Here is a 69,775-nt window from a genome sequence, read left to right as displayed (position 1 = left end):
CGTGTATAATGCGCTGTGTGGGGAGTCACTAATATTGGGCACCCGATATCCTGCATGTGTCGCTTTCCCGCTCAGGTCCCCGGGGTTCACCTTCTTCTCCCTGGTGCATGTAAGTGCATTGTCTGTGTATAATGCGCTATGCGGGGAGTCACTAAGATCCTGCCCCCGATATCCTGCATGTGTCGCTTCCCCGCTCAGGTCCCCGGAGTTCACCTTCTTCTTCCTGGTGCATGTAAGTGCATTGTCCGTGTATAATGCGCTGTGCGGGGAGTCACTAAGATCCTGCGCCCGATATCCTGCATGTGTCGCTTCCCCGCTCAGGTCCCCGGAGTTCACCTTCTTCTTCCTGGTGCATGTAAGTGCATTGTCCGTGTATAATGCGCTGTGCGGGGAGTCACTAAGATCCTGCGTCCGATATCCTGCATGTGTCGCTTCCCCGCTCAGGTCCCCGGAGTTCACCTTCTTCTTCCTGGTGCATGTAAGTGCATTGTCCGTGTATAATGCGCTGTGTGGGGAGTCACTAATATTGGGCACCCGATATCCTGCATGTGTCGCTTCCCCTCTCAGGTCCCTGGAGTTCACCTTCTTCTTCCTGGTGCATGTAAGTGCATTGTCCGTGTATAATGCGCTGTGCGGGGAGTCACTAAGATCCTGCGTCCGATATCCTGCATGTGTCGCTTCCCCGCTCAGGTCCCCGGAGTTCACCTTCTTCTTCCTGGTGCATGTAAGTGCATTGTCCGTGTATAATGCGCTGTGTGGGGAGTCACTAATATTGGGCACCCGATATCCTGCATGTGTCGCTTCCCCTCTCAGGTCCCTGGAGTTCACCTTCTTCGTCCTGGTGCATGTAAGTGCATTGTCCGTGTATAATGCGCTGTGCAGGGAGTCACTGAGATCCTGCCCAGATATCCTGCATGTGTCGCTTCCCCGCTCAGGTCCCTGGAGTTCACCTTCTTCTTCCTGGTGCATGTAAGTGCATTGTCCGTGTATAATGCGCTGTGCGGGGAGTCACTAAGATCCTGCGCCCGATATCCTGCATGTGTCGCTTCCCCACTCAGGTCCCCGGAGTTCACCTTCTTCTTCCTGGTGCATGTAAGTGCATTGTCCGTGTATAATGCGCTGTGCAGGGAGTCACTAAGATCCTGCGCCCGATATCCTGCATGTGTCGCTTCCCCGCTCAGGTCCCCGGAGTTCACCTTCTTCTTCCTGGTGCATGTAAGTGCATTGTCTGTGTATAATGCGCTATGCGGGGAGTCACTAAGATCCTGCGCCCGATATCCTGCATGTGTCACTTCCCCGCTCAGGTCCCCGGAGTTCACCTTCTTCCTGGTGCATGTAAGTGCATTGTCCGTGTATAATGCACTGTGCAGGGAGTCACTAAGATCCTGCGCCCGATATCCTGCATGTGTCACTTCCCCGCTCAGGTCCCTGGAGTTCACCTTCTTCTTCCTGGTGCATGTAAGTGCATTGTCCATGTATAATGCGCTGTGCAGGGAGTCACTAAGATCCTGCACCCGATATCCTGCATGTGTCGCTTCCCCGCTCAGGTCCCCAGAGTTCACCTTCTTCTTCCTGATGCATGTAAGTGCATTGTCCGTGTATAATGCGCTGTGTGGGGAGTCACTAAGATCCTGCGCCCGATATCCTGCATGTGTCGCTTCCCCGATCAGGTCCCCGGGGTTCACCTTCTTCTTCCTGGTGCATGTAAGTGCATTGTCCGTGTATAATGCGCTGTGCGGGGAGTCACTAAGATCCTGCATCCGATATCCTGCATGTGTCTCTTCCCCGCTCAGGTCCCCGGAGTTCACCTTCTTCTTCCTGGTGCATGTAAGTGCATTGCCCGTGTATAATGCGCTGTGCGGGGAGTCACTAAGATCCTGCGCCCGATATCCTGCATGTGTCGCTTCCCCGCTCAGGTCCCCGGAGTTCACCTTCTTCTTCCTGGTGCATGTAAGTGCATTGTCCGTGTATAATGCGCTGTGCGGGGAGTCACTAAGATCCTGCGTCCGATATCCTGCATGTGTCGCTTCCCCGCTCAGGTCCCCGGAGTTCACCTTCTTCTTCCTGGTGAATGTAAGTGCATTGTCCGTGTATAATGCGCTGTGCGGGGAGTCACTAAGATCCTGCGTCCGATATCCTGCATGTGTCGCTTCCCCGCTCAGGTCCCCGGAGTTCACCTTCTTCTTCCTGGTGCATGTAAGTGCATTGTCCGTGTATAATGCGCTGTGTGGGGAGTCACTAAGATCGTGCGCCCAATATCCTGCATGTGTCGCTTCCCCGCTCAGGTCCCTGGAGTTCACCTTCTTCTTCCTGGTGCATGTAAGTGCATTGTCCGTGTATAATGCGCTGTGCGGGGAGTCACTAAGATCCTGCGTCCGATATCCTGCATGTGTCGCTTCCCCGCTCAGGTCCCCGGAGTTCACCTTCTTCTTCCTGGTGCATGTAAGTGCATTGTCCGTGTATAATGCGCTGTGCGGGGAGTCACTAATATTGGGCACCCGATATCCTGCATGTGTCGCTTCCCCTCTCAGGTCCCTGGAGTTCACCTTCTTCTTCCTGGTGCATGTAAGTGCATTGTCCGTGTATAATGCGCTGTGCAGGGAGTCACTGAGATCCTGCCCCGATATCCTGCATGTGTCGCTTCCCCGCTCAGGTCCCTGGAGTTCACCTTCTTCTTCCTGGTGCATGTAAGTGCATTGTCCGTGTATAATGCGCTGTGCGGGGAGTCACTAAGATTCTGCACCCGATATCCTGCATGTGTCACTTCCCCGCTCAGGTCCCCGGAGTTCACCTTCTTCTTCCTGGTGCATGTAAGTGCATTGTCCGTGTATAATGCGCTGTGCGGGGAGTCACTAAGATCCTGCGTCCGATATCCTGCATGTGTCGCTTCCCCGCTCAGGTCCCCGGAGTTCACCTTCTTCTTCCTGGTGCATGTAAGTGCATTGTCCGTGTATAATGCGCTGTGCGGGGAGTCACTAAGATCCTGCGTCCGATATCCTGCATGTGTCGCTTCCCCGCTCAGGTCCCCGGAGTTCACCTTCTTCTTCCTGGTGCATGTAAGTGCATTGTCCGCGTATAATGCGCTGTGCGGGGAGTCACTAAGATCCTGCGCCCAATATCCTGCATGTGTCGCTTCCCCGCTCAGGTCCCTGGAGTTCACCTTCTTCTTCCTGGTGCATGTAAGTGCATTGTCCGTGTATAATGTGCTGTGCGGGGAGTCACTAAGATCCTGCACCCAGTATCCTGCATGTGTCGCTTCCCCTCTCAGGTCCCTGGAGTTCACCTTCTTCTTCCTGGTGCATGTAAGTGCATTGTCCGTGTATAATGCGCTGTGCAGGGAGTCACTGAGATCCTGCCTCGATATCCTGCATGTGTCACTTCCCTGCTCAGGTCCCCGGAGTTCACCTTCTTCCTGGTGCATGTAAGTGCATTGTCCGTGTATAATGCGCTGTGCGGGGAGTCACTAAGATCCTGCGCCCGATATCCTGCATGTGTCGCTTCCCCGCTCAGGTCCCCGGAGTTCACCTTCTTCTTCCTGGTGCATGTAAGTGCATTGTCCATGTATAATGCGCTGTGCGGGGAGTCACTAAGATCCTGCGCCCGATATCCTGCATGTGTCGCTTCCCCACTCAGGTCCCAGGAGTTCACCTTCTTCTTCCTGGTGCATGTAAGTGCATTGTCCGTGTATAATGCACTGTGCAGGGAGTCACTAAGATCCTGCACCCGATATCCTGCATGTGTCGCTTCCCCGCTCAGGTCCCGGAGTTCACCTTCTTCTTCCTGGTGCATGTAAGTGCATTGTCCGTGTATAATGCGCTGTGTGAGGAGTCACTAATATTGGGCACCCGATATCCTGCATGTGTCGCTTCCCCGCTCAGGTCCCCGGGGTTAACCTTCTTCTTCCTGGTGCATGTAAGTGCATTGTCCGTGTATAATGCGCTGTGCGGGGAGTCACTAAGATCCTGCGTCCGATATCCTGCATGTGTCGCTTCCCCGCTCAGTTCCCTGGAGTTCACCTTCTTCTTCCTGGTGCATGTAAGTGCATTGCCCGTGTATAATGCGCTGTGCGGGGAGTCACTAAGATCCTGCCCCCGATATCCTGCATGTGTTACTTCCCCGCTCAGGTCCCCAGAGTTCACCTTCTTCTTCCTGGTGCATGTAAGTGCATTGTCCGTGTATAATGTGCTGTGCGGGGAGTCACTAAGATCCTGTGCACGATATCCTGCATGTGTCACTTCCCCGCTCAGGTCCCCAGAGTTCACCTTCTTCTTTCTGGTGCATGTAAGTGCATTGTCCGTGTATAATGTGCTGTGCGGGGAGTCACTAGGATCGTGTGCCTGATATCCTGCATGTGTCGCTTCCCCGCTCAGGTCCCTGGAGTTCACCTTCTTCTTCCTGGTGCATGTAAGTGCATTGTCCGTGTATAATGTGCTGTGCGGGGAGTCACTAAGATCCTGCGTCCGATATCCTGCATGTGTCACTTCCCCGCTCAGGTCCCTGGAGTTCACCTTCTTCTTCCTGGTGCATGTAAGTGCATTGTCCGTGTATAATGCGCTGTGCTGGGAGTCACTAAGATCCTGCGCCTGATATCCTGCATGTGTCGCTTCCCCTCTCAGGTCCCAGGAGTTCACCTTCTTCTTCCTGGTGCATGTAAGTGCATTGTCCGTGTATAATGGGCTGTGCGGGGAGTCACTAAGATCCTGCGCCCGATATCCTGCATGTGTCGCTTCCCCGCTCAGGTCCCCGGAGTTCACCTTCTTCTTCCTGGTGCATGTAAGTGCATTGCCCGTGTATAATGCGCTGTGCAGGGAGTCACTGAGATACTGCCCGGATATCCTGCATGTGTCACTTCCCCGCTCAGGTCCCCGGAGTTCACCTTCTTCTTCCTGGTGCATGTAAGTGCATTGTCTGTGTATAATGCGCGGTGCGGGGAGTCACTAAGATCGTGCGCCCGATATCCTGCATGTGTCGCTTCCCCGCTCAGGTCCCCGGAGTTCACCTTCTTCTTCCTGGTGCATGTAAGTGCATTGTCTGTGTATAATGCGCTGTGCGGGGAGTCAATAAGATCGTGCATCCGATATCTTGCATGTGTCGCTTCCCCGCTCAGGTCCCCGGAGTTCACCTTCTCCTTCCTGGTGCATGTAAGTGCATTGTCCGTGTATAATGTGCTGTGCGGGGAGTCACTAAGATCCTGCACCCGATATCCTGCATGTGTCACTTCCCCGCTCAGGTCCCTGGAGTTCACCTTCTTCTTCCTGGTGCATGTAAGTGCATTGTCCGTGTAAAATGCGCTGTGCGGGGAGTCACTAAGATTGTGCGCCCGATATCCTGCATTTGTTGCTTCCCCGCTCAGGTCCCCGGGGTTCACCTTCTTCTTCCTGGTGCATGTAAGTGCATTGTCCGTGTATAATGCGCTGTGCGGGGAGTCACTAAGATCCTGCACCCGATATCCTGTATGTGTCGCTTCCCCGCTCAGGTCCCCGGAGTTCACCTTCTTCTTCCTGGTGCATGTAAGTGCATTGTCCGTGTATAATGCACTGTGCGGGGAGTCACTAAGATCCTGCCCCGATATCCTGCATGTGTCGCTTCCCCGCTCAGGTCCCTGGAGTTCACCTTCTTCTTCCTGGTGCATGTAAGTGCATTGTCCGTGTATAATGTGCTGTGCGGGGAGTCACTAGGATCGTGTGCCTGATATCCTGCATGTGTCGCTTCCCCGCTCAGGTCCCTGGAATTCACCTTCTTCTTCCTGGTGCATGTAAGTGCATTGTCCGTGTATAATGGGCTGTGCGTGGAGTCACTAAGGTTGTGCGCCCGATATCCTGCATGTGTTGCTTCCCCGCTCAGGTCCCCGGGGTTCACCTTCTTCTTCCTGGTGCATGTAAGTGCATTGTCCGTGTATAATGCGCTGTGCAAGGAGTCACTAAGATTGTGCGCCCGATATCCTGCATGTGTCGCTTCCCCGCTCAGGTCCCCGGGGTTCACCTTCTTCTTCCTGGTGCATGTAAGTGCATTGTCCGTGTATAATGCGCTGTGCGGGGAGTCACTAAGATCCTGCCCCGATATCCTGCATGTGTCACTTCCCCGCTCAGGTCCCCGGAGTTCACCTTCTTCTTCCTGGTGCATGTAAGTGCATTGTCCGTGTATAATGCACTGTGCGGGGAGTCACTAAGATCCTGCATCCGATATCTTGCATGTATCTCTTCCCCGCTCAGGTCCCCAGAGTTCACCTTCTTCTTTCTGGTGCATGTAAGTGCATTGTCCGTGTATAATGTGCTGTGCGGGGAGTCACTAGGATCGTGTGCCTGATATCCTGCATGTGTCGCTTCCCCGCTCAGGTCCCTGGAGTTCACCTTCTTCTTCCTGGTGCATGTAAGTGCATTGTCCATGTATAATGCGCTGTGCGGGGAGTCACTAAGATCATGCTCCCGATATCCTGCATGTGTTGCTTCCCCGCTCAGGTCCCCGGGGTTTACCTTCTTCTTCCTGGTGCATGTAAGTGCATTGTCCGTGTATAATGCGCTGTGCGGGGAGTCACTAAGATCCTGCGTCCGATATCCTGTATGTGTCGCTTCCCCGCTCAGGTCCCCGGAGTTCACCTTCTTCTTCCTGGTGGATGTAAGTGCATTGTCCGTGAATAATGCGCTGTGCGGGGAGTCACTAAGATCCTGCGTCCGATATCCTGTATGTGTCGCTTCCCCGCTCAGGTCCCCGGAGTTCACCTTCTTCCTGGTGCATGTAAGTGCATTGTCCGTGTATAATGCGCTGTGCGGGGAGTCACTAAGATCCTGCGTCCGAAATCCTGTATGTGTCGCTTCCCCGCTCAGGTCCCCGGAGTTCACCTTCTTCTTCCTGGTGCATGTAAGTGCATTGTCCGTGTATAATGCACTGTGCGGGGAGTCACTAAGATCCTGCATCCGATATCTTGCATGTATCTCTTCCCCGCTCAGGTCCCCAGAGTTCACCTTCTTCTTTCTGGTGCATGTAAGTGCATTGTCCGTGTATAATGTGCTGTGCGGGGAGTCACTAGGATCGTGCGCCCGATATCCTGCATGTGTCGCTTCCCCGCTCAGGTCCCTGGAGTTCACCTTCTTCTTCCTGGTGCATGTAAGTGCATTGTCCGTGTATAATGCGCTGTGCGGGGAGTCACTAAGATTCTGCACCCGATATCCTGCATGTGTCGCTTCCCCGCTCAGGTCCCTGGAGTTCACCTTCTTCTTCCTGGTGCATGTAAGTGCATTGTCCGTGTATAATGTGCTGTGCGGGGAGTCACTAAAATCCTGCGTCCGATATCCTGCATGTGTCACTTCCCCGCTCAGGTCCCTGGAGTTCACCTTCTTCTTCCTGGTGCATGTAAGTGCATTGTCCGTGTATAATGCGCTGTGCGGGGAGTCACTAAGATTGTGCGCCCGATATCCTGCATGTGTCGCTTCCCCACTCAGGTCCCAGGAGTTCACCTTCTTTTTCCTGGTGCATGTAAGTGCATTGTCCGTGTATAATGGGCTGTGCGGGGAGTCACTAAGATCCTGCGCCCGATATCCTGCATGTGTCGCTTCCCCGCTCAGGTCCCCGGAGTTCACCTTCTTCTTCCTGGTGCATGTAAGTGCATTGTCCGTGTATAATGCGCTGTGCGGGGAGTCACTAAGATCGTGCACCTGATATCCTGCATGTGTCGCTTCCCCGCTCAGGTCCCCGGAGTTCACCTTCTTCCTGGTGCATGTAAGTGCATTGTCCGTGTAGAATGCGCTGTGCGGGGAGTCACTAAGATCCTGCACCCGATATCCTGCATGTGTCGCTTCCCCACTCAGGTCCCTGGAATTCACCTTCTTCTTCCTGGTGCATGTAAGTGCATTGTCCGTGTATAATGTGCTGTGCGGGGAGTCACTAAGATCCTGCGCCCGATATCCTGCATGTGTCGCTTCCCCACTCAGGTCCCCGGAGTTCACCTTCTTCTTCCTGGTGCATGTAAGTGCATTGTCCGTGTATAATGTGCTGTGCGGGGAGTCACTAAGATCCTGCACCCGATATCCTGCATCTGTCACTTCCCCGCTCAGGTCCCCGGAGTTCACCTTCTTCTTCCTGGTGCATGTAAGTGCATTGTCCGTGTATAATGCGCTGTGCGGGGAGTCACTAAGATCGTGCGCCCGATATCCGGCATGTGTCACTTCTCCGCTCAGGTCCCCGGAGTTCACCTTCTTCTTCCTGGTGCATGTAAGTGCATTGTCTGTGTATAATGCGCTGTGCGGGGAGTCACTAAGATCCTGCGCCGATATCCTACATGTGTCACTTCCCCGCTCAGGTCCCCGGAGTTAACCTTCTTCTTCCTGGTACATGTAAGTGCATTGTCCGTGTATAATGCACTGTGCTGGGAGTCACTAAGATCCTGCGCCCGATATCCTGCATGTGTCGCTTCCCCACTCAGGTCCCCGGAGTTCACCTTCTTCTTCCTGGTGCATGTAACTGCATTGTTCGTATATAATGCGCTGTGCGGGGAGTCACTAAGATCCTGCACCCGATATCCTGCATGTGTCGCTTCCCCGCTCAGGTCCCCGGAGTTCACCTTCTTCTTCCTGGTGCATGTAAGTGCATTGTCCGTGTATAATGTGCTGTGCGGGTAGTCACTACGATCGTGCCCCCGATATCCTGCATGTGTCGCTTCCCCGCTCAGGTCCCTGGAGTTCACCTTCTTCTTCCTGGTGCATGTAAGTGCATTGTCCGTGTATAATGCGCTGTGCGGGGAGTCACTAAGATCGTGCGTCCGATATCCTGCATGTGTCACTTCCCCGCTCAGGTCCCCGGAGTTCACCTTCTTCTTCCTGGTGCATGTAAGTACATTGTCCGTGTATAATGCACTGTGCGGGGAGTCACTAAGATCCTGCACCCGATATTCTGCATGTGTCGCTTCCCCACTCAGGTCCCCGGGGTTCACCTTCTTCTTCCTGGTACATGTAAGTGCATTGTCCGTGTATAATGCGCTGTGCGGGGAGTCACTAAGATTCTGCACCCGATATCCTGTATGTGTCGCTTCCCCGCTCAGTTCCCCGGAGTTCACCTTCTTCTTCCTGGTGCATGTAAGTGCATTGTCCGTGTATAATGCGCTGTGCAGGGAGTCACTAAGATCCTGCGCCCGATATCCTGCATGTGTCTCTTCCCCGCTCAGGTCCCTGGAGTTCACCTTCTTCTTCCTGGTGCATGTAAGTGCATTGTCCGTGTATAATGCGCTGTGCGGGGAGTCACTAAGATCCTGCACCCGATATCCTGCATGTGTCGCTTCCCCGCTCAGGTCCCTGGAGTTCACCTTCTTCTTCCTGGTGCATTTAAGTGCATTGTCCATGTATAATGCGCTGTGCGGGGGGTCACTAAGACCCTGCGCCCGATATCCTGCATGTGTCACTTCCCCGCTCAGGTCCCAGGAGTTCACCTTCTTCTTCCCGGTGCATGTAAGTGCATTGTCCGTGTATAATGCGCTGTGCGGGGAGTCACTAAGATCCTGCACCCGATATCCTGCATGTGTCGCTTCCCCGCTCAGGTCCCTGGAGTTCACCTTCTTCCTGGTGCATGTAAGTGCATTGTCTGTGTATAATGTGCTGTGCGGGGAGTCACTAAGATCGTGCGCCCGATATCCTGCATGTGTCGCTTCCCCGCTCAGGTCCCCGGAGTTCACCTTCTTCTTCCTGGTGCATATAAGTGCATTGTCCGTGTATAATGCACTGTGCGGGGAGTCACTAAGATCCTGCACCCGATATCCTGCATGTGTCACTTCCCCGCTCAGGTCCCCGGAGTTCACCTTCTTCTTCCTGGTACATGTAAGTGCATTGTCCGTGTATAATGTGCTGTGCGAAGAGTCACTAAGATCCTGCGCCCGATATCCTGCATGTGTCGCTTCCCTGCTCAGGTCCCCGGAGTTCACCTTCTTCTTCCTGGTGCATGTAAGTGCATTGTCCGTGTATAATGCGCTGTGCGGGGAGTCACTAAGATCCTGCACCTTATATCCTGCATGTGTCGCTTCCCCGCTCAGGTCCCTGGAGTTCACCTTCTTCTTCCTGGTGCATGTAAGTGCATTGTCCGTGTATAATGTGCTGTGTGGGGAGTCACTAAGATCCTGCGCCCGATATCCTGCATGTGTCGCTTCCCCGCTCAGTTCCCCGGAGTTCACCTTCTTCTTCCTGGTGCATGTAAGTGCATTGTCCGTGTATAATGCGCTGTGCGGGGAGTCACTAAGATCGTGCGCCCGATATCCTGCATGTGTCACTTCCCTGCTCAGGTCCCTGGAGTTCACCTTCTTCTTCCTGGTGCATGTAAGTGCATTGTCCGTGTATAATGCGCTGTGCGGGGAGTCACTAAGATCCTGCGTCCGATATCCTGCATGTGTCGCTTCCCCGCTCAGGTCCCCGGAGTTCACCTTCTTCTTCCTGGTGCATGTAAGTGCATTGTCCGTGTATAATGCGCTGTGCGGGGAGTCACTAAGATCCTGCACCCGATATCCTGCATGTGTCGCTTCCCTGCTCAGGTCCCTGGAGTTCACCTTCTTCTTCCTGGTGCATGTAAGTGCATTGTCCGTGTATAATGCGCTGTGCAGGGAGTCACTAAGATCCTGCGCCCGATATCCTGCATGTGTCGCTTCCCCGCTCAGGTCCCCGGAGTTCACCTTCTTCTTCCTGGTGCATGTAAGTGCATTGTCCGTGTATAATGCGCTGTGCGGGGAGTCACTAAGATCCTGCACCCGATATCCTGCATGTGTCGCTTCCCCGCTCAGGTCCCTGGAGTTCACCTTCTTCTTCCTGGTGCATGTAAGTGCATTGTCAGTGTATAATGCGCTGTGCGGGGAGTCACTAAGATCCTACGCCCGATATCCTGCATGTGTCGCTTCCCTGCTCAGGTCCCTGGAGTTCACCTTCTTCTTCCTGGTGCATGTAAGTGCATTGTCCGTGTATAATGCGCTGTGCGGGGAGTCACTAAGATCCTGCACCCGATATCCTGCATGTGTCGCTTCCCCTCTCAGTTCCCCGGAGTTCACCTTCTTCTTCCTGGTGCATGTAAGTGCATTGTCCGTGTATAATGCGCTGTGCGGGGAGTCACTAAGATCGTGCGTCCGATATCCTGCATGTGTCGCTTCCCCGCTCAGGTCCCTGGAGTTCACCTTCTTCTTCCTGGTGCATGTAAGTGCATTGTCCGTGTATAATGCGCTGTGCGGGGAGTCACTAAGATCCTGCACCCGATATCCTGCATGTGTTGCTTCCCCGCTCAGGTCCCTGGAGTTCACCTTCTTCTTCCTGGTGCATGTAAGTGCATTGTCCATGTATAATGCGCTGTGTGGGGAGTCACTAAGATCGTGCACCCGATATCCTGCATGTGTCACTTCCCCGCTCAGGTCCCTGGAGTTCACCTTCTTCTTCCTGGTGCATGTAAGTGCATTGTCCGTGTATAATGCGCTGTGCGGGGAGTCACTAAGATTCTGCACCCGATATCCTGCATGTGTCACTTCCCCGCTCAGGTCCCCGGAGTTCACCTTCTTCTTCCTGGTGCATGTAAGTGCATTGTCCGTGTATAATGCGCTATGCGGGGAGTCACTAAGATCCTGCGCCCCGATATCCTGCATGTGTCGCTTCCCCGCTCAGGTCCCCGGAGTTCACCTCCTTCTTCCTGGTGCATGTAAGTGCATTGTCCGTGTGTAATGCGCTGTATGAGGAGTCACTAAGATCGTGCACCCGATATCCTGCATGTGTCGCTTCTCCGCTCAGGTCCCTGGAGTTCACCTTCTTCTTCCTGGTGCATGTAAGTGCATTGTCCGTGTATAATGTGCTGTGCGGGGAGTCACTAAGATCGTGCGTCCGATATCCTGCATGTGTTGCTTCCCCGCTCAGGTCCCCGGAGTTCACCTTCTTCTTCCTGGTGCATGTAAGTGCATTGTCTGTGTATAATGCGCTGTGAGGGGAGTCAATAAGATCATACGCCCGATATCCTGCATGTGTCGCTTCCCTGCTCAGGTCCCCGGGGTTCACCTTCTTCTTCCTGGTGCATATAAGTGCATTGTACGTGTATAATGCGCTGTGCGGGGAGTCATTAAGATCCTGCGCCCGATATCCTGCATGTGTCACTTCCCCACTCAGGTCCCCGGGGTTCACCTTCTTCTTCCTGGTGCATATAAGTGCATTGTACGTGTATAATGCGCTGTGCGGGGAGTCACTAAGATCCTGCGCCCGATATCCTGCATGTGTCACTTCCCCACTCAGGTCCCCGGGGTTCACCTTCTTCTTCCTGGTGCATATAAGTGCATTGTCCGTGTATAATGTGCTGTGCGGGGAGTCACTAAGATCGTGCGTCCGATATCCTGCATGTGTTGCTTCCCCGCTCAGGTCCCCGGAGTTCACCTTCTTCTTCCTGGTGCATGTAAGTGCATTGTCTGTGTATAATGCGCTGTGAGGGGAGTCAATAAGATCATACGCCCGATATCCTGCATGTGTCGCTTCCCTGCTCAGGTCCCCGGGGTTCACCTTCTTCTTCCTGGTGCATATAAGTGCATTGTACGTGTATAATGCGCTGTGCGGGGAGTCATTAAGATCCTGCGCCCGATATCCTGCATGTGTCACTTCCCCACTCAGGTCCCCGGGGTTCACCTTCTTCTTCCTGGTGCATATAAGTGCATTGTACGTGTATAATGCGCTGTGCGGGGAGTCACTAAGATCCTGCGCCCGATATCCTGCATGTGTCACTTCCCCACTCAGGTCCCCGGGGTTCACCTTCTTCTTCCTGGTGCATATAAGTGCATTGTACGTGTATAATGCGCTGTGCGGGGAGTCACTAAGATCCTGCGCCCGATATCCTGCATGTGTCACTTCCCCACTCAGGTCCCCGGGGTTCACCTTCTTCTTCCTGGTGCATATAAGTGCATTGTACGTGTATAATGGGCTGTGCGGGGAGTCACTAAGATCCTGCGTCCGATATCCTGCATGTGTCGCTTCCCCGCTCAGGTCCCTAGAGTTCAACTTCTTCTTCCTGGTGCATGTAAGTGCATTGTACGTGTATAATGCGCTGTGCGGGGAGTCACTAAGATCCTGCCCCCGATATCCTGCATGTGTCGCTTCCCCGCTCAGGTCCCCGGAGTTTTCCTTCTTTTTCCTGGTTTTCCTTGAATTTTCTCGCAACACAATTTGAAAGTTAAATCCCGCGCTCAGTCCAAATCATTTAAAAATTCCGATGTCCCCCCACAGTTGTGCCAAAATCCAATAGCGTGCGACACAATCCCTTGCTAAATAGTGGTCACAGCGTGAAAATCCCGAAAATGTTGGGAAGTTTGATGGAAATGTGATCAGAAGACCCTTAGTAAATAAGCCCCATTGGCCCAGATAGTTTGTGCTAAAACAAAGTGTCTTTAGATCGTCCCACGGTTTTTATTATGTGTTTGCGCCACAATTGTGTCCCGGTTGCATTTTGTCTGCGCTAAGGGGGCGGATCGTGTGTGTTCCTGGTTTGTGACACATTTATTACTGCGCTTCACCACAATTGTGTCGCCACTATGATGAAGCAAAGTAGCAAAAAAAAAAGTGCAACCGTGTCACATCCTGAAAACAGAGCGGATTTACAAAGAGCGCGAGACGCGATGTCCCAACATCTACAGGAGTGAGGAAACGGCACTAAGGCAGTTCCTATTCCAATGCTTGTGGAGCTGATTTCTGCATCTCCCCCTGCAGCTCCCTCTCCCCTCTCACAGCATGTATCCTCAAGGAAAGAGCAGAGCAGCTCTAATGTCCTGCAAGACGGGTTATCACTAAATTCTGTACCCGAGGAGTTAATGTTCCAATTATTTATGGTATCTCTGAAATAAATGTAACTTTACTTCAGAATCCCGGGAAGCTCAGAATATTCCAGAACTGTCTAGACACGGTAAGTCTATAAATGTAGGCTCTGTTTAGGCCTCCAGATCTCTCTCATGAGATTTCAGTGTGTCAGTATCAGTCTGTCTCACTCTTGAGATTCCGCCAAGAGATGCTGCAAGCTGCCAAAGCAGCAGAGCCAACCTGGCTCCTATTTCCAGGAGTCTTGTCTTGTGAGTCTCAGGTCCTGCAGTGATCGTGTGGCCTGGGTCCTGTCCTGCAGTGATCGTGTGGCCTGGGTTATGTCCTGCTGTGGTTGTGTGGCCTGGGTCCTGTCCTGCTGTGATCGTGTGGCCTGCGTCTTGTCCTGCAGTGGTCGTGTGGCCTGGGTCCTGTCCTGCAGTGGTCGTGTGGCCCGGCTCCTGTCCTGCTGTGATCGTGTGGCCCGGCTCCTGTCCTGCAGTGGTCGTGTGGCCCGGCTCCTGTCCTGTAGTGGTCGTGTGGCCCGGCTCCTGTCCTGCAGTGGTCGTGTGGCCCGGCTCCTGTCCTGCAGTGATCGCGTGGCCCGGCTCCTGTCCTGCAGTGGTCGTGTGGCCCGGCTCCTGTCCTGCAGTGATCGTGTGGCCTGGGTCCTGTCCTGCAGTGGTCGTGTGGCCCGGCTCCTGTCCTGCAGTGGTCGTGTGGCCCGGCTCCTGTCCTGCAGTGGTCGCGTGGCCCGGCTCCTGTCCTGCTGTGGTCGCGTGGCCCGGCTCCTGTCCTGCTGTGGTCGCGTGGCCCGGCTCCTGTCCTGCTGTGGTCGTGTGGCCCGGCTCCTTTCCTGCTGTGGTCGCGTGGCCCGGCTCCTGTCCTGCAGTGATCGTGTGGCCTGGGTCCTGTCCTGCAGTGGTCGTGTGGCCCGGCTCCTGTCCTGCAGTGATCGTGTGGCCCGGCTCCTGTCCTGCTGTGGTCGCGTGGCCCGGCTCCTGTCCTGCTGTGGTCGTGTGGCTCGGCTCCTGTCCTGCTGTGGTCGTGTGGCTCGGCTCCTGTCCTGCTGTGGTCGTGTGGCCTGGGTCCTGTCCTGCTGTGGTCGCGTGGCTCGGCTCCTGTCCTTTGGGGACCATGCTGGACACACATCCCGGATGTTACCTCAGTGTGAATGATGACAATGATGGAAGTCACCTGTGATGAGGGATAATGGAGGATGTCATTTCCTGCAGCTGCAATGTCCATTCTGTTCCCCAATTCATCAGAACCTCCTGTATATTATACATCCATCAGTATATCTCTTGTATCAGTCCTCTGTATAACCTCATATTCCTGGGGCGCGTCTGCGCGGTCCATGTGCGAAGGTAAGGGAAAGACTCACTAGGCCTCAACATCCATCAAACTGGAAATCCAGGCTTGTCCATAGTGACCAATCACAGTGCAGCTTTCTTTTGTCCAGCTCAGAATGAGATATACAAGCTGCGCAATGATTGGTTACTACATACCCATGTGTCGGCATGGTGTGTTGTTACTGTGTGCATTATGTCAGGGGCGATCGCCTTATTCCGGGACATTCATTATTCATGGAGTTTCCTATGTTACGGATCTAACCAGTGGAACGTCTATTGTTACTTGGCAGGAAGAGGACAAAAACTTGGCACCGGCCGACACCACGAGGACCGCGCTACCAACCCAATGTTTACTTCACGTCCAAATAGACTAAAAGTTATACCTGCGCCGGCGCCGTCACCCCGGGCCACACAAATTACACATTGTGATACACAACATAGTACTTATATTATCCCCTGCTCATCCTGAGCCTCCTGGTTCATGAATGGAATGTAAGAGCAACAGTAAATACAGGATGGTTGCTGTGGAGACATCACTTCCATATGTGTGGGTGACTCGGACACCCCCTCCCCCCAGGGTGCACCCGTATAACAGCCGCGGCTGCAGCGGGGACGCCCTGTATCCATAATGATCAAACCTTGTGTTTCCTCTCACGTCAGAAGTCATGGAAAGACTGAGAAGAGGATTCTTGCTCCTCACAACTTATCTCCTCCAAGAAAAATTATGGAAAACATCTGGGAAAAATTATGGAACAAAAATTCTGTGATATTTCCTAATAACAGCCGAGGTCATGGAGTATAAAGTGCAGTGTAATCGATCAATATCTTGTCTGCTCCTCCTACCCCTATAACTAACCCGTTAGTATCTCGGCCCCTGGAGTCCGGTGGTTTAGTATCTCGGCCCCTGGTGTCCGGTGGTCTAGTATCTCGGCCCCTGGAGTCCGGTGGTTTAGTATCTCGGCCCCTGGTGTCCGGTGGTTTAGTATCTCGGCCCCTGGAGTCCGGTGGTTTAGTATCTTGGCCCCTGGTGTCCGGTGGTTTAGTATCTCGGCCCCTGCTGTCCCGTGGTTTAGTATCTTGGCCCCTGGTATTTCGTGGTTTAGTATCTTGGTCCCTGGTGTCCCCTGGTTTAGTATCTTGGTCCCTGGTGTCCTGTGGTCCCTGGTGTCCCATGGTTTAGTATCTTGGTCCCTGGTGTCCGGTGGTTTAGTATCTCGGCCCCTGGTGTCCGGTGGTTTAGTATCTAGGCCCCTGGTGTCCGGTGGTTTAGTATCTGGGCCCCTGGTGTCCGGTGGTTTAGTATCTCGGCCCCTGGTGTCCGGTGGTTTAGTATCTCGGCCCCTGGTGTCCGGTGGTTTAGTATCTGGGCCCCTGGTGTCCGGTGGTTTAGTATCTCGGTCCCTGGTGTCCGGTGGTTTAGTATCTGGGCCCCTGGTGTCCGGTGGTTTAGTATCTGGGCCCCTGGTGTCCGGTGGTTTAGTATCTGGGCCCCTGGTGTCCGGTGGTTTAGTATCTGGGCCCCTGGTGTCCAGTGGTTTAGTATCTCGGCCCCTGGTGTCCGGTGGTTTAGTATCTGGGCCCCTGGTGTCCGGTGGTTTAGTATCTGGGCCCCTGGTGTCCGGTGGTTTAGTATCTCGGCCCCTGCTGTCCCGTGGTTTAGTATCTTGGCCCCTGGTATTTCGTGGTTTAGTATCTTGGTCCCTGGTGTCCCCTTGTTTAGTATCTTGGTCCCTGGTGTCCTGTGGTCCCTGGTGTCCCATGGTTTAGTATCTTGGTCCCTGGTGTCCGGTGGTTTAGTATCTCGGCCCCTGGTGTCCGGTGGTTTAGTATCTAGGCCCCTGGTGTCCGGTGGTTTAGTATCTTGGCCCCTGGTGTCCCGTGGTTTAGTATCTTGGCCCCTGGTATTTCGTGGTTTAGTATCTTGGTCCCTGGTGTCCCCTGGTTTAGTATCTTGGTCCCTGGTGTCCTGTGGTCCCTGGTGTCCCATGGTTTAGTATCTTGGTCCCTGGTGTCCGGTGGTTTAGTATCTCGGCCCCTGGTGTCCGGTGGTTTAGTATCTCGGCCCCTGGTGTCCGGTGGTTTAGTATCTGGGCCCCTGGTGTCCGGTGGTTTAGTATCTCGGCCCCTGGTGTCCGGTGGTTTAGTATCTCGGCCCCTGGTGTCCGGTGGTTTAGTATCTGGGCCCCTGGTGTCCGGTGGTTTAGTATCTCGGTCCCTGGTGTCCGGTGGTTTAGTATCTGGGCCCCTGGTGTCCGGTGGTTTAGTATCTGGGCCCCTGGTGTCCGGTGGTTTAGTATCTGGGCCCCTGGTGTCCGGTGGTTTAGTATCTGGGCCCCTGGTGTCCAGTGGTTTAGTATCTCGGCCCCTGGTGTCCGGTGGTTTAGTATCTGGGCCCCTGGTGTCCGGTGGTTTAGTATCTGGGCCCCTGGTGTCCGGTGGCTTAGTATCTCGGCCCCTGGTGTCCGGTGGCTTAGTATCTCGGCCCCTGGTGTCCGGTGGCTTAGTATCTCGGCCCCTGGTGTCCGGTGGCTTAGTATCTCGGTCCCTGGTGTCCGGTGGTTTAGTATCTCGGCCCCTGGTGTTCGGTGGTTTAGTATCTCGGCCCCTGGTGTCCAGTGGCTTAGTATCTGGGCCCCTGGTGTCCGGTGGTTTAGTATCTCGGTCCCTGGTGTCCGGTGGTTTAGTATCTCGGCCCCTGGTGTCCGGTGGTTTAGTATCTAGGCCCCTGGTGTCCGGTGGTTTAGTATCTGGGCCCCTGGTGTCCAGTGGTTTAGTATCTGGGCCCCTGGTGTCCAGTGGTTTAGTATCTGGGCCCCTGGTGTCCGGTGGTTTAGTATCTGGGCCCCTGGTGTCCGGTGGTTTAGTATCTCGGCCCCTGGTGTCCGGTGGTTTAGTATCTGGGCCCCTGGTGTCCGGTGGTTTAGTATCTCGGCCCCTGGTGTCCGGTGGTTTAGTATCTGGGCCCCTGGTGTCCGGTGGTTTAGTATCTGGGCCCCTGGTGTCCGGTGGTTTAGTATCTCGGTCCCTGGTGTCCAGTGGTTTAGTATCTGGGCCCCTGGTGTCCGGTGGTTTAGTATCTCGGTCCCTGGTGTCCGGTGGTTTAGTATCTCGGCCCCTGGTGTCCGGTGGTTTAGTATCTGGGCCCCTGGTGTCCGGTGGTTTAGTATCTCGGCCCCTGGTGTCCAGTGGTTTAGTATCTGGGCCCCTGGTGTCCAGTGGTTTAGTATCTCGGTCCCTGGTGCCCGGTGGTTTAGTATCTGGGCCCCTGGTGTCCGGTGGTTTAGTATCTGGGCCCCTGGTGTCCGGTGGTTTAGTATCTCGGTCCCTGGTGTCCGGTGGTTTAGTATCTCGGCCCCTGGTGTCCAGTGGTTTAGTATCTGGGCCCCTGGTGTCCGGTGGTTTAGTATCTCGGTCCCTGGTGTCCGGTGGTTTAGTATCTGGGCCCCTGGTGTCCGGTGGTTTAGTATCTGGGCCCCTGGTGTCCGGTGGTTTAGTATCTCGGCCCCTGGTGTCCGGTGGTTTAGTTTCTGGGCCCCTGGTGTCCGGTGGTTTAGTATCTGGGCCCCTGGTGTCCTGTGGTTTAGTATCTCGGTCCCTGGTGTCCGGTGGTTTAGTATCTCGGCCCCTGGTGTCCGGTGGTTTAGTATCTCGGCCCCTGGGGTCCGGTGGTTTAGTATCTCGGCCCCTGGTGTCCGGTGGTTTAGTATCTCGGCCCCTGGGGTCCGGTGGTTTAGTATCTCGGCCCCTGGTGTCCGGTGGTTTAGTATCTCGGCCCCTGGGGTCCGGTGGTTTAGTATCTCGGCCCCTGGTGTCCGGTGGTTTAGTATCTCGGCCCCTGGTGTCCGGTGGTTTAGTATCTCGGCCCCTGGTGTCCGGTGGTTTAGTATCTCGGCCCCTGGGGTCCGGTGGTTTAGTATCTCGGCCCCTGGTGTCCGGTGGTTTAGTATCTCGGCCCCTGGGGTCCGGTGGTTTAGTATCTCGGCCCCTGGTGTCCGGTGGTTTAGTATCTCGGCCCCTGGGGTCCGGTGGTTTAGTATCTCGGCCCCTGGTGTCCGGTGGTTTAGTATCTCGGCCCCTGGTGTCCGGTGGTTTAGTATCTCGGCCCCTGGTGTCCGGTGGTTTAGTATCTCGGCCCCTGGGGTCCGGTGGTTTAGTATCTCGGCCCCTGGTGTCCGGTGGTTTAGTATCTCGGCCCCTGGGGTCCGGTGGTTTAGTATCTCGGCCCCTGGTGTCCGGTGGTTTAGTATCTCGGCCCCTGGGGTCCGGTGGTTTAGTATCTCGGCCCCTGGTGTCCGGTGGTTTAGTATCTCGGCCCCTGGTGTCCGGTGGTTTAGTATCTGGGCCCCTGGTGTCCGGTGGTTTAGTATCTCGGCCCCTGGTGTCCGGTGGTTTAGTATCTGGGCCCCTGGGGTCCGGTGGTTTAGTATCTCGGCCCCTGGTGTCCGGTGGTTTAGTATCTCGGCCCCTGGTGTCCGGTGGTTTAGTATCTCGGCCCCTGGTGTCCGGTGGTTTAGTATCTCGGCCCCTGGTGTCCGGTGGTTTAGTATCTGGGCCCCTGGTGTCTGATTCTCGATTTGCTGGGGTTTTACATGAAAAATATGTAGCAGTAATATTTCGCTGTTTCTCCTCTCTGCTACAGTCAGGTAGGTAGGTAGGTAGGTATCACGTGTGCTCTGGGGTTGTCATGGCAACATAGATAACATCAAACTTTATGACTTGGTTCCTGGGGCAGTTACAGTTTGTACCCCGGGTGTCAGGGGTAATGGGGTGACCCCATAGCGAGTGTGAGAGCAGCAGAGAGGAGACTCCCGGCCCCCGGGGATAGCACAGATATCATCTCATCTCCAGGCGGATACAGATCGTGAGTCACCATCAATCTCCAACCAGGAGAACGTCTGCCACGTGTCTGACCACCGGCTCCAACCACAACGAGACACAGATGTGGATATGACCGCAGATCTGGATGTGACTGGAGTATACGGCGTGTAGGACACTGTGCACATGAAAAGTAAATGCAGCTTTGTGTGTGACTGGAGTAAGGAGGTCACATGACCTGGCGCTATCTCCTGACCTTTGATCTATAGCATCTTATTGTATCTCTTAACCCCTTCCGTGCTGCTGCTGGGATTGACCTCATCGCTGTCCGGTGACTAACATTGTGTGATACTCCACAAACCCCAAGCTTCAAGATCCTGGACAATCCCTTTAAGATAAAAGTTCCCTTTTAATATTGACTTAACTCTTTCATATCACTGATATAAGACAAGATTTTGCATAAAAACAGGTGAACGACCTAGAGTAACCCCAGAAACACGTCCTAATAATAGGAACGAGGAACGTTATCCGCGCTCTTCCTGGTATTGTGCGAGGATTCTACGGAATGTTATTTATTTCATCTGAACTTCAATAGAAAAAGCAACAACAATCTCCAAATGTTCACATAATTATAACCCAAGGATACAACCACCTATATACTCGTACAGGTCTACAACCCAATATATACACAGGGATACAACCGCATATATACAGGGATAGAACCCGAGGATACAACCTGCTGATGTCTCTCTGTGACTCTTCCAGCCTCTGCATCTCTGATACAACCTGAGGTCTCACAATGTCATAATGTGAACAGCATGATGAGGAGGACTGTCTAAATATTAATTCTAATTAAACCATGACATTTATTGGGCAAATTGTGGATCAAACTCCTGATGTGAACGTTGTCATTATGCTCCTTCTTAGAGCACAAAGTAGTGAAACATTGAACATTTGGGGATGTGCGGTCACAGGGTCACAGAAGGTCACATTAATGTCACATGTAAAGGTTGGAGGGCAGATGGAGTCGTCCTGTTATATCCCTTTTTGTGTGTAGTACATTTATATACAGTGCGCCCCATGTTTCCACTGTTGGTTTTGTATTTCCCTTGTGCTCCGTGTATTATTGTAGCTTAGTTCTCTGCGTTGTTCCCCGTGGTCCCCCATGGATATGAAGTCCTGTCCTGTGCCCTGTGCTCCAGTTATGTCACCCCCGATCACACCCCAGGGAGAGGTCACAGATACAGAACATGTGCAGAAACTTTATAAGTCACTTATTATTAACACATTCTACTCCAGTCACATATAAAGCTGCGTTCACTGCACTCCGGCCTCCTCAGGATCCTTTATGTCTACGAGTTTCTCCCAAATTTAGGGACCGAATTCTTTCCGATTCTCTGGATCAACATCTGCAGAAATCTATTACCGGCTGTATTACCTGTAAACCTCCGCTCTAAAGATCTGCCCTTCCTATGGTAGTAATATTAGAATCTCAAAGCTCTTACAGTAAAGAACCCTCACAGGTCACTGCAGATCTCCCCTCATCCTGGATACATAGAGGTCATGGAGTCCTGTAGTCTCTGCTCTTACTGTAAAGAACCCTCACAGGTCACTGCAGATATCCCCTCATCCTGGATACATAGAGGTCATGGAGTCCCGTAGTCTCTGCTCTTACTGTAAAGAACCCTCACAGGTCACTGCAGATCTCCCCTCATCCTGGATACATAGAGGTCATGGAGTCCCATAGTCTCTGCTCTTACTGTAAGGAACCCTCACAGGTCACTGCAGATCTCCCCTCATCCTGGATACATAGAGGTCATGGAGTCCCATAGTCTCTGCTCTTACTGTAAGGAACCCTCACAGGTCACTGCAGATCTCCCCTCATCCTGGATACATAGAGGTCATGGAGTCCCGTAGTCTCTGCTCTTACTGTAAGGAACCCTCACAGGTCACTGCGGATCTCCCCTCATCCTGGATACATAGAGGTCATGGAGTCCCGTAGTCTCTGCTCTTACAGTAAAGAACCCTCACAGGTCACTGCAGATCTCCCCTCATCCTGGATACATAGAGGTCATGGAGTCCCGTAGTCTCTGCTCTTACTGTAAGGAACCCTCACAGGTCACTGCAGATCTCCCCTCATCCTGGATACATAGAGGTCATGGAGTCCCATAGTCTCTGCTCTTACTGTAAGGAACCCTCACAGGTCACTGCAGATCTCCCCTTATCCTGGATACATAGAGGTCATGGAGTCCCATAGTCTCTGCTCTTACAGTAAAGAACCCTCACAGGTCACTGCGGATCTCCCCTCATCCTGGATACATAGAGGTCATAGAGTCCTGTAGTCTCTGCTCTTACTGTAAAGAACCCTCACAGGTCACTGCAGATCTCCCCTCATCCTGGATACATAGAGGTCATGGAGTCCCATAGTCTCTGCTCTTACTGTAAGGAACCCTCACAGGTCACTGCAGATCTCCCCTCATCCTGGATACATAGAGGTCATGGAGTCCTGTAGTCTCTGCTCTTACTGTAAAGAACCCTCACAGGTCACTGGAGATCTCCCCTCATCCTGGATACATAGAGGTCATGGAGTCCCGTAGTCTCTGCTCTTACTGTAAGGAACCCTCACAGGTCACTGCAGATCTCCCCTCATCCTGGATACATAGAGGTCATGGAGTCCCATAGTCTCTGCTCTTACTGTAAGGAACCCTCACAGGTCACTGCAGATCTCCCCTTATCCTGGATACATAGAGGTCATGGAGTCCCATAGTCTCTGCTCTTACAGTAAAGAACCCTCACAGGTCACTGCAGATCTCCCCTCATCCTGGATACATAGAGGTCATAGAGTCCTGTAGTCTCTGCTCTTACTGTAAAGAACCCTCACAGGTCACTGCAGATCTCCCCTCATCCTGGATACATAGAGGTCATGGAGTCCCATAGTCTCTGCTCTTACAGTAAAGAACCCTCACAGGTCACTGCAGATCTCCCCTCATCCTGGATACATAGAGGTCATGGAGTCCCGTAGTCTCTGCTCTTACTGTAAGGAACCCTCACAGGTCACTGCGGATCTCCCCTCATCCTGGATACATAGAGGTCATGGAGTCCCGTAGTCTCTGCTCTTACAGTAAAGAACCCTCACAGGTCACTGCAGATCTCCCCTCATCCTGGATACATAGAGGTCATGGAGTCCCGTAGTCTCTGCTCTTACTGTAAGGAACCCTCACAGGTCACTGCAGATCTCCCCTCATCCTGGATACATAGAGGTCATGGAGTCCCATAGTCTCTGCTCTTACTGTAAGGAACCCTCACAGGTCACTGCAGATCTCCCCTTATCCTGGATACATAGAGGTCATGGAGTCCCATAGTCTCTGCTCTTACAGTAAAGAACCCTCACAGGTCACTGCAGATCTCCCCTCATCCTGGATACATAGAGGTCATAGAGTCCTGTAGTCTCTGCTCTTACTGTAAAGAACCCTCACAGGTCACTGCAGATCTCCCCTCATCCTGGATACATAGAGGTCATGGAGTCCCATAGTCTCTGCTCTTACAGTAAAGAACCCTCACAGGTCACTGCAGATCTCCCCTCATCCTGGATACATAGAGGTCATAGAGTCCTGTAGTCTCTGCTCTTACTGTAAAGAACCCTCACAGGTCACTGCAGATCTCCCCTCATCCTGGATACATAGAGGTCATGGAGTCCCGAGACTCTGCTCTTACTGTAAAGAACCCTCACAGGTCACTGCAGATCTCCCCTCATCCTGGATACATAGAGGTCATGGAGTCCTGTAGTCTCTGCTCTTACTGTAAAGAACCCTCACAGGTCACTGCAGATCTCCCCTCATCCTGGATACATAGAGGTCATAGAGTCCTGTAGTCTCTGCTCTTACTGTAAAGAACCCTCACAGGTCACTGCAGATCTCCCCTCATCCTGTATACATAGAGGTCATGGAGTCCTGTAGTCTCTGCTCTTACTGTAAGGAACCCTCACAGGTCACTGCAGATTTCCCCTCATCCTGGATACATAGAGGTCGTGGAGTCCCGTAGTCTCTGCTCTTACTGTAAAGAACCCTCACAAGTCACTGCAGATCTCCCCTCATCCTGGATACATAGAGGTCATGGAGTCCCATAGTCTCTGCTCTTACTGTAAGGAACCCTCACAGGTCACTGCAGATCTCCCCTCATCCCGGATACATAGAGGTCATGGAGTCCTGTAGTCTCTGCTCTTACTGTAAAGAACCCTCACAGGTCACTGCAGATCTCCCCTCATCCTGGATACATAGAGGTCATGGAGTCCTGTAGTCTCTGCTCTTACTGTAAAGAACCCTCACAGGTCACTGCAGATCTCCCCTCATCCTGGATACATAGAGGTCATGGAGTCCTGTAGTCTCTGCTCTTACTGTAAGGAACCCTCACAGGTCACTGCAGATCTCCCCTCATCCTGGATACATAGAGGTCATGGAGTCCTGTAGTCTCTGCTCTTACTGTAAGGAACCCTCACAGGTCACTGCAGATCTCCCCTCATCCTGGATACATAGAGGTCATGGAGTCCCATAGTCTCTGCTCTTAATGTAAAGAACCCTCACAGGTCACTGCAGATCTCCCCTCATCCTGGATACATAGAGGTCATGGAGTCCCATAGTCTCTGCTCTTAATGTAAAGAACCCTCACAGCTCACTGCAGATCTCCCCTCATCCTGTATACGTAGAGGTCATGGAGTCCCATAGTCTCTGCTCTTACTGTAAGGAACCCTCACAGGTCACTGCAGATCTCCCCTTATCCTGGATACATAGAGGTCATGGAGCCCTGTAGTCTCTGCTCTTACTGTAAAGAACCCTCACAGGTCACTGCATATCACCCCTCATCCTGTATACGTAGAGGTCATGGAGTCCTGTAGTCTCTGCTCTTACTGTAAGGAACCCTCACAGGTCACTGCAGATCTCCCCTCATCCTGGATACATAGAGGTCATGGAGTCCCGTAGTCTCTGCTCTTACTGTAAAGAACCCTCACAGGTCACTGCAGATCTCCCCTCATCCTGGATACATAGAGGTCATGGAGTCCTGTAGTCTCTGCTCTTACTGTAAAGAACCCTCACAGGTCACTGCAGATCTCCCCTCATCCCGGATACATAGAGGTCATGGAGTCCCATAGTCTCTGCTCTTACTGTAAAGAACCCTCACAGCTCACTGCAGATCTCCCCTCATCCTGGATACATAGAGGTCATGGAATCCTGTAGTCTCTGCTCTTACTGTAAGGAACCCTCAGAGGTCACTGCAGATCTCCCCTCATCCTAGATACATAGAGGTCATGGAGTCCCATAGTCTCTGCTCTTACTGTAAGGAACCCTCATAGGTCACTGCGGATCTCCCCTCATCTTGGATACATAGAGGTCATGGAGTCCCGTAGTCTCTGCTCTTACTGTAAAGAACCCTCACAGGTCACTGCAGATCTCCCCTCATCCTGGATACATAGAGGTCATGGAGTCCTGTAGTCTCTGCTCTTACTGTAAGGAACCCTCACAGGTCACTGCGGATCTCCCCTCATCCTGGATACATAGAGGTCATGGAGTCCTGTAGTCTCTGCTCTTACTGTAAAGAATCCTCACAGGTCACTGCAGATCTCCCCTCATCCTGGATACATAGAGGTCATGGAGTCCCGTAGTCTCTCCTCTTACTGTAAAGAACCCTCACAGGTCACTGCAGATCTCCCCTCATCCTGGATACATAGAGGTCATGGAGTCCTGTAGTCTCTGCTCTTACTGTAAGGAACCCTCACAGGTCACTGCAGATCTCCCCTCATCCTGGATACATAGAGGTCATGGAGTCCCGTAGTCTCTGCTCTTACTGTAAAGAACCCTCACAGGTCACTGCAGATCTCCCCTCATCCTGGATACATAGAGGTCGTGGAGTCCTGTAGTCTCTGCTCTTACTGTAAAGAACCCTCACAGGTCACTGCAGATCTCCCCTCATCCTGGATACATAGAGGTCGTGGAGTCCCGTAGTCTCTGCTCTTACTGTAAAGAACCCTCACAGGTCACTGCAGATCTCCCCTCATCCTGGATACATAGAGGTCATGGAGTCCCGTAGTCTCTGCTCTTACTGTAAGGAACCCTCACAGGTCACTGCAGATCTCCCCTCATCCCGGATACATAGAGGTCATGGAGTCCTGTAGTCTCTGCTCTTACTGTAAAGAACCCTCACAGGTCACTGCAGATCTCCCCTCATCCTGGATACATAGAGGTCATGGAGTCCTGTAGTCTCTGCTCTTACTGTAAAGAACCCTCACAGGTCACTGCAGATCTCCCCTCATCCTGGATACATAGAGGTCATGGAGTCCTGTAGTCTCTGCTCTTACTGTAAAGAACCCTCACAGGTCACTGCAGATCTCCCCTCATCCTGGATACATAGAGGTCATGGAGTCCTGTAGTCTCTGCTCTTACTGTAAGGAACCCTCACAGGTCACTGCAGATCTCCCCTCATCCTGGATACATAGAGGTCATGGAGTCCCATAGTCTCTGCTCTTAATGTAAAGAACCCTCACAGCTCACTGCAGATCTCCCCTCATCCTGGATACGTAGAGGTCATGGAGTCCCATAGTCTCTGCTCTTACTGTAAGGAACACTCACAGGTCACTGCGGATCTCCCCTCATCCTGTATACGTAGAGGTCATGGAGTCCCGTAGTCTCTGCTCTTACTGTAAAGAACCCTCACAGGTCACTGCATATCTCCCCTCATCCTGTATACGTAGAGGTCATGGAGTCCTGTAGTCTCTGCTCTTACTGTAAAGAACCCTCACAGGTCACTGCATATCTCCCCTCATCCTGTATACGTAGAGGTCATGGAGTCCTGTAGTCTCTGCTCTTACTGTAAGGAACCCTCACAGGTCACTGCAGATCTCCCCTCATCCTGGATACATAGAGGTCATGGAGTCCCGTAGTCTCTGCTCTTACTGTAAAGAACCCTCACAGGTCACTGCAGATCTCCCCTCATCCTGGATACATAGAGGTCATGGAGTCCTGTAGTCTCTGCTCTTACTGTAAAGAACCCTCACAGGTCACTGCAGATCTCCCCTCATCCTGGATACATAGAGGTCATGGAGTCCTGTAGTCTCTGCTCTTACTGTAAAGAACCCTCACAGCTCACTGCAGATCTCCCCTCATCCTGGATACATAGAGGTCATGGAGTCCCATAGTCTCTGCTCTTACTGTAAGGAACCCTCATAGGTCACTGCGGATCTACCCTCATCCTGGATACATAGAGGTCATGGAGTCCCGTAGACTCTGCTCTTACAGTAAAGAACCCTCATAGGTCACTGCAGATCTCCCCTCATCCTGGATACATAGAGGTCATGGAGTCCTGTAGTCTCTGCTCTTACTGTAAAGAACCCTCACAGGTCACTGCAGATCTCCCCTCATCCTGGATACATAGAGGTCATGGAGTCCCGTAGACTCTGCTCTTACTGTAAAGAACCCTCACAGGTCACTGCAGATCTCCCCTCATCCTGGATACATAGAGGTCATGGAGTCCCGTAGTCTCTGCTCTTACTGTAAAGAACCCTCACAGGTCACTGGAGATCTCCCCTCATCCTGGATACATAGAGGTCATGGAGTCCTGTAGTCTCTGCTCTTACTGTAAAGAACCCTCACAGGTCACTGCAGATCTCCCCTCATCCTGGATACATAGAGGTCATGGAGTCCTGTAGTCTCTGCTCTTACTGTAAAGAACCCTCACAGGTCACTGCAGATCTCCCCTCATCCTGGATACATAGAGGTCATGGAGTCCCGTAGACTCTGCTCTTACTGTAAAGAACCCTCACAGGTCACTGCAGATCTCCCCTCATCCTGGATACATAGAGGTCATGGAGTCCCGTAGTCTCTGCTCTTACTGTAAAGAACCCTCACAGGTCACTGGAGATCTCCCCTCATCCTGGATACATAGAGGTCATGGAGTCCTGTAGTCTCTGCTCTTACTGTAAAGAACCCTCACAGGTCACTGCAGATCTCCCCTCATCCTGGATACATAGAGGTCATAGAGTCCCATAGTCTCTGCTCTTAATGTAAAGAACCCTCACAGGTCACTGCGGATCTCCCCTCATCCTGGATACATAGAGGTCATGGAGTCCTGTAGTCTCTGCTCTTACTGTAAAGAACCCTCACAGGTCACAGCAGATCTCCCCTCATCCTGGATACTTAGAGGTCATGGAGTCCCGTAGTCTCTGCTCTTACTGTAAAGAACCCTCACAGGTCACTGCAGATCTCCCCTCATCCTGGATACATAGAGGTCATGGAGTCCTGTAGTCTCTGCTCTTACTGTAAGGAACCCTCACAGGCAGGGCCGGATTAAAGGAGGGGCTCATGGGGCTCGAGCCCCGGGGCCCCCACCACTTTCACTTTTTAAGGGGCCCCCAACAGTTTGCGACAGTCAGCGACTCAGCTCAGCTGAGTCGCTGACTGACTCTGTGTGCAATGCTCAGCGGCCCGTGGCCGCCCGCAACGCACATAGGGGTCTAGGATGACAGCTGTGTCAGTGAGACACAGCTCCTTCGCCAATTTCTACAGGGAACTGGAGGCTAAAGTCTACAGGGCGCTGGTGGTTGTATACTACAGGGGTCTGGCGGCTTTATATTAGAGGGGTCTGGCAGGCTATATACCACAGGGGGCTGGCAGGCTACATACTACAGGGGGCTGGCAGGCTACATACTACAGGGGGCTGGCAGGCTACATACTACAGGGGGCTGGCAGGCTATATACTACATGGGGCTGGCTGGCATTGTTGCAAGGGCCCCCACCAGTTTGCGCCCAGGGGCCCCCACCACCCTTAATCCGGCCCTGCTCACAGGTCACTGCAGATCTCCCCTCATCCTGGATACATAGAGGTCATGGAGTCCCGTAGTCTCTGCTCTTACTGTAAGGAACCCTCACAGGTCACTGCGGATCTCCCCTCATCCTGGATACATAAAGGTCATGGAGTCCCGTAGTCTCTGCTCTTACTGTAAAGAACCCTCACAGGTCACTGCAGATCTCCCCTTATCCTGGATACATAGAGGTCATGGAGTCCTGTTGTCTCTGCTCTTACTGTAAAGAACCCTCACAGGTCACTGCAGATCTCCCCTCATCCTGGATACATAGAGGTCATGGAATCCTGTAGTCTCTGCTCTTACTGTAAGGAACCCTCACAGGTCACTGCAGATCTCCCCTCATCCTGGATACATAGAGGTCATGGAGTCCTGTAGTCTCTGCTCTTACTGTAAAGAACCCTCACAGGTCACTGCAGATCTCCCCTCATCCTGGATACATAGAGGTCATGGAGTCCTGTAGTCTCTGCTCTTACTGTAAAGAACCCTCACAGGTCACTGCAGATCTCCCCTCATCCTGGATACATAGAGGTCATGGAGTCCTGTAGTCTCTGCTCTTACTGTAAAGAACCCTCACAGGTCACTGCAGATCTCCCCTCATCCTGGATACATAGAGGTCATGGAGTCCTGTAGTCTCTGCTCTTACAGTAAAGAACCCTCACAGGTCACTGCAGATCTCCCCTCATCCTGTATACGTAGAGGTCATGGAGTCCTGTAGTCTCTACTCTTACTGTAAGGAACCCTCACAGGTCACTGCAGATCTCCCCTCATCCTGGATACATAGAGGTCATGGAGTCCCATAGTCTCTGCTCTTACAGTAAAGAACCCTCACAGGTCACTGCAGATCTCCCCTTATCCTGGATACATAGAGGTCATGGAGTCCTGTAGTCTCTGCTCTTACTGTAAAGAACCCTCACAGGTCACTGCAGATCTCCCCTCATCCTGGATACATAGAGGTCATGGAATCCTGTAGTCTCTGCTCTTACTGTAAGGAACCCTCACAGGTCACTGCAGATCTCCCCTCATCCTGGATACATAGAGGTCATGGAGTCCTGTAGTCTCTGCTCTTACTGTAAAGAACTCTCACAGGTCACTGCAGATCTCCCCTCATCCTGGATACATAGAGGTCATGGAGTCCTGTAGTCTCTGCTCTTACTGTAAAGAACCCTCACAGGTCACTGCAGATCTCCCCTCATCCTGGATACATAGAGGTCATGGAATCCTGTAGTCTCTGCTCTTACTGTAAAGAACCCTCACAGGTCACTGCAGATCTCCCCTCATCCTGGATACATAGAGGTCATGGAGTCCTGTAGTCTCTGCTCTTACAGTAAAGAACCCTCACAGGTCACTGCGGATCTCCCCTCATCCTGGATACATAGAGGTCATGGAGTCCTGTAGTCTCTGCTCTTACTGTAAAGAACCCTCACAGGTCACAGCAGATCTCCCCTCATCCTGGATACATAGAGGTCATGGAGTCCTGTAGTCTCTGCTCTTACAGTAAAGAACCCTCACAGGTCACTGCGGATCTCCCCTCATCCTGGATACATAGAGGTCATGGAGTCCTGTAGTCTCTGCTCTTACTGTAAAGAACCCTCACAGGTCACAGCAGATCTCCCCTCATCCCGGATACATAGAGGTCATGGAGTCCTGTAGTCTCTGCTCTTACTGTAAAGAACCCTCACAGGTCACTGCAGATCTCCCCTCATCCTGGATACATAGAGGTCATGGAGTCCTGTAGTCTCTGCTCTTACAGTAAAGAACCCTCACAGGTCACTGCGGATCTCCCCTCATCCTGGATACATAGAGGTCATGGAGTCCTGTAGTCTCTGCTCTTACTGTAAAGAACCCTCACAGGTCACAGCAGATCTCCCCTCATCCTGGATACATAGAGGTCATGGAGTCCTGTAGTCTCTGCTCTTACAGTAAAGAACCCTCACAGGTCACTGCAGATCTCCCCTCATCCCGGATACATAGAGGTCATGGAGTCCCGTAGTCTCTGCTCTTACTGTAAAGAACCCTCACAGGTCACTGCAGATCTCCCCTCATCCTGGATACATAGAGGTCATGGAGTCCTGTAGTCTCTGCTCTTACTGTAAAGAACCCTCACAGGTCACTGCAGATCTCCCCTCATCCTGGATACAAAGAGGTCATGGAGTCCCGTAGTCTCTGCTCTTACTGTAAAGAACCCTCACAGGTCACTGCAGATCTCCCCTCATCCCGGATACATAGAGGTCATGGAGTCCCGTAGTCTCTGCTCTTACTGTAAAGAACCCTCACAGGTCACTGGAGATCTCCCCTCATCCTGGATACATAGAGGTCATGGAGTCCTGTAGTCTCTGCTCTTACTGTAAAGAACCCTCACAGGTCACTGCAGATCTCCCCTCATCCTGGATACATAGAGGTCATGGAGTCCTGTAGTCTCTGCTCTTACTGTAAAGAACCCTCACAGGTCACTGCAGATCTCCCCTCATCCTGGATACATAGAGGTCATGGAGTCCCGTAGACTCTGCTCTTACTGTAAAGAACCCTCACAGGTCACTGCAGATCTCCCCTCATCCTGGATACATAGAGGTCATGGAGTCCCGTAGTCTCTGCTCTTACTGTAAAGAACCCTCACAGGTCACTGGAGATCTCCCCTCATCCTGGATACATAGAGGTCATGGAGTCCTGTAGTCTCTGCTCTTACTGTAAAGAACCCTCACAGGTCACTGCAGATCTCCCCTCATCCTGGATACATAGAGGTCATAGAGTCCCATAGTCTCTGCTCTTAATGTAAAGAACCCTCACAGGTCACTGCGGATCTCCCCTCATCCTGGATACATAGAGGTCATGGAGTCCTGTAGTCTCTGCTCTTACTGTAAAGAACCCTCACAGGTCACAGCAGATCTCCCCTCATCCTGGATACATAGAGGTCATGGAGTCCCGTAGTCTCTGCTCTTACTGTAAAGAACCCTCACAGGTCACTGCAGATCTCCCCTCATCCTGGATACATAGAGGTCATGGAGTCCTGTAGTCTCTGCTCTTACTGTAAGGAACCCTCACAGGCAGGGCCGGATTAAAGGAGGGGCTCATGGGGCTCGAGCCCCGGGGCCCCCACCACTTTCACTTTTTAAGGGGCCCCCAACAGTTTGCGACAGTCAGCGACTCAGCTCAGCTGAGTCGCTGACTGACTCTGTGTGCAATGCTCAGCGGCCCGTGGCCGCCCGCAACGCACATAGGGGTCTAGGATGACAGCTGTGTCAGTGAGACACAGCTCCTTCGCCAATTTCTACAGGGAACTGGAGGCTAAAGTCTACAGGGCGCTGGTGGTTGTATACTACAGGGGTCTGGCGGCTTTATATTAGAGGGGTCTGGCAGGCTATATACCACAGGGGGCTGGCAGGCTACATACTACAGGGGTCTGGCAGGCTACATACTACAGGGGGCTGGCAGGCTACATACTACAGGGGGCTGGCAGGCTATATACTACATGGGGCTGGCTGGCATTGTTGCAAGGGCCCCCACCAGTTTGCGCCCAGGGGCCCCCACCACCCTTAATCCGGCCCTGCTCACAGGTCACTGCAGATCTCCCCTCATCCTGGATACATAGAGGTCATGGAGTCCCGTAGTCTCTGCTCTTACTGTAAGGAACCCTCACAGGTCACTGCGGATCTCCCCTCATCCTGGATACATAAAGGTCATGGAGTCCCGTAGTCTCTGCTCTTACTGTAAAGAACCCTCACAGGTCACTGCAGATCTCCCCTTATCCTGGATACATAGAGGTCATGGTGTCCTGTAGTCTCTGCTCTTACTGTAAAGAACCCTCACAGGTCACTGCAGATCTCCCCTCATCCTGGATACATAGAGGTCATGGAATCCTGTAGTCTCTGCTCTTACTGTAAGGAACCCTCACAGTTCACTGCAGATCTCCCCTCATCCTGTATACATAGAGGTCATGGAGTCCTGTAGTCTCTGCTCTTACTGTAAAGAACCCTCACAGGTCACTGCAGATCTCCCCTCATCCTGGATACATAGAGGTCATGGAGTCCTGTAGTCTCTGCTCTTACTGTAAAGAACCCTCACAGGTCACTGCAGATCTCCCCTCATCCTGGATACATAGAGGTCATGGAGTCCTGTAGTCTCTGCTCTTACTGTAAAGAACCCTCACAGGTCACTGCAGATCTCCCCTCATCCTGGATACATAGAGGTCATGGAGTCCTGTAGTCTCTGCTCTTACAGTAAAGAACCCTCACAGGTCACTGCAGATCTCCCCTCATCCTGTATACGTAGAGGTCATGGAGTCCCGTAGTCTCTGCTCTTACTGTAAGGAACCCTCACAGGTCACTGCAGATCTCCCCTCATCCTGGATACATAGAGGTCATGGAGTCCCATAGTCTCTGCTCTTACAGTAAAGAACCCTCACAGGTCACTGCAGATCTCCCCTTATCCTGGATACATAGAGGTCATGGAGTCCTGTAGTCTCTGCTCTTACTGTAAAGAACCCTCACAGGTCACTGCAGATCTCCCCTCATCCTGAATACATAGAGGTCATGGAATCCTGTAGTCTCTGCTCTTACTGTAAGGAACCCTCACAGGTCACTGCAGATCTCCCCTCATCCTGGATACATAGAGGTCATGGAGTCCTGTAGTCTCTGCTCTTACTGTAAAGAACCCTCACAGGTCACTGCAGATCTCCCCTCATCCTGGATACATAGAGGTCATGGAGTCCTGTAGTCTCTGCTCTTACTGTAAAGAACCCTCACAGGTCACTGCAGATCTCCCCTCATCCTGGATACATAGAGGTCATGGAGTCCTGTAGTCTCTGCTCTTACTGTAAAGAACCCTCACAGGTCACTGCAGATCTCCCCTCATCCTGGATACATAGAGGTCATGGAGTCCTGTAGTCTCTGCTCTTACAGTAAAGAACCCTCACAGGTCACTGCAGATCTCCCCTCATCCTGGATACATAGAGGTCATGGAGTCCTGTAGTCTCTGCTCTTACAGTAAAGAACCCTCACAGGTCACTGCAGATCTCCCCTCATCCCGGATACATAGAGGTCATGGAGTCCCGTAGTCTCTGCTCTTACTGTAAAGAATCCTCACAGGTCACTGCAGATCTCCCCTCATCCTGGATACATAGAGGTCATGGAGTCCTGTAGTCTCTGCTCTTACTGTAAAGAACCCTCACAGGTCACTGCAGATCTCCCCTCATCCTGGATACAAAGAGGTCATGGAGTCCCGTAGTCTCTGCTCTTACTGTAAAGAACCCTCACAGGTCACTGCAGATCTCCCCTCATCCCGGATACATAGAGGTCATGGAGTCCCGTAGTCTCTGCTCTTACTGTAAAGAACCCTCACAGGTCACTGCAGATCTCCCCTCATCCTGGATACATAGAGGTCATGGAGTCCCATAGTCTCTGCTCTTACAGTAAAGAACCCTCACAGGTCACTGCAGATCTCCCCTCATCCCGGATACATAGAGGTCATGGAGTCCCGTATTCTCTGCTCTTACTGTAAAGAATCCCTTCCGTATCATTGTACAAGGCGGCTTCAGAGGGGGAAGAAAGGATTTAGGCAGCCACCAATTGTATTTTCCCGCATAAGGATGAGAGGGGCCGGTAAGTGACATCACAGGAAGAACCTCAAATATAAGAGATAAAACGAGAAAACGAATCCAGAAAATCACATTATCCGATGTTTAAAGAATTTATTTGCAATTTTTTGGTTGAATTTGTCAATAACAAAAGGTTCCTCTCATTAGGTTGTTACGTCCAATGACAGAGGTCACACGTCTTCTGTAAGTCTTCACAAGGTAGGTACACACTGGTTCCTGCAGGCAGATCTCTCCTGGAGCAGTCAGGTTTTGGGGCCGTCGCTGGTCATCAAGGACTTTCACCTCCCTCCAAAGGTTTTCTACGGGGTGGAGATCTGGAGACTGGCGAGGACTCCGAGGACCTTCATGGTCCTGGCGGTGCTGGGGGTCATTGTCAGGCTGAAAGACACGGCCACGTTTCATCTTCAGTGTCCTTACTGATGGAAGGTGCTTTGCAGGATACATGGCCCCATCCATTGTGTCACGTATACAAATAAGTCGTCAGGGCAACACTGAAGAGAATCAGCCCCTCGTCGTGATGTTGCCCCCCAGGCCGCAGGGTAGGTCTGGTGGTCTCTGGATGCAGCTCCGGTCACTCTCCTCCACGAGTCGTGTCTCTTCTTTGGCTTGTTCTCACCACCTTCTCCCAATGTTCTTCTGGAACATCCAAATTCTCTTAAACTCCAGTCGGGCCGGATATGTACTGGGTTAAGCCGGGAACACGTCTGGCACCGCAGGATCCGAGTCCCTGGTGGGATAGTGTGATTCAAAGTGATAAAAAAGAAGAAGGATGAACCCGGTACTTGATGACGGAAGGGGAAAAGGAACCCGGGCCGAGTGCGCCTCGCTAGAACGGGCAAAGAACCCACGAACCACGACGCTTCCAATATCATTAACAAAACAACTTTATCCAATTAGTTCTTGGTGACGCTATTGCTGGGTGCACTTACCTTTACTCCCTGCTGTGGATGACGCCGTGGAGAATGGCAGTGCGTCAGTAATGGTGTGGGGGGAGGGGGGGGGGGCTTGCAGCCCACCATGGGGTACCCAGAGGCTTCCGGACTGCCACGAGGTCCCAGGATGAGACCCTCAGACCCATTAGGAGACCATATGCAGGAGCAGGGGGTCCTGGTTTCTTCTGCTACATGACAATGCTGGGCCTCATGCGGCTGTAGTGTCAGCAGTCCCTACATGATGAAGACACTGATGCTATGGACTGTCCTGTCCCCAGAGCGAAATCCAATCAAGAACCTGAAACATTGCGTCTCCTTCCATCTACCAACGCTGGAGTTCACTGATATTTTAAACCAGGTCTGGGACAAGATTCTACAGGAGAACATCCACCGCCTCATCAGGACCATGCCCAGGCTTTGTAGGAAGGTCATACAGGCACATGGAGGTCTACTGAGCCTCATCAGGAGCATGGCGAGGGGTTGTAAGGAGGTCATACAGGCACATGGAGGCCACACACACTACTGAGCCTCATCAGGATCATGGCGAGATATCATAGGGAGGTCATACAGGCACATGGAGGTCACACAATACTGAGCCTCATCAGGAGCATGCCGAGGCATCATAGGGAGGTCATACAGGCACATGGAGGCCACACACACTACTGAGCCCCATCAGGAGCATACCGAGGCATCATAGGGAGGTCATACAGGCACATGGAGGTCACACACACTACTGAGCCTCATCAGGATCATGGCGAGGGGTTGTAAGGAGGTCATACAAGCACATGGAGGCCGCACACACTACTGAGCCTCATCAGGAGCATAGGGAGGCATCATAGGGAGGTCATACAGGCACGTGGAGGTCACACACACTACTGAACCTCATCAGGAGCATGCCGAGGCATCATAGGGAGGTCATACAGGCACATGGAGGCCACACACACTACTGAGCCTCATCAGGAGCATGCCGAGGCATCATAGGGAGGTCATACAGGCACATGGAGGCCACACACACTACTGAGCCTCATCAGGAGCATGCCGTGGTGTTGTAGGGAGGTCATACAGGGAGGTGGAAGCCACACACTACTGAGCCTCATCAGGAGCATAGGGAGGCATCATAGGGAGGTCATACAGGCACGTGGAGGTCACACACACTACTGAGCCTCATCAGGAGCATGCGGAGGAATCATAGGGAGGTCATACAGGCACGTGGAGGTCACACACACTACTGAGCCTCATCAGGAGCATGCGGAGGAATCATAGGGAGGTCATACAGGCACGTGGAGGCCACACACACTACTGAGCCTCATCAGGATCATGGCGAGGGGTTGTAAGGAGGTCATAAAGGCACATGGAGGTCACACACACTACTGAGCCTCATCAGGAGCATGCGGAGGAATCATAGGGAGGTCATACAGGCACGTGGAGGCCACACACACTACTGAGCCTCATCAGGATCATGGCGAGGGGTTGTAAGGAGGTCATAAAGGCACATGGAGGTCACACACACTACTGAGCCTCATCAGGAGCATGCCGAGGCATCATAGGTAGGTCATACAGGCACATGGAGGTCACACACACTACTGAGCCTCATCAGGATCATGGCGAGGGGTTGCAAGGAGGTCATACAGGCACATGGAGGCCACACACAATACTGAGCCTCATCAGGAACATGCCGAGGCATCATAGGGAGGTCATACAGGCACGTGGAGGTCACACACACTAATGAGCCTCATCAGGAGCATGCCGAGGCATCATAGGGAGGTCATACAGGCACATGGAGGCCACACACAATACTGAGCCTCATCAGGAGCATGCCGAGGCATCATAGGGAGGTCATACAGGCACATGGTGGTCACACACACTACTGAGCCTCATCAGGAGCATACCGAGGCATCATAGGGAGGTCATACAGGCACATGGAGGTCACACACACTACTGAGCCTCATCAGGAGCATGCCGAGGCATCATAGGGAGGTCATACAGGCACATGGAGGCCACACACAATACTGAGCCTCATCAGGAGCATACCGAGGCATCATAGGGAGGTCATACAGGCACATGGAGGCCACACACACTACTGAGCCTCATCAGGAGCATGGCGAGGCATCATAGGGAGGTCATACAGGCACATGGAGGTCACACACACTACTGAGCCCCATCAGGATCAGGGCGAGATATCATAGAGAGGTCATACAGGCACATGGAGGTCACACACAATACTGAGCCTCCTCAGGAGCATGCCGAGGCACCATAGGGAGGTCATACAGGCACATGGAGGACACACAATACTGAGCCTCATCAGGAGCATGGGGAGGCATCATAGGGAGGTCATACAGGCACATGGAGGACACACAATACTGAGCCTCATCAGGAGCATGGCGAGGAATCATAGGGAGGTCATACAGGCACGTGGAGGCCACACACACTACTGAGCCTCATCAGGAGCATACCGAGGCATCATAGGGAGGTCATACAGGCACATGGAGGACACACAATACTGAGCCTCATCAGGAGCATACCGAGGCATCATAGGGAGGTCATACAGGCACATGGAGGTCACACACAATACTGAGCCTCATCAGGAGCATGGGGAGGCACCATAGGGAGGTCATACAGGCACGTGGAGGCCACACACACTACTGAGTCTCATCAGGAGCATGCCGAGGCATCATAGGGAGGTCATACAGGCACATGGAGGTCACACACACTACTGAGCCTCATCAGGAGCATGCCGAGGCATCATAGGGAGGTCATACAGGCACATGGAGGTCACACACAATACTGAGCCTCATCAGGAGCATGCCGAGGCACCATAGGGAGGTCATACAGGCACATGGAGGACACACAATACTGAGCCTCATCAGGAGCATGGGGAGGCATCATAGGGAGGTCATACAGGCACATGGAGGACACACAATACTGAGCCTCATCAGGAGCATGGCGAGGAATCATAGGGAGGTCATACAGGCACGTGGAGGCCACACACACTACTGAGCCTCATCAGGAGCATACCGAGGCATCATAGGGAGGTCATACAGGCACATGGAGGACACACAATACTGAGCCTCATCAGGAGCATGGCGAGGCATCATAGGGAGGTCATACAGGCACGTGGAGGCCACACACACTACTGAGCCTCATCAGGAGCATACCGAGGCATCATAGGGAGGTCATACAGGCACATGGAGGACACACACTACTGAGCCTCATCAGGAGCATGGCGAGGCATCATAGGGAGCTCATACAGGCACATGGAGGTCACACACACTACTGAGCCTCATCAATAGCATGCCGAGGAGTTGTAAGGAGGTCATACAGGCACATGGAGGCCACACACACTACTGAGCCTCATCAATAGCATGCCGAGGAGTTGTAGGGAGGTCATACAGGCACATGGAGGCCACACACAATACTGAGCCTCATCAGGAGCATGCTGGGGAATCATAGGAAGGTCATACAGGCCCATGGAGGTCACACACAATACTGAGCCTCATCAGGTGCATGGCGAGGCATCATAGGAAGGTCATACAGGCACATGGAGGTCACACACACTACTGAGCCTCATCAGGAGCATGCCGAGGCATCATAGGGAGGTCATACAGGCACGTGGAGGCCACACACACTACTGAGCCTCATCAGGAGCATGGCTAGGCGTTGTAGGGAGGTCATACCGCAAATTTGATTTTCCACTTTTATCTTCTGTATTATTCCTCTTCCAGACCTCTGTGGGATTTTGTGCTTTTCATTGTTCAGGTTTTATCGTTCACCTTTTACTGTGTATTACATAAAAGAATTTCAACTGCAAAATTCTTCTTTTTGTGTGCACAATTCTTGCAGCAGCTTTGGATGTAAGAGGAGTATAATCGTGCATAGTCACAGCAGGATTGGATGTGATGCGTCCTTCATCCTCCCAGCTGCAGCCCGTCACATATTTGTCTTCCTTACGTCTTGTGTTTTCCCGGCTCCAGGCACCGGTTCTGCACAGGTCACATACGGAGCAGCAACGTGACGCAGTGCACAAAGCTTCCACCTGAATAAACAGGACAAACTGTAGATTTATACAGCTCCGGACAATCGCAGGTTCTACCCTACAGGCGGAGGCCCTCCGGACAATCGCAGGTTCTACCCTACAGGCAGAGGCCCTCCGGACAAAAGCAGGTTCTACCCTACAGGAAGAGGCCCTCCGGACAACCGCAGGTTCTACCCTACAGGAAGAGGCCCTCCAGACAATCGCAGGTTCTACCCTACAGGCAGAGGCCCTCCAGACAACCGCAGGTTCTACCCTACAGGCAGAGGCCCTCCAGACAATCGCAGGTTCTACCCTAGAGGCGGAGGCCCTCCAGACAACCGCAGGTTCTACCCTAGAGGCGGAGGCCCTCCAGACAACCGCAGGTTCTACCCTACAGGCGGAGGACCTCCAGACAATCGCAGGTTCTACCCTACAGGCAGAGGCCCTCCGGACAATCGCAGGTTCTACCCTACAGGCAGAGGCCCTCCAGACAACCGCAGGTTCTACCCTACAGGCGGAGGCCCTCCAGACAATCGCAGGTTCTACCCTAGAGGCGGAGGCCCTCCAGACAACCGCAGGTTCTACCCTAGAGGCGGAGGCCCTCCAGACAACCGCAGGTTCTACCCTACAGGCGGAGGACCTCCAGACAATCGCAGGTTCTACCCTACAGGCAGAGGCCCTCCAGACAACCGCAGGTTCTACCCTAGAGGCGGAGGCCCTCCAGACAACCGCAGGTTCTACCCTAGAGGCGGAGGCCCTCCAGACAATCGCAGGTTCTACCCTAGAGGCGGAGGACCTCTAGACAATCGCAGGTTCTACCCTAGAGGCGGAGGACCTCTAGACAATCGCAGGTTCTACCCTATAGGCAGAGGCCCTCCAGACTACCGCAGGTTCTTCATTGCCAGAGTTGGACCGTGGTTAGATGGACTCTTCCTCTTCCCATAGTTATCAGAATGAGGAACAGACCTCGATTAGCGCATCTTCCTTCCGTGCCCGCTGTCTGGCCTCCGTGCGTGAGACCTCCATGAGGGAAGTGGCGACAGACGCGTCGGCTTAGGAAACATCTGCACAAGGGCCTCGCACCGGTCACCAGACGCCCGGGAGGGACAGAGAGGATCATGGGAGCAGCTGACGCCTCACGTCATGAGGTCCAGAGGTCCTCCCTGGGAAGGCCAGGAGATAGCGAGGAGCTGCATACCTCCGGCTCTGACACCATGAACGGCCTTGAGAGAACATGTAGCGTCACTCCATGGGTCAAGGTCTAAGACCCCCCCTCCCCCGAAATAAAGACACACACGGGCGGATACGTAATAAACTCGTGTTTCTACAAGAAACAAAGCAGTTAATATACAGAATATACAACGTTCTCAAGCCTGACCCCTCCCCCGACCCTCACAGACCCCTCCCCCACTACAACAATGGCGCCCTCTCCACACATAAAGGGGGGGGAGGGGTAAAAACAAAAAGGGGGCCCGGAGCCACAAGTATGTAAACACATGAATGACCTGCGGGACCCTCCGGACACGGCTTAAGATGGAGCGGAGCATCTCGGGCCCCTCAAGGCCTCATCCTCCGAGAAAAAGGCTCCGACTTTAAAATATTATCTGAATAAATAAAACATTAAAAATAAATGGTTAAAACGTGATGACCGCACCGGCGCTGCCGCCAGTGACCCCAAGTATGACCTATGGTGGCGCCATCGAGTAAAAACGGGAAGGAACGAGATAAAAGCATCACTAGGACCCTGCAGGGCGGGGCCTACAAAGTGAGGGGGCGGGGCTAGACTACAGCCGGGGGGTTCATCGTAGACCAGTCCTTGAAGAATCAGCTCTTGGGTCTATATACAAGGGAGCGTAGTGTACATACAGATAATGGGGGAGGAGACTTGTGCATTCTGTTGTCACATGACCGGCAGGGGGCGGGGACGAGGCTGCAGGTACATTTTTAAAGGTCTAACGAGTCTCTGACTTTGAGCTCGAAAACTCTAGACCTACATGAGTGGAGGGCGGGGATATGGGCGGAGCTATAAGGGCAGGGGAGGGGCTGGGAGGGATGTGATCTCTTTGCCAACTCCCGCCATAAATAACATACTCCCAGAAAGGAATAAAAGAACTGAAAAAACTAAAATTTATATATAAAAAAAAAAAAAAAAATAGCAAAAAATTTTTTAAAAATGTACATATTTAGGAATGCCCTGGGGGTGATGAGCCAAGTGGGAGGAGCTCGGCAGAAGCATTAAAGTGCTCCCAACAGGTCGGGCTGCTGACGGCGGTCGTATCGGTTACTGTCCCCGCCCCCTCCAGGTCTCTGTACACGGTCAGGCCCCTGCCTCTGGCTCCTTTGATGGCCCCCGGAGGCTCACCCTCAGTCCAGTGGCCCCCCAGCAGGTTGGGCCCCAGCAGCTCGGCCCTCAGTCCAGTGGCCCCCCAGCAGCTCGGTTCCATGCCCTCCCAGATGGCTCGGCCCTTAGTTCAGTGTACCCCGGCAGTTCTCGGTACCGCACAGACACGGGATCTTGTTCTCTTCGATGGGGAACTTGTAGTCGTACGTGATCTCCTCGTTGACCCCGATCGGCTGCTTGGAGTAGATAACGATCTTCTTTTGGGACTCAATGGTGATGACTTTGGCGTAACAATTAGGCTGCAACAAGGAGGAGGGCGAGAATATTAGAAAAGACATCGGCAGCAGCGCCCCCCCTGTCTACAGGTCACACCTGGTACTGCAGCGCTGTCAGAGGATGATACCAAATACAACCTGTGGACAGGAGCTGTTCCTAGTCCTGGGAACATTACAGGTGAGAGGCAGCTGAGCCCGCAGGTAGGTGGCCACTTACCGTGCAGCAGTGGTTTATGAAACGCGCTAGATTTCCGGATTTGGTAGCGTCTATGATGGTTTCATGGTCCACACGGAACAGATAGCTGCTGCCGATCCCCTGCTGGGCGTATCGCTTCTCCCGAAAGTCCGCCACCACCTGCCGAGATCACAATAATCAGGTCCCTGAGCTGAAGCCCCTGGTAAACACAGCGCTGTGCAATGCACACAGGCTGCGCCTGGTATTACAGCTCCATTCACGTGATGGAGGGAGCTGACGGCGGATGGACCCCCCCACACAAACACACACATCAAGCCTGGCTGTGTAGGGGTTAATCCTCCAGCAAATAATCGACACCTCAGCCTGACTGTGGAGGTGGAGCGCCCCCTAGTGGCTGACCCCAGCACAGCCTCACCTGCCGGATGTTCTGTCCCACATACTCTATCACCATCTCGTCCGCGGCGATGGGCTCCATGGCGAACAGACCCCACTCATGGATGCGGCTGCGGCCAAAGCGAAGCTTCTTCTTCCGGAACTGCCAGAAACAGAAGGCGACGTGAGGACAGAGGCATCATACAGCACCGCAGCGCCCCCCGCTGGACTACAGGCCGCATTACCTTGAGTTGGTTGAGTTTCAGTAAGTCGCTGTCCATCAGGGAGAAGGAGCCGATGGCGTTGAGGAGACGTCTCTGCTCGGAGCGGCGCTCAGACAGGATCCGGTTAGTACCCTGTAACACAGGACGGGTCAGTAGCCTGCAGTGTGGCGCCCCCTGGTGGTGGAGGGGAGACACGTTACCTGTGTGTCGCTGTCCAGCTCCCGCACAGACACCGGGATGACGTCCAGATACTTGTCCTTGTCCTTCTTGCTGATGGCGTAGTAGCCCTCGCTCCTGGCGCAGCCGGTCTGGTGCTCCCGCAGCCCGTCCTGCCGGTTCTTACGCCGCTTGGGGTCCGCGATATTGGTGAGTGAGAGGGTGTTAAGGAGTCATACAGTGACAGGGACACAGCGCTACATGCACCAGCTCATGCGTCTCCCCGGAAGGGGTAACATGCGGCCCTCAGACTCCGCCCATATATTATCCATACATGTGATACCGGTGCCATGTGTGTCCCCACCAGGGGCAGATACACATCTGGGCAGAGTCCCCCCATAAAGGGCCCCTCATTCGTGTATTATGTGATGCCAGCGTCCTATAACATGCGGCCGGGCAGAGACCCCCATGTTTCCCCCCCCCCCCCCCACACACCCTCCCATCAGCCCCACAAAGGATATTAGTATGAGGCACCCAGTGGGTGTCGTTCAGCCAGTCGGTGCTGTGGTCCTCCTGCAGGAGCCTCTCGTAGGTTTCCCTCAGGAAGATCATGTCCTCGGTGTCCAGGCCGCTGTTCCATATGTCGTAGAGAATCGTCATCTGCTCAAACTCGCTGCGGATCTCGTACTTGGGAGGAGACAAGAGCGGCGCGGGCCGGCGGGTCCGGTGTGACCTCAGCTCCCGGGTGCACACCCACGAGTCCTCGTCATCCTCGTCATCGTCCTCCTCCTCGGATGTGATTTCTCCGGGCTCCGTCACCTCCTTCGCTTCCTGCTGTCTCCGTTTCTTACTCTTGGACTCCTCGCGCGCCGGTTTCTCGTCAGATTTCCTGGAAGGTGTCAGCTGCAGGTCTCCCACATCCAGGAGGCCGGTGTCCTCCAGGCCCAGCGCGGCGCCCCCCACACACACCACCTCCTCGGGGGCCTCCAGCACCGGTTGTCCCAGGTCCACATGGAGGAGCTCGCTGGGTCGCTCCAGCTCCAGAGAGATTCCCCGCTGCCTCTTAGGCGGCTGCTTCAGCGCTGCGGGGATGGAGGCGTAGCTGTGCTCCAGCAGGATCTGACGCACCGGGGCAAACAGGAGCTCCTCCAGGGGGTCCACTCTCTCCGGCTCGCAGGGCTCGTGTACAGCGGGCAGCGGTTCTGGCATCGGTTCTGGAATGGGCAGTGCTTGGACCTCCTCCACATGGTCATAATCATCATCCATGACCTCGTCTCCATCCTCCTGCGGAGCTTCCGGGGGTCCCACGCGGGGGGGATAGGACTTCACCAGACACGCGTGGTCCCATGGAAGGTTCAATACCGTCAGCTGCTCCGGAGGCTTCTTCGGAGGGGCAGGTTCTTGGGCAGGAGGGGGCAGTTTGGGCAGCTCCGGCTTGGGGACATGAAGAGCCGCTGTGGGCGGTGTAGGAGGAGTAGGGTCCTTAGAGGAGGGGGGAAGGGGCTCCTCCGCTGGAGGGGGCGGCTGCGGTTCCTCCTTGGGCTCCTGCTGGATGACCGGGGGGAGATCGGGGAGGATTCTCTCCAGGACCAGGTGATTGGGGGGTTTACTCTCAGCAGCTTCAGGCTCTTCCACTGGAGCGAGGAGGAAGGAGACCGTCTTACGTCTTTTCTTGGGAGGAGGAAGAAGAGGCAGCGGAGGAGATGACGGGGTGCAAGGCTTAGGGGGGGTCACAGGAGGGGGAGGGGAGATCAGCGGAGGAGAAGGAGCTTCTATACACGGCTCCTCTTTTATATCCAAGGCCGGAGACTTATCTGAGAAGAGAGGAAAGAAAAGATCGAATGAAACAAGAGAAAGAGGAGGAGACAAACGTGTCCTGAACTCTCCAGAGCTGCACTCACTATTCTGCTGCTGGTGCAGTCACTGTGTACATACATGACATTACTTATCCTGTACTGATCCTGAGTTACATCCTGTATTATCCTCCAGAGCTGCACTCACTATTCTGCTGCTGGTGCAGTCACTGTGTACATACATGACATTACTTATCCTGTACTGATCCTGAGTTACATCCTGTATTATACTCCAGAGCTGCACTCACTATTCTGCTGCTGGTGCAGTCACTGTGTACATACATGACATTACTTATCCTTTACTGATCCTGAGTTACATCCTGTATTATACTCCAGAGCTGCACTCACTATTCTGCTGCTGGTGCAGTCACTGTGTACATACATGACATTACTTATCCTGTACTGATCCTGAGTTACATCCTGTATTATACCCCAGAGCTGCACTCACTATTCTGCTGCTGGTGCAGTCACTGGGTACATACATGACATTACTTATCCTGTACTGATCCTGAGTTACATCCTGTATTATACCCCAGAGCTGCACTCACTATTCTGCTGCTGGTGCAGTCACTGGGTACATACATGACATTACTTATCCTGTACTGATCCTGAGTTACATCCTGTATTATACCCCAGAGCTGCACTCACTATTCTGCTGCTGGTGCAGTCACTGTGTACATACATGCCATTACTTATCCTGTACTGATCCTGAGTTACATCCTGTATTATACACCAGAGCTGCACTCACTATTCTGCTGATGGTGCAGTCACTGTGTACATACATGACATTACTTATCCTGTACAGATCCTGAGTTACATCCTGTATTATACTCCAGAGCTGCACTCACTATTCTGCTGCTGGTGCAGTCACTGTGTACATACATGACATTACTTATCCTGTACTGATCCTGAGTTACATCCTGTATTATACCCCAGAGCTGCACTCACTATTCTGCTGCTGGTGCAGTCACCGTGTACATACATGACATTACTTATCCTGTACTGATCCTGAGTTACATCCTGTATTATACCCCAGAGCTGCACTCACTATTCTGCTGCTGCTGGTGCAGTCACTGTGTACATACATGACATTACTTATCCTGTACTGATCCTGAGTTACATCCTGTATTATACTCCAGAGCTGCACTCACTATTCTGCTGCTGGTGCAGTCACTGGGTACATACATGACATTACTTATCCTGTACTGATCCTGAGTTACATCCTGTATTATACCCCAGAGCTGCACTCACTATTCTGCTGCTGCTGGTGCAGTCACTGTGTACATACATGACATTACTTATCCTGTACTGATCCTGAGTTACATCCTGTATTATACCCCAGAGCTGCACTCACTATTCTGCTGCTGGTGCAGTCACTGGGTACATACATGACATTACTTATCCTGTACTGATCCTGAGTTACATCCTGTATTATACTCCAGAGCTGCACTCACTATTCTGCTGCTGGTGCAGTCACTGTGTACATACATGACATTACTTATCCAGTACTGATCCTGAGTTACATCCTGTGTTATACTCCAGAGCTGCACTCACTATTCTGCTGCTGGAGCAGTCACTGTGTACATACATGACATTACTTATCCTGTACTGATCCTGAGTTACATCCTGTATTATACCCCAGAGCTGCACTCACTATTCTGCTGCTGGTGCAGTCACTGTGTACATACATGACATTACTTATCCTGTACTGATCCTGAGTTACATCCTGCATTATACTCCAGAGCTGCACTCACTGTTCTGCTGTTTGTTATTGGAAACATGCATTGCCTTGTGAATTAATTCACTGGGGTGCACTCACAGGGAATGTATAGAGATACTATGGATGCAGTCACATAGCGCCCCCTACTGTATGGAGGATGCATTACTTACTCAGTGTCTCTTCTTTGTCTCTTAGGGTCTTCCCTTCTGCAGGAAGTGGTGGGGGGCTGGGTGGTCGCAGGGGTTCAGTCACTATTGGGGTTATGGGAATGTCCTCCTGATCTTCCTCATCATCAGAGGACGCCGGTGATGAGGAGGAGGACGAGGAAGAGGAGGAGGAAGATGAGGAGGAGCTGCTGCTGTCCGATTCACTGGAGCTGTCACTGTCATCAGACACAATCTTGTTGGAAAGTTTGGCAAGAGGCGTCTCATCTGCAGAGGAAGAAGAGCGAGGTGAGTGCAGAGTATACACAGCCCCCCCCCACACTGTATATACAGTATACACCCCCCACCCCCAGTGTATACACAGCCCCCACCCCCTCATGTCCCCACACTGTATATACAGTATACACGCACCCCCCACTGTATACACAGCCCCCCTACTGAAAATACAGTATACACAGCCCCCCCATGACTGCACACTGTATATAGAGTACACAGGTGTGTGGGGATGATATCCGGCTCTGTTGAGTCATGTCAGTGGTGGATGTGTTCAGAGCTGATGAACAGGCTTTAATAAAAGCATTTGGTTGTTAATTATTCTGGGGAAGTGCATTCTAGAGACACTGGGGCTTACTTACCAAGGTCCCGCGGCCGCATTTCCGTCGGGTTTCCCTGCGATCGTGCCGAAGATTCCGTGCACACGATCGGATTGTGTTGCAATCACGCCGGCTTTCATGCAACACAAATCGGGGGGCAGGCAGACTGATGATCCGACGGATTCAGACAACGCGCGGGATTTAACATTTAAAAATGGGTCGTAAGCCAAGAACTTACATGCACCAGGAAGAAGAAGGTGAACTCCAGGGACCTGAGCGGGGAAGCGACACATGCAGGATATCGGGCGCAGGATCTTAGTGACTCCCCGCACAGCGCATTATACACGGACAATGCACTTACATGCACCAGGAAGAAGAAGGTGAACTCCGGGGACCTGAGCGGGGAAGTGACACATGCAGGATATCGGGCGCAGGATCTTAGTGACTCCCCGCACAGCGCATTATACACTACCAATGCACTTACATGCACCAGGAAGAAGAAGGTGAACTCCGGGGACCTGAGCGGGGAAGCGACACATGCAGGATATCGGGTGCAGGATCTTAGTGACTCCCCGCACAGCACATTATACACGGACAATGCACTTACATGCACCAGGAAGAAGAAGGTGAACTCCGGGGACCTGAGCGGGGAAGCGACACATGCAGGATATCGGGCGCAGGATCTTAGTGACTCCCCGCACAGCGCATTATACACGGACAATGCACTTACATGCACCAGGAAGAAGAAGGTGAACTCCGGGGACCTGAGCGGGGAAGCGACACATGCAGGATATCGGGTGCAGGATCTTAGTGACTCCCCGCACAGCACATTATACACGGACAATGCACTTACATACACCAGGAAGAAGAAGGTGAACTCCGGGGACCTGAGCGGAGAAGCGACACATGCAGGATATCGGGCGCAGGATCTTAGTGACTCCCCGCACAGCGCATTATACACGGACAATGCACTTACATGCACCAGGAAGAAGAAGGTGAACTCCAGGGACCTGAGCCGGGAAGCGACACATGCAGGATATCGGGTGCAGGATCTTAGTGACTCCCCGCACAGCACATTATACACGGACAATGCACTTACATGCACCAGGAAGAAGAAGGTGAACTCCGGGGACCTGAGCGGGGAAGTGACACATGCAGGATATCGGGCGCAGGATCTTAGTGACTCCCTGCACAGCGCATTATACACGGACAATGCACTTACATGCACCAGGAAGAAGAAGGTGAACTCCAGGGACCTGAGCGGGGAAGCGACACATGCAGGATATCGGGCGCAGGATCTTAGTGACTCCCTGCATAGCGCATTATACACGGACAATGCACTTACATGCACCAGGAAGAAGAAGGTGAACTCCAGGGACCTGAGCGGGGAAGCGACACATGCAGGATATCGGGCGCACGATCTTAGTGACTCCCCGCACAGCACATTATACACGGACAATGCACTTACATGCACCAGGAAGAAGAAGGTGAACTCCGGGGACCTGAGCGGGGAAGCGACACATGCAGGATATCGGGCGCAGGATCTTAGTGACTCCCCGCACAGCACATTATACACGGACAATGCACTTACATGCACCAGGAAGAAGAAGGTGAACCCCGGGGACCTGAGCGGGGAAGCGACACATGGAGGATATCGGGTGTACGCTGGTAGTGAATCGCAGCAGCTGTGCATTCTCGTCGGGGATTGCGCCGGGACAGGTATGTAAATCTGCCCCATTATGCAGCATGAGAAGAGTCTTCAATATGGGAGGCTTTTGTTACACTGACAGGTGACCCCCCCCCCCCCCCATGCCTTATGTACATCCTCTGCCCGGGCTGTGACCTCAGAGATTACATTAGGCTCTCACCTTCAGAGTCTTCATCTTTGCTGCTCGTCTCATCGTCGTCATCATCATCCTGTGAATATACAACACATCACGTCACATCATCTGCCAGGCCTCTCCCCTCTCTATCTCCTCCGTCTCCCCCAGTCTCTGTCCGCTCCTTCCCCCCTGCTGCCCTCTCCCCCAGTGTCTGTCCGCTCCTTCCCCCAGTCTCTGTCCGCTCCTTCCCCCAGTCTCTGTCCGCCCCCACCCCCAGTCTCTGTCCGCCCCCACCCCCAGTCTCTGTCCGCCCCCACCCCCAGTCTCTGTCCGCCCCCTCCCCCAGTCTCTGTCCGCCCCCTCCCCCAGTCTCTGTCCGCCCCCTCCCCCAGTCTCTGTCCGCCCCCTCCCCCAGTCTCTGTCCGCCCCCTCCCCCAGTCTCTGTCCGCCCCCTCCCCCAGTCTCTGTCCGCCCCCTCCCCCAGTCTCTGTCCGCCCCCTCCCCCAGTCTCTGTCCGCCCCCTCCCCCAGTCTCTGTCCGCCCCCTCCCCCAGTCTCTGTCCGCCCCCTCCCCCAGTCTCTGTCCGCCCCTTCCCCCAGTCTCTGTCCGCCCCTTCCCCCAGTCTCTGTCCGCCCCTTCCCCCAGTCTCTGTCCGCCCCTTCCCCCAGTCTCTGTCCGCCCCTTCCCCGTCTCTGTCCGCCCCTTCCCCCAGTCTCTGTCCGCCCCTTCCCCCAGTCTCTGTCCGCCCCTTCCCCCAGTCTCTGTCCGCCCCTTCCCCCAGTCTCTGTCCGCCCCTTCCCCCAGTCTCTGTCCGCCCCTTCCCCCAGTCTCTGTCCGCCCCTTCCCCCAGTCTCTGTCCGCCCCTTCCCCCAGTCTCTGTCCGCCCCTTCCCCCAGTCTCTGTCCGCCCCTTCCCCCAGTCTCTGTCCGCCCCTTCCCCCAGTCTCTGTCCGCCCCTTCCCCAGTCTCTGTCCGCCCCTTCCCCCAGTCCTCTGTCCGCCCCTTCCCACAGTCTCTGTCCGCCCCTTCCCCCATCTCTGTCCGCCCCTTCCCCCAGTCTCTGTCCGCCCCTTCCCCCAGTCTCTGTCCGCCCCTTCCCCAGTCTCTGTCCGCCCCTTCCCCCAGTCTCTGTCCGCCCCTTCCCCCAGTCTCTGTCAGGCCCTTCCCCCAGTCTCTGTCCGCCCCTTCCCCCAGTCTCTGTCCGCCCCTTCCCCCAGTCTCTGTCGCCCCTTCCCCCAGTCTCTGTCCGCCCCTTCCCCCAGTCTCTGTCCCCCCTTCCCCCAGTCTCTGTCCGCCCCTTCCCCCAGTCTCTGTCCGCCCCTTCCCCCAGTCTCTGTCCGCCCTTCCCCCAGTCTCTGTCCGCCCCTTCCCCCCAGTCTCTGTCCGCCCCTTCCCCCAGTCTCTGTCCGCCCCTTCCCCCAGTCTCTGTCCGCCCCTTCCCCAGTCTCTGTCCGCCCCTTCCCCCCATCTCTGTCCGCCCCTTCCCCCAGTCTCTGTCCGCCCCTTCCCCCAGTCTCTGTCCGCCCCTTCCCCCAGTCTCTGTCCGCCCCTTCCCCAGTCTCTGTCCGCCCCTTCCCCCAGTCTCTGTCCGCCCCCTTCCCCCAGTCTCTGTCCGCCCCTTCCCCCAGTCTCTGTCCCGCCCTTCCCCCAGTCTCTGTCCGCCCCTTCCCCAGCTCAGTCCTGTCCGCCCCTTCCCCAGTCTCTGTCCGCCCCTTCCCCCAGTCTCTGTCCGCCCCTTCCCCCAGTCTCTGTCCGCCCCTTCCCCCAGTCTCTGTCAGCCCCTTCCCCAGTCTCTGTCCGCCCCTTCCCCCAGTCTCTGTCCGCCCCTTCCCCCAGTCTCTGTCCGCCCCTTCCCCCAGTCTCTGTCCGCCCCTTCCCCCAGTCTCTGTCCGCCCCTTCCCCCAGTCTCTGTCCGCCCCTTCCCCAGTCTCTGTCCGCCCCTTCCCCCAGTCTCTGTCCGCCCCTTCCCCAGTCTCTGTCCGCCCCTTCCCCCAGTCTCTGTCCGCCCCTTCCCCCAGTCTCTGTCCGCCCCTTCCCCCAGTCTCTGTCCGCCCTTCCCCCAGTCTCTGTCCGCCCCCTTCCCCCAGTCTCTGTCCGCCCCTTCCCCAGTCTCTGTCAGCCCTTCTGTCCCCCAGTCTCTGTCCGCGCCCCTTCCCCCAGTCTCTGTCCGCCCCTTCCCCCAGTCTCTGTCCGCCCCCTTCCCCCAGTCTCTGTCCGCCCCTCCCCCAGTCTCTGTCCGCCCCTTCCCCCAGTCTCTGTCCGCCCCTTCCCCCAGTCTCTGTCCGCCCCTTCCCCCAGTCTCTGTCCCGGCCCCTTCCCCCAGTCTCTGTCCGCCCCTTCCCCCAGTCTCTGTCGCCCCTTCCCCCAGTCTCTGTCCGCCCCTTCCCCAGTCTCTGTCCGCCCCTTCCCCCAGTCTCTGTCCGCCCCTTCCCCCAGTCTCTGTCCGCCCCTTCCCCCAGTCTCTGTCCGCCCCTTCCCCCAGTCTCTGTCCGCCCTTTCCCCCAGTCTCTGTCCGCCCCTTCCCCAGTCTCTGTCCGCCCCTTCCCCAGTCTCTGTCCGCCCTTCCCCCAGTCTCTGTCCGCCCCTTCCCCCAGTCTCTGTCCGCCCCTTCCCCCAGTCTCTTGTCCGCCCCTTCCCCCAGTCTCTGTCCGCCCCTTCCCCCAGTCTCTGTCCGCCCCTTCCCCCAGTCTCTGTCCGCCCCTCCCCCAGTCTCTGTCCGCCCCTTCCCCCAGTCTCTGTCCGCCCCTTCCCCCAGTCTCTGTCCGCCCCTTCCCCCAGTCTCTGTCCGCCCCTTCCCCCAGTCTCTGTCCCGGCCCTTCCCCAGTCTCTGTCCGCCCCTTCCCCCAGTCTCTGTCCGCCCCTTCCCCAGTCTCTGTCCGCCCCTTCCCCCCAGTCTCTGTCCGCCCCTTCCCCCAGTCTCTGTCCGCCCCTTCCCCAGTCTCTGTCCGCCCCTTCCCCCAGTCTCTGTCCGCCCCTTCCCCAGTCTCTGTCCGCCCCTTCCCCCAGTCTCTGTCCGCCCCTGTCCCCCAGTCTCTGTCCGCCCCTTCCCCCAGGCTTCTTGTCGCCCCTTCCCCCAGTCTCTGTCCGCCCCTTCCCCCAGTCTCTGTCCGCCCCTTCCCCCAGTCTCTGTCCGCCCCTTCCCCAGTCTCTGTCCGCCCCTTCCCCCAGTCTCTGTCCGCCCCTTCCCCAGTCTCTGTCCGCCCCTTCCCCCAGTCTCTGTCCGCCCCTTCCCCCAGCTCTCTGTCCGCCCTTCCCCCAGTCTCTGTCCGCCCCTTCCCCCAGTCTCTGTCCGCCCCTTCCCCCAGTCTCCTGTCCGCCCCTTCCCCCAGTCTCTGTCCGCCCCTTCCCCCAGTCTCTGTCCGCCCCTTCCCCCAGCTCTCTGTCCGCCCCTTCTCCACCCCCTGTCTCTGTCGCCCCCCCCCAGTCTCTGCCGCCTCCTTCCCCCAGTCTCTGTCCGCCCCCTTCCCCCAGTCTCTGTCCGCCCCCTTCCCCCAGTCTCTGTCCGCTCCCTTCCCCCAGTCTCTGTCCGCTCCTTCCCCCAGTCTCTGTCCGCTCCTTCCCCCAGTCTCTGTCCGCTCCTTCCCCCAGTCTCTGTCCGCTCCTTCCCCCAGTCTCTGTCCGCTCCTTCCCCAGTCTCTGTCCGCTCCTCCCCCAGTCCTCTGTCCGCTCCTTCCCCAGTTCTGTCCGCTCCTTCCCCCAGTCTGTCCGCTCCTTCCCCAGTCTCTGCCCCCGTCCTTCCCCTCACTCCCCACTCTGTCCGCTCCTCCCCCAGTCTCTGTCCGCCCTTCCCAGTCTCTGTCCGCTCCTTCCCCCAGTCTCTGTCCGCTCCTTCCCCAGTCTCTGTCCGCTCCTTCCCCCAGTCTCTGTCCGCTCCCTTCCCCAGTCTCTGGTCCGCTCCTTCCCCAGTCTCTGTCCGCTCCTTCCCCCAGTCTCTGTCCGCTCCTTCCCCCAGTCTCTGTCCGCTCCTTCCCCCAGTCTCTGTCCCGCCTCCTTCCCCCAGTCTCTGTCCGCTCCTTCCCCCAGTCTCGTGTCCGCTCCTTCCCCCAGTCTCTGTCCGCTCCTTCCCCAGTCTCTGTCCGCTCCTTCCCCCAGTCTCTGTCCGCTCCTTCCCCCAGTCTCTGTCCGCTCCTTCCCCCAGTCTCTGTCCGCTCCTTCCCCCAGTCTCTGTCCGCTCCTTCCCCCAGTCTCTGTCCGCTCCTTCCCCCAGTCTCTGTCCGCTCCTTCCCCCAGTCTCTGTCCGCTCCTTCCCCCAGTCTCTGTCCGCTCTTCCCCCAGTCTCTGTCCGTCCTTTCCCCCAGTCTCTGTCAGCTCCTTCCCCCAGTCTCTGTCCGCTCCTGTCCCCCAGTCTCTGTCCGCTCCTTCCCCCAGTCTCTGTCCGCTCCTTCCCCCAGTCTCTGTCCGCCTCCTTCCCCCAGTCTCTGTCCGCTCCTCCCCCAGTCTCTGTCCGCTCCTTCCCCCAGTCTCTGTCCGCTCCTTCCCCCCATCTCTGTCCGCTCCTTCCCCCCAGTCTCTGTCCGCTCCTTCCCTCAGTCTCTGTCCGCTCCTTCCCCCAGTCTCTGTCCGCTCCTTCCCCCAGTCTCTGTCCGCTCCTTCCCCAGTCTCTGTCCGCTCCTTCCCCAGTCTCTGTCCGCTCCTTCCCCCAGTTCTCTGTCCGCTCCTTCCCCAGTCTCTGTCCGCTCCTTCCCCCAGTCTCTGTCCGCTCCTTCCCCCAGTCTCTGTCCGCTCCTTCCCCAGTCTCTGTCCGCCCTTCCCCCAGTCTCTGTCCGCTCCTTCCCCAGTCTCTGTCCGCTCCTTCCCCCAGTCTCTGTCCGCTCCTTCCCCCAGTCTCTGTCCGCTCCTTCCCCCAGTCTCTGTCCGCTCCTTCCCCCAGTCTCTGTCCGCTCCTTCCCCCAGTCTCTGTCCGCTCCTTCCCCAGTCTCTGTCCGCTCCTTCCCCCAGTCTCTGTCCGCTCCTTCCCCCAGTCTCTGTCCCGCTCCTTCCCCCAGTCTCTGTCCGCTCCTCCCCAGTCTCGCGCTCCTTCCCCCAGTCTCTGTCCGCTTCCTTCCCCCAGTCCTCTGTCCGCTCCTTCCCCCAGTCTCTGTCCGCTCCTTCCCCCAAGTCTCTGTCCGCTCCTTCCCCAGTCTCTGTCCGCTCCTTCCCCCAGTCTCTGTCCGCTCCTTCCCCCAGTCTCTGTCCGCTCCTTCCCCCCGTCTCTGTCCGCTCCTTCCCCAGTCTCTGTCCGCTCCTTCCCCCAGTCTCTGTCCGCTCCTTCCCCCAGTCTCTGTCCGCTCCTTCCCCAGTCTCTGTCCGCTCCTTCCCCCAGTCTCTGTCCGCTCCTTCCCCCAGTCTCTGTCCGCTCCTTCCCCCAGTCTCTGTCCGCTCCTTCCCCCATCTCTGTCCGCTCCTTCCCCAGTCTCTGTCCGCTCCTTCCCCCAGTCTCTGTCCGCTCCTTCCCCCAGTCTCTGTCCGCTCCTTCCCCCAGTCTCTGTCCGCTCCTTCCCCCAGTCTCTGTCCGCTCCTTCCCCCAGTCTCTGTCCGCTCCTTCCCCCAGTCTCTGTCCGCTCTTCCCCAGTCTCTGTCCGCTCCTTCCCCCAGTCTCTGTCCGCTCCTTCCCCCAGTCTCTGTCCGCTCCTTCCCCCAGTCTCTGTCCGCTCCTTCCCCCAGTCTCTGTCCGCTCCTTCCCCCAGTCTCTGTCCGCTCCTTCCCCCAGTCTCTGTCCGCTCCTTCCCCCAGTCTCTGTCCGCTCCTTCCCCCAGTCTCTGTCCGCTCCTTCCCCCAGTCTCTGTCCGCTCCTTCCCCCAGTCTCTGTCCGCTCCTTCCCCCAGTCTCTGTCCGCTCCTTCCCCCAGTCTCTGTCCGCTCCTTCCCCCAGTCTCTGTCCGCTCCTTCCCCCAGTCTCTGTCCGCTCCTTCCCCCAGTCTCTGTCCGCTCCTTCCCCCAGTCTCTGTCCGCTCCTTCCCCCAGTCTCTGTCCGCTCCTTCCCCCAGTCTCTGTCCGCTCCTTCCCCCAGTCTCTGTCCGCTCCTTCCCCCAGTCTCTGTCCGCTCCTTCCCCCAGTCTCTGTCCGCTCCTTCCCCCAGTCTCTGTCCGCTCCTTCCCCCAGTCTCTGTCCGCTCCTTCCCCCAGTCTCTGTCCGCTCCTTCCCCCAGTCTCTGTCCGCTCCTTCCCCCAGTCTCTGTCCGCTCCTTCCCCCAGTCTCTGTCCGCTCCTTCCCCCAGTCTCTGTCCGCTCCTTCCCCCAGTCTCTGTCCGCTCCTTCCCCCAGTCTCTGTCCGCTCCTTCCCCCAGTCTCTGTCCGCTCCTTCCCCCAGTCTCTGTCCGCTCCTTCCCCCAGTCTCTGTCCGCTCCTTCCCCCAGTCTCTGTCCGCTCCTTCCCCCAGTCTCTGTCCGCTCCTTCCCCCAGTCTCTGTCCGCTCCTTCCCCCAGTCTCTGTCCGCTCCTTCCCCCAGTCTCTGTCCGCTCCTTCCCCCAGTCTCTGTCCGCTCCTTCCCCCAGTCTCTGTCCGCTCCTTCCCCCAGTCTCTGTCCGCTCCTTCCCCCAGTCTCTGTCCGCTCCTTCCCCCAGTCTCTGTCCGCTCCTTCCCCCAGTCTCTGTCCGCTCCTTCCCCCAGTCTCTGTCCGCTCCTTCCCCCAGTCTCTGTCCGCTCCTTCCCCCAGTCTCTGTCCGCTCCTTCCCCCAGTCTCTGTCCGCTCCTTCCCCCAGTCTCTGTCCGCTCCTTCCCCCAGTCTCTGTCCGCTCCTTCCCCCAGTCTCTGTCCGCTCCTTCCCCCAGTCTCTGTCCGCTCCTTCCCCCAGTCTCTGTCCGCTCCTTCCCCCAGTCTCTGTCCGCTCCTTCCCCCAGTCTCTGTCCGCTCCTTCCCCCAGTCTCTGTCCGCTCCTTCCCCCAGTCTCTGTCCGCTCCTTCCCCCAGTCTCTGTCCGCTCCTTCCCCCAGTCTCTGTCCGCTCCTTCCCCCAGTCTCTGTCCGCTCCTTCCCCCAGTCTCTGTCCGCTCCTTCCCCCAGTCTCTGTCCGCTCCTTCCCCCAGTCTCTGTCCGCTCCTTCCCCCAGTCTCTGTCCGCTCCTTCCCCCAGTCTCTGTCCGCTCCTTCCCCCAGTCTCTGTCCGCTCCTTCCCCCAGTCTCTGTCCGCTCCTTCCCCCAGTCTCTGTCCGCTCCTTCCCCCAGTCTCTGTCCGCTCCTTCCCCCAGTCTCTGTCCGCTCCTTCCCCCAGTCTCTGTCCGCTCCTTCCCCCAGTCTCTGTCCGCTCCTTCCCCCAGTCTCTGTCCGCTCCTTCCCCCAGTCTCTGTCCGCTCCTTCCCCCAGTCTCTGTCCGCTCCTTCCCCCAGTCTCTGTCCGCTCCTTCCCCCAGTCTCTGTCCGCTCCTTCCCCCAGTCTCTGTCCGCTCCTTCCCCCAGTCTCTGTCCGCTCCTTCCCCCAGTCTCTGTCCGCTCCTTCCCCCAGTCTCTGTCCGCTCCTTCCCCCAGTCTCTGTCCGCTCCTTCCCCCAGTCTCTGTCCGCTCCTTCCCCCAGTCTCTGTCCGCTCCTTCCCCCAGTCTCTGTCCGCTCCTTCCCCCAGTCTCTGTCCGCTCCTTCCCCCAGTCTCTGTCCGCTCCTTCCCCCAGTCTCTGTCCGCTCCTTCCCCCAGTCTCTGTCCGCTCCTTCCCCCAGTCTCTGTCCGCTCCTTCCCCCAGTCTCTGTCCGCTCCTTCCCCCAGTCTCTGTCCGCTCCTTCCCCCAGTCTCTGTCCGCTCCTTCCCCCAGTCTCTGTCCGCTCCTTCCCCCAGTCTCTGTCCGCTCCTTCCCCCAGTCTCTGTCCGCTCCTTCCCCCAGTCTCTGTCCGCTCCTTCCCCCAGTCTCTGTCCGCTCCTTCCCCCAGTCTCTGTCCGCTCCTTCCCCCCTGCTGCCCTCTCCCCCAGTCTCTGTCCGCTCCTTCCCCCCTGCTGCCCCCTCCCCCAGTCTTTGCCCCCTCTCCATCCACTCCTTCTCCTATGCTGCCCCCTCCCCCAGTCTCTCTCCCCTCACCTTATCGGACGCAGACTCCTCAGAAGCCTCCTCGCCTTCGCTGTCCAAGGGGAAGGGGCTTCTGCGCTTGTGTTTCGACCTCTCCGCCTCTCGCTGCGCCGCCTTTGCTCCTGCTCGCTGTTCTGAGGTTTCCTTCTCTCGCTCTGAAAGTAGAAGTATATGGTGACCCTGCGAGCGTCCAGAACCCGTCCACATGTGTGCAGGGATCCTGCTGCCCTGGATTCTTACCATCTTCCTCCTCCTCCGCTGGTGTGGAGGGTCGCAACTTCTTCTGATCTCCATCTTCACTATCTGACAGCTGCTTCCTCTTTACCTGCACGGGAGATAAAGAGTTAATGTTAACCAACGTCCTGAAGGCCGGGGGGCCGGGACCCCGACACAACCAGCCCTCACCTTGAAGGAAGGCAGTCGCAGCGCCTCCCGCAGGCCAGAACCAAAGCCAAAGCCCTCAGCTCCACCACTCTTGGCCCAGTCCACTAGAGACACAAGTCCGGGCTCCTTGGGACGGGTCTTCTCCTTGTCTTCTTCCCGGGGCCCGGGTTTGGGCACATTCTGGAAGGGCTGTAGATAGAAAGGCAATCAGTACGGAGGACCCCGAGGTCTGAAGGATTCTCCACCCTCAGGCGCCGCTTACCTTTGCCTTCTCCTCCTTGCGTTCCCACCACTCATCAAAGGCTCTGAAGGCCACGTTCTCCACCATCTTGCGGTTCAGGTCTCTCTGCATGGTGTTCTTCATCTCTTGGATGAGGGCGGACAGCACGCTCATGACGGTGGCAGCGTGGGGGTCCACTTCTTGCACCCAGCCCATGGCTCGTGGCTCCAGCGTTCTGTTTGTCCGGGTGGCGAGATCCCTCAGTGGTAACAAGGGTTGGGGCTCCTGGGTTGGGAAGTGAGGATACGCCCCTCCAAACATGGCTTCGGACATGAGCGGCAGAGGGGGCTGCTGTCGATGTCGGTGGGCCAGTAAATGAGGCAGTAATGGTGGGGGGTAGGGGTCCTCGAAGGGCTGCCCCTTCTCCTGCCTGCTTTGCTGCAGACGGCTCAGCATCTGCGTCTGCATCTGGAAGGACATGGACGTGCCCCCCCACTGGTTCCCCAGTCTGTTCACCAGCTCCATGGAGTTCACAAAGTCGTAGATGTGGGGGGCCGCCACCGCGGAGGAAGGGTCCAGAGGGGGAGGGGAGGCAGGACGCGCCCCAAGGTCTCCAATATGACCCCTGGCGGTGGTGGAGGCCATCATCGGGTAGGCGCCAGGAGCCGGGTGGTGCGGATGAGGGGGCATGGATAGCATAGTCTGAGGGGGGTAAGTGGCCCCGGAGGCTGCGAGGTGGGGCACCAAGGGGTAAGTGGGGCCGGGAGCTCCAGGTAGATCTACGGTGATTTCTTCATCAGAGATTTCCATGTCATCTCCAGACGAAAGCTGAGGAGACAGGAAGGCAAGGGTTAAAGGACGGCACAGAGGTATCAGGGGCCGAGTATAGATGGAGACTGCAGCTCTAGATGTAACTGGAGTAGATGATAAGGCAGGAACATGCAAAATCGGAGAGCAAACAGACCAATCCTAAAGCGTCGCTGCAGCTTTGAAAGCAACTGGAGCAGAGGACTTCAGTAACGGACCTCCAGGTATAGGGGTTCATCCCATGACTGCAGACCCCTTTATGGACTCCGCTGCATGGCCGGGGACTGGATGCAGAGTTATCACTATGCTCCATATACTCCAGTCACATCCAAAGCTGCAATCCTTTTATTCTATATGATGTCATGTGACCTGGAGACTCAGTGTTCATTTCACACAGAACAGGTTTCTAAAAATCGCTAAATAAATTGTCCCCATCTGAGAATTCATTTATTTTCCTGCAGCGTCGGGACCCCCAGGGAGAGCAGGCCAGACCCTGCCTGATGTATAACATCTCTAGCTACACCACAATCTGCAAGAGCTGGGAGCAGTCACTGCCTTGTGTGCACCGGACACGCACTAAAGATTTCCTTGTGTTACATCAGGACTTCTCCTCCAGTCACATCTAGAGCTGCATTTACAGAACAATCATCAATAATTAAAGAGCAGATGTGCGAGTGCAGCTTTGGATGCGAGTCATAGGAGACGACTAGTAAATGCAGCTCTGGATGTGACTGGAGGATGAATACAGCGCCTCCTACTGGACACAAATACGGCAAGGATGCATTTCAGGCAGGAAGATTTAATGTAGGCAGAGATAAACATCAGGGGCAGAGGTCACATGTGCACTAAAGGGGGCGGGGAATGTCCTCTTAAAGGGATAGAACTTTATTCCCACATACAAACAAAAATATGAAAAACACAAAATCTGCAGAAAACAAGGAACAATCAATCAGAGAAATGTCCGTCCTGTGGGCCCCCGGATCCAGCGGCGTCTCCGATTGGTTAGTACGTGCGATCCCGGAAGCCGTCGCTGTGTGCGAGTGGGAGGCGGCTGCGGGAGCGCCAGAGGCGGGGCCGGCACTTCGGTGAGACAGTAAAGACAAGCAGCGGGTTATTACAGCACAAGTCACTTGACCACACTACGAGAGGGGGCAGCCTGCAGTGCAAAGCATGGAGGAAAGGAACCAGAGAGACAACCTCTATGCTTTACACTGCAGACTGAACCCACCACCTGAAAAGCAAAACAGAAGAAAACTTCACTCACTGTAATCTCAGCTCTGACCGTGTGCATGGGGGGCAGGGTTCACTTACCTCCTACACATACACAGCGCCACCTCTGTGCACAGGTTGTGTGATGTACTGCAGCAGAGTCACAGTACCTGACGCCACCCATGGACAGGTGGTGTGCACACAAGAAAATCTTCCCTCACTGTACAGGAATAACTTCCTGCTGAGCTCAGCTTCTGCCCTTACTGTCCTGGTAAGATGGCGGCGTCTCCTCCCCTCAGATGTAAGAACATTCTAGAGAGATCCCCCAGAGAGAATAATTGGGACAGTGAAGTAGAGGGCAAGTCCTCACACTGCTGTGTCCTTAGATCTCTACATGACAGCTTGTCCAAGCCCCGCCTCACTGCTCTGAGTGACTGCAGTCAGCTTTCACTGTGGTACAGTGGAGCATCAGTCTGGTTGTGGTACAGCGGAGGAGCATCCAGGGGACACCCCCACGGTAAGACCCTTGCAGGGGGACAAATGACGCTACTCCACCCCCACCAGTACAATGTACATGGGTGTCAGGACCTCAGAAAGTAGCTCCACCCAATTGACCGAGATTCACTCATTTGTTCTCTTTCGTGCTGTAGCAAAGCATCAGAGACAGGCTTATGCTGAAGGGCTGTTACCTTGTGTCAAACCCTCAGCACACGACAGGTTTTAAGGTGTTCCAACTCAAACAGCAAGCAGAGGTAGTGACGTGAACGAATGGTCAGGGCCGAACATACATAGAAGTTTCTTACCCTTTCCTGTCCATTTGCCGTCCTGCCGAGATCACCGAACCTCAGGATGGCTTCTGCTGACACGTCCTCAAAGCTGGCGGGTGGGGGAGGGGTGTACGGACCATGTACCTGGGGCGGGGCTTCTACGTGGACCGCGCTCTCCTGCCCGGCACTCTCCGCTACGCCTTCATCTTCGTCGTCAGATGGGAGGAAGGAGAACTTGGAGCGCTGCTCCTTCAGGAGAGCCTCAATGCGGGAGTCCAGGCTGCTGCTGTGCTGAGTGAAGGGCAGGCTCTCAGAGATACCGTCCGGGAGCGGGGAGCAGGAGCGAGCTGGGGAGGGGGGTGGGGAGCAGGCTGGAAGCGGGGGAGGCGGGGGTGGAGGCTCCCAGCCTTCCGATGGTGGAGGGGGAGGATATGGTACTGAGGAGGAGGGAGGGGACGGAGGGAGAGGAGGATGGGCCATTCTGTAGTCCCGGTCCGGCAGAGGTTCATCCGGTGGGAGCGGTGGGGGGGTGGGCAGTGGTGGAGTCCCCGGAAAGCGGTGTAGGGGCGGTTCCTCTGTGGGAGGCGGCGGCTTCCGATGTCGTGAGCGGTAGGACTGCGGCGAGGAGCGGTGCTGATGCCGGTAACGTCTGTGGCTGCTGTCGTGCTGTGATGAGGAGGTTGACGAGGAGGATGTGGCTGGAGAATAGTGATGTCCGGACCTGCGGGAGTACGAATCACCAGCGCTGTTCTCATGCCGCCTTGACTTGTATCCTGAGGTCTCCTGGGAACTGGAATGGCTGGGGGTCCCCTGCCTGCAGGGCGGAGGGAGGGAGAGAAGACAAACAACATGAGATTTCTATACGGCTGTAACTCCACCCACAACTACGACTACATAACAGCTTCTCTAGGAAGCCAGGCCGGCACTTTATGATACACAAGATGAGTGGTTCTGTCTGCATACACCACTGGATGCCTCCGGAGCTGAAATCCTCCTACAGAATTATATACACCACAGTCCTCACCTGCTAGAATAGGCAGAGTCCTGAGAGAAGGGCGTCCCGGCCCTCGGAGTGTATGGGGTGCCCTGTGAGGAGGACAGTGATGGGGTGTACTGGCTGTAGGTGGAGGACCCAACGTCTTGAGAAGATGGCGTTCCATTCCCTGGGACGTAGGTGGTGTCAGTGGACGGGCGGCGGCGACAGTCAACCTGCGGGCAGACACAAAGTGATTGTAGCGACCGTGACAGCGCACACTCAGCAGTACACAGGGCAATACTTACCGGCTCCGGGGGGCGCTCCTGCCCCCACCTGCTTGTGGTGGGAACAGTCTGAGGGTTGTAGGATCCATTCACAATCAGGTCATAGTATTTCTGCCGCTGCTGACCTAAAAGAGAACAACCGCATCGTGTAAAGGAGGTGCAAGGAAACGGCACAGTGAAGCCACCTCTGCCTGATCACATCAGAGTGCATGATAGTAGTATTTCCACAGTCCTGCTGATACTATGTTATGCATGATCTCTGGAGAGATGTGTAATCAGACCTCTGTGTATGTTGTTAGTAGCAGCAGGACTGTGATATATGGATTTATATTCCAGGACTGTAGTTTCTCCGAGTGCACCGAGGGCGTGGTCTCACACCGCTATGAGCGACTGCGGCAGAATTAAAGCGAACCTACCACCACGATTCTACCTATAGATCGGGTGGTAGGTGGATGAATGGGACGTGAGGATAGCGGCTACTGGGGCGTGGAGTAGCCAGAGATGAGGCTACAAGTCGGGGCTGCTCCACGCCCCAGTAGCCTCTTTTCTCCGCCTACCATTTAATCTTCGGCGCGCAGCTCCTTGTAGCTGTGCGCCCTCGTCCGAGTCCCCCGGCATCTGCGGCGTTCTGCGCATGCGCAGTAGCTCCGCCCCCGGAGCTGCGGCCACGCAGCCGAAGGCCTGCGTTCTGCGCTTGCGCAGAATGCCGGGGACTCGGACGAGGGCGCACAGCTACAAGGAGCTGCGCGCCGAAGATTAAATGGTAGGCGGAGAAAAGAGGCTACTGGGGCGTGGAGTAGCCCCGACTTGACAAGATCTCTCATAGTTTACTGCGGAGCCTTGTACATATCACCCGAGGGCTGGGGTTCGCGGGGTCAGCACATTGACCTTTGTACTGTACATGCAGTGAGAGGCGGCTACAGTCTCCCCTGCAATTTGAGTGTCCCCCATGCTTTACCTCGCAGGTCCAGCTCTGCATGGATGATGTTGCCCATGACCGACGTGTTGTGGAGGTGGGTGACTGTGTCCCTTGCGGATCGGGAGCTGGAGAACAGAACCTTGGCCAGGCCAAGGTGCTTGCGGGTTTTGGGGTGCAGCAAAATCTCCACATCTTCCACATCCCCAAATTTGCGGCACATTTCTTTCAGGAAGAGCTCCCGCACGTTGTCATTCAGGTAAGCGAAGGTGACCTCCTTCTGGGGGAGCTGCCCCACATAAAACTCATCAAACTGAAGAAAAGAAAAAAGGCGGGATCAGCACACAAGCCCCTCCCAGGAGACTACTCACCACCCTATAGCCATCACCTCAAGTACCTTAAATTTGGGGACAGGGAGGGTGATATCTCGTGGTTTACTCCAGAGGCGATGCTGCCGGGGGTCTCGCACATCTCCGACTGGAAGAAAGGGGCCATCCTGGGGAACAGAGAGGAGGTCAGTGAATACAGACATCAACAATCAAGCAATGAGGTCACCAGTCTCCAATACCTGGAATAGACATCATCAATCAACCACTAAGCAGATGATGTCACCAGTCTCTAATGCCTGGAATAGTCATCACCAAACACAGAGAGGGTCACCAGTCTCTGAGTGCTTAATTGGTGATATCTTTTCCAGGCGTTAGAGTCTAATCCCAGTCTCTAGCCCCTGCGGCAGACATCACTAGTCGCACACAGCACAGATCCTGAGAAGTAAGTGCCCCTGGCTCTTCTTACAGTGATGTTGAAGTGCACTCCATCGTAGCGGTACACCTTCTGCGTGGCTTTGCGGAGCGCGGGGTCGAGCAGCAGTTTGTAACTCCTCCACTGGAAGCCGGCCGCTCTGTGACTCTCGCCCTCGGGCTCCATCAGGGGACATCTGACCTGTGAGGGGACAAGGACAATGTGAAGTGGGCCGAGACATACAGAACCAGTGCAGTCATCTCATTCTACACAGCAGCAAGTCACTGATGTCTCCTGCCGTCTCCCCGACCGTCTCCTCCTGGTCCCAGAAGTGAAGATGTCTAATGGTCACACTGTGGACGGACACCAGAGACTCCTCAGATGTCAGAGGTCACAGAGTCTCACATGAGTGTCTCTTCTGGGCCATTTCCTGATCGCTCTTGACTCTTTACTAAGGCCCGTTCCACACATGCGAGTGTGATGCGATGAACTTGCATCACACTCGCAACGCATGCTGCCGGGAACGCACGACCCGAACGCTGCACCGCGAAAGTTAACTCAGCATGTCAGTTCACTCCCGCGGTGCAGCGTTCTGGCCGTGCGTTCCCGGCAGCATGCGTTGAGAGTGTGATGCAAGTTCATTGCATCACACTCGCAAGTGTGGAACGGGCCTAACACACTAAGAGACGTCTCCTTCCTACATGTCCTATGAGGTCTCATCCAGCAGTTAAAGGGCCTGGCGAGCCTCTGTATTACGTGACACTTACAGTTTATTTTCTAACCATTTTCTAGACCTTTCCTTGCAGTCAGCGAATAGAAATATTTATCAGAGACTGATCCTGTCCTCACAAGTGCAGATGAGAGCCCGGGAGGACGCGATCAGTCTCCTGTATGACCAGAACATTTCAATGGAGGCAGAAATCTCTAGAAAGTCTCTTTACTCTCTCACTAGTCTATGACTGACACTTGACGGGATGTCTCTCACGTGAACAGGATGGTCTCCATGTCTCATCCCCTGGTTATGTGGAGGTCTCAGACTATGAGAGTGCTAGACTAGAAGGTGTGAGATCACAGACTGCTCCCCGCTCTACACTCACACGTCCCCCTCTATCTCCATGGCCTCATTCACATGGCAGGGGTTTCCACAGATCCGCGTGTGAGCTGCAGATAATGGACCCACTGCCGTGTTCTGGCGGTCTGCAGTGAGGAGCGGAGCTCACCTACCGACGTGGCCTGTGGAAGCGCATGTCCACCTGAAGGTAGGAGAAGACTGTTACATCTCATCCTCCAGGATTCCCCAAGCTACTGGCCGTCTCGCCCTCACTAACCTCTGACGCTCCATTAGTTAGCACATTGCAGAGTCTCTGCTGCCTGTCTCACACCTGCTGCGGTCTCTGCGCTCTCTCTCTTCTCTGTCTCTTGCTAGCTGTCACCCCACCCATCACCAGGGATGGGAATCTCAGGTGCAATCACTGCTCTCTCTCCTGCCAGTCTCATCCATGATTATGCCCCCTCTCTGAAGCAGTCTAATGATCCCTTTTCCCTGCAAAGGCCAGGTGTGACAGTCTCGGCGTCCATTTCTTCTCTCTCCCCTACTCTTTCTGCCGTTGTCTCTCTCTTAGCGACTGCCAAGTCTGTGGGTCTCTCTCTTTTGATTGTATAATCACTCTCTTTGGATAAGTCGCCTCTCTCCCCCCGGTGCTGTCTTTTTTCTGTCTCATCCTCCCCTATGCTGTCGCTTCTGCCCGTCTCCTCTCTCTCTCTCCCCCTGGTGCCATCTCTTTTGCCCGTTTCCTCTCTCTCTTTCCCAGATGCCATCTCTTTTGCCCGTCTCCTCTCTCTCTCTCCCCCTGATGCCGTCTCTTTTGCCCGTCTCCTCTCTCTCTCTCCCCCTGATGCCGTCTCTTTTGCCCGTCTCCTCTCTCTCTCTCCCCCTGATGCCGTCTCTTTTGCCCGTCTCCTCTCTCTCTCTCCCCCTGGTGCCATCTCTTTTGCCCGTTTCCTCTCTCTCTTTCCCATATGCCATCTCTTTTGCCCGTCTCCTCTCTCTCTCTCCCCCTGATGCCGTCTCTTTTGCCCGTCTCCTCTCTCTCTCTCCCCCTGATGCCGTCTCTTTTGCCCGTCTCCTCTCTCTCTCTCCCCCTGATGCCGTCTCTTTTGCCCGTCTCCTCTCTCTCTCTCCCCCTGATGCCGTCTCTTTTGCCCGTCTCCTCTCTCTCTCTCCCCCTGATGCCGTCTCTTTTGCCTGTCTCCTCTCTCTCCCCCGGGGCCGTCTCTTTTGCCTGTCTCCTCTCTCTCCCCCGGTGCTGTCCCTTTTGCATGTCTCCTCTCTCTCCCCCGGTGCTGTCCCTTTTGCCTGTCTCCTCTCTCTCCCCCGGTGCTGTCCATTTTGCCTGTCTCCTCTCTCTCCCCCGGTGCTGTCCATTTTGCCTGTCTCCTCTCTCTCCCCCGGTGCTGTCCATTTTGCCTGTCTCCTCTCTCTCCCCCGGTGCTGTCCATTTTGCCTGTCTCCTCTCTCTCCCCCGGTGCTGTCCATTTTGCCTGTCTCCTCTCTCTCCCCCGGTGCTGTCCATTTTGCCTGTCTCCTCTCTCTCCCCCGGTGCTGTCCATTTTGCCTGTCTCCTCTCTCTCCCCCGGTGCTGTCCATTTTGCCTGTCTCCTCTCTCTCCCCCGGTGCTGTCCATTTTGCCTGTCTCCTCTCTCTCCCCCGGTGCTGTCCATTTTGCCTGTCTCCTCTCTCTCCCCCGGTGCTGTCCATTTTGCCTGTCTCCTCTCTCTCCCCCGGTGCTGTCCATTTTGCCTGTCTCCTCTCTCTCCCCCGGTGCTGTCCATTTTGCCTGTCTCCTCTCTCTCCCCCGGTGCTGTCCATTTTGCCTGTCTCCTCTCTCTCCCCCGGTGCTGTCTATTTTGCCTGTCTCCTCTCTCTCCCCCGGTGCTGTCTATTTTGCCTGTCTCCTCTCTCTCCCCCGGTGCTGTCTATTTTGCCTGTCTCCTCTCTCTCCCCCGGTGCTGTCTATTTTGCCTGTCTCCTCTCTCTCCCCCGGTGCTGTCTATTTTGCCTGTCTCCTCTCTCTCCCCCGGTGCTGTCTATTTTGCCTGTCTCCTCTCTCTCCCCCGGTGCTGTCTATTTTGCCTGTCTCCTCTCTCTCCCCCGGTGCTGTCTATTTTGCCTGTCTCCTCTCTCTCCCCCGGTGCTGTCTATTTTGCCTGTCTCCTCTCTCTCCCCCGGTGCTGTCTATTTTGCCTGTCTCCTCTCTCTCCCCCGGTGCTGTCTATTTTGCCTGTCTCCTCTCTCTCCCCCGGTGCTGTCTATTTTGCCTGTCTCCTCTCTCTCCCCCGGTGCTGTCTATTTTGCCTGTCTCCTCTCTCTCCCCCGGTGCTGTCTATTTTGCCTGTCTCCTCTCTCTCCCCCGGTGCTGTCTATTTTGCCTGTCTCCTCTCTCTCCCCCGGTGCTGTCTATTTTGCCTGTCTCCTCTCTCTCCCCCGGTGCTGTCTATTTTGCCTGTCTCCTCTCTCTCCCCCGGTGCTGTCTATTTTGCCTGTCTCCTCTCTCTCCCCCGGTGCTGTCTATTTTGCCTGTCTCCTCTCTCTCCCCCGGTGCTGTCTATTTTGCCTGTCTCCTCTCTCTCCCCCGGTGCTGTCTATTTTGCCTGTCTCCTCTCTCTCCCCCGGTGCTGTCTATTTTGCCTGTCTCCTCTCTCTCCCCCGGTGCTGTCTATTTTGCCTGTCTCCTCTCTCTCCCCCGGTGCTGTCTATTTTGCCTGTCTCCTCTCTCTCCCCCGGTGCTGTCTATTTTGCCTGTCTCCTCTCTCTCCCCCGGTGCTGTCTATTTTGCCTGTCTCCTCTCTCTCCCCCGGTGCTGTCTATTTTGCCTGTCTCCTCTCTCTCCCCCGGTGCTGTCTATTTTGCCTGTCTCCTCTCTCTCCCCCGGTGCTGTCTATTTTGCCTGTCTCCTCTCTCTCCCCCGGTGCTGTCTATTTTTCCTGTCTCCTCTCTCTCCCCCGGTGCTGTCTATTTTGCCTGTCTCCTCTCTCTCCCCCGGTGCTGTCTATTTTTCCTGTCTCCTCTCTCTCCCCCGGTGCTGTCTATTTTGCCTGTCTCCTCTCTCTCCCCCGGTGCTGTCTATTTTGCCTGTCTCCTCTCTCTCCCCCGGTGCTGTCTATTTTTCCTGTCTCCTCTCTCTCCCCCGGTGCTGTCTATTTTGCCTGTCTCCTCTCTCTCCCCCGGTGCTGTCTATATTGCCTGTCTCCTCTCTCTCCCCCGGTGCTGTCTATTTTGCCTGTCTCCTCTCTCTCCCCCGGTGCTGTCTATTTTGCCTGTCTCCTCTCTCTCCCCCGGTGCTGTCTATTTTGCCTGTCTCCTCTCTCTCCCCCGGTGCTGTCTATTTTGCCTGTCTCCTCTCTCTCCCCCGGTGCAGTCTATTTTGCCTGTCTCCTCTCTCTCCCCCGGTGCTGTCTATTTTGCCGGTCTCCTCTCTCCTCCGGTGCTGTCGATTTTGCCGGTCTCTCTCTTCCCGGTGCTGTCTCTTTCCTCTTTTCAGTTTTTCTCACGCCTGTCTCGGGGTCTGTCTCTCTCCTGCCCCGCAGTCTCTGGCTGTCTCTCGGTGCTCCGGGGCCCCTCTCCTCAGGTGGCTCAGCCTCCGCGATCTCCCCGTTGTCTATCTCCCGCCCCCGGCTCCGCAGTGTCCCGGCTCTGGCGGTCTCTTCGGCGGCGGTGTCCCGGGTGTCTCTGAGTGCCGGGGCGGGCGCTCTCGCTCTCACCTGGTTGTCTCTCGGCTCCCGGCTGTCTCTCGCTGTCTCTTCCCCCGGATCCTCTGTGTCTCTCAGTAACGCCGCCTGCTGCCCAGGCCGGCACTTTCGCCGCTGCTCGGGCCCTTGTGTCTCCCCTTCGCCGCCCTTTTCAATATTATTCTCTCAGCTTCCCTGCTGCTCTACTGCCACTCGGTCGCTTTCAGTCCTCACACCGGAAGCCTCGGTTATTAATATATCCACATTTACATCAGTGACGAATCTGTGGCCGAGCGCCCCAAGAAATAGATTTACCTCCTCCGTACACCTAGTGTCGCACTTTCCACACATGAATCAACAAATGTAATTATTTTTGTAAAACTATATTCAGAGTTTCTTCTAGTAAAAACTAAGATGAAAATCAGATCGGCGTAGAAATTTATTTATTTTTTATTTAAGACATTTATCTTCAGTTTTGTGACGAATCTGCGACTGTGGACTCTTTTATAAACGGCGACATCTGGGGAGGGAGCTGAGGCGGGATCACAGCATAGAGACGAAAGGAAGGATAGTACAGAGCGGCCTGGCGGCCCCCCGCTCTATCACCACCTTGTTCCTTTTTTTTTTTTTCGTGAATAACTTTATTTGTCACTGTACAATGCAGCAGTGCACACCTCAGTAAACAATGAGGGGGGGGTCACATAGATGATGAGGTTTAGTGTTATACCCGCCATGGTGTGAGGGTGCAGCCAGCATTTGTACATTTGTATTATGATCATTTAAGACATTTTCAGATTTTTGAACCTTGCTATGGTGATGACCTTCCCATGCACTGCCGCTATGACCTTGACCTTTGCTTCATATAAACCTCCAGCAGTTTTATAAGAAGATGTAACGGGTCACGACCAGAACTTGGTGTTTTTTGTTAATACATGACTGAAGGGAGAGTCGTTGCTCACTTGTTATAGCAGCAGTTTGTGCTTCAGAGCTGCGCTCCCTAATGTAATGTAATGTAGTGTTGGAGGGAGCGGCAGAGACCGGAACCCTTCTGCTCCTCACATCCATTTACCCTGTAACGATACACAGGGGCACATGCGCCTATTGTTTAATTTTTTTTCCCCTTCTTTCTAATGACTTTTTGAGGCAGATGTGCAGATCGCAGCCCCCATAGAGGTCTACGGCTCCTGATCGGCTTTCCTATGTGCTACCTCCGGTTGAGCGCACGTACGCGTGCAAATGGCCATAGGACACCTGCATGCGACACAATGTCTGCGACCCGCGTCACACCAGGGGGTGAGCTCCGCGCAAGAAAAAATGGCTGCCCGGGAAACAAAAGCAGGCAGGAATAGGATCTGCTCTACCGGTTGTGTCCTGGACAGTCGTCTCATAGTCAGGGCCGTGGGATCCACAGCCGCGTGCATGAGCCCATAGGCGCAAGTACGCTCGTTGTGTATAGGATGCCTAATTCTGCGGCAGGTGAATCGTGCTGGATAATTTATCTGGAGTTGGACTATTAGTTGGCCTAGTTTAGGGCACGTTCCGCTATCGTCGCGTTCATAACGCGACAATAGCGCACAGTGGGCGGGGCTGGGGCCGATCGCATATGCGTTTCCCGGGAAACGCATGCGATTAATAACCCGATCGCATGCGTTTCTCTGGAAACGCATATGCAATCGCCCCAAACTCCGCCCCCTGTGCGCTAGCTTCGCGTTATGAACGCGGCGGAACGTGTGAACGCGCC

At 54.9% G+C, this 69,775-nt stretch overlaps 1 protein-coding gene across 4 annotated transcripts; it reads right to left on the bottom strand.

Annotated features, from left to right (window-relative positions):
- Positions 1-40,678: 40,678 nt before the first annotated feature.
- SETD1A (SET domain containing 1A, histone lysine methyltransferase) lies at positions 40,679-68,320 on the bottom strand. 4 transcript variants are annotated; one of them, XM_072122891.1, is made up of 19 exons: positions 67,858-68,040; positions 63,361-63,507; positions 62,963-63,061; positions 62,608-62,878; positions 61,671-61,774; positions 61,414-61,598; positions 60,426-61,203; positions 57,649-58,434; positions 57,408-57,575; positions 57,243-57,327; positions 57,015-57,157; positions 49,087-49,135; positions 46,632-46,892; positions 43,410-44,702; positions 42,933-43,102; positions 42,754-42,864; positions 42,552-42,671; positions 42,158-42,295; positions 40,679-41,964 (listed from the first exon to the last, which is right to left on the bottom strand). In XM_072122891.1, the coding sequence occupies exons 2-19, from the start codon at positions 63,490-63,492 to the stop codon at positions 41,791-41,793; spliced, it is 5,067 nt and encodes a 1,688-aa protein (XP_071978992.1). In that variant the 5' UTR covers positions 63,493-63,507; positions 67,858-68,040; the 3' UTR covers positions 40,679-41,790. The 4 variants fall into 4 exon arrangements, with proteins under 4 accessions (XP_071978992.1, XP_071978989.1, XP_071978991.1 ...); XM_072122889.1 differs by lacking the exon at positions 67,858-68,040 and adding an exon at positions 68,068-68,319 and having other exon boundaries at positions 40,680-41,964; XM_072122888.1 differs by lacking the exon at positions 67,858-68,040 and adding an exon at positions 68,068-68,320 and having other exon boundaries at positions 61,414-61,774.
- Between the last annotated feature and the right edge of the window lie 1,455 nt (positions 68,321-69,775).

The sequence above is a fragment of the Engystomops pustulosus genome, chromosome 8 (genome assembly GCF_040894005.1).
Source record: "Engystomops pustulosus chromosome 8, aEngPut4.maternal, whole genome shotgun sequence".
NCBI classification, from domain to species: Eukaryota; Metazoa; Chordata; class Amphibia; order Anura; family Leptodactylidae; genus Engystomops; species Engystomops pustulosus.
This window is presented reverse-complemented; position numbering and strand designations above follow the sequence as displayed.

Excerpts from the sequence above, each read along its gene's own strand:
- SETD1A (XM_072122888.1), bottom strand. The coding sequence starts at position 63,492 with ATGGAGCCCGAGGGCGAGAGTCACAGAGCGGCCGGCTTCCAGTGGAGG. Across the intron at positions 63,062-63,360 it reads GAGTGCACTTCAACATCACT|GATGGCCCCTTTCTTCCAGT; the intron begins GTAAGAAGAGCC and ends TCTGTTCCCCAG. Across the intron at positions 41,965-42,157 it reads TCATAAACCACTGCTGCACG|CCTAATTGTTACGCCAAAGT; the intron begins GTAAGTGGCCAC and ends TCCTTGTTGCAG.